The 72089-nt window shown below is 34.5% G+C and overlaps 3 protein-coding genes and 1 long non-coding RNA gene across 7 annotated transcripts; 2 read left to right on the forward strand and 2 right to left on the reverse strand.

Annotated features, from left to right (window-relative positions):
* Positions 1-5441: 5441 nt before the first annotated feature.
* LOC126815635 (transient receptor potential cation channel subfamily M member-like 2) lies at positions 5442-34256 on the reverse strand. Of its 2 annotated transcripts, XM_050541372.1 has the most exons (26): positions 34141-34256; positions 30792-31077; positions 29754-29857; positions 28293-28399; positions 27374-27531; positions 26631-26804; positions 26354-26548; positions 24944-25118; positions 23632-23800; positions 23161-23311; positions 22667-22733; positions 21864-21989; positions 21109-21239; positions 20276-20550; positions 19615-19758; positions 18002-18143; positions 17333-17410; positions 16640-16783; positions 16024-16152; positions 13191-13436; positions 12601-12775; positions 11846-12002; positions 11380-11558; positions 10750-10882; positions 10142-10364; positions 5442-7919 (listed from the first exon to the last, which is right to left on the reverse strand). In XM_050541372.1, exons 2-26 carry the CDS (start codon positions 31014-31016, stop codon positions 7371-7373), a joined length of 4356 nt encoding a protein of 1451 aa, XP_050397329.1. In that variant the 5' UTR covers positions 31017-31077; positions 34141-34256; the 3' UTR covers positions 5442-7370. The 2 variants fall into 2 exon arrangements, with proteins under 2 accessions (XP_050397329.1, XP_055955645.1); XM_056099670.1 differs by lacking the exons at positions 16024-16152; positions 16640-16783; positions 17333-17410; ... (14 more) ...; positions 30792-31077; positions 34141-34256 and having other exon boundaries at positions 13191-14060.
* A 263-nt stretch (positions 34257-34519) lies between these two features.
* Positions 34520-43017, forward strand: LOC126815648 (uncharacterized). 2 transcript variants are annotated; one of them, XR_007678010.1, is made up of 4 exons: positions 34520-34723; positions 36170-36232; positions 36929-37060; positions 40073-43017. It is a non-coding gene; the product is annotated as an uncharacterized LOC126815648 (long non-coding RNA). The 2 variants fall into 2 exon arrangements; XR_007678009.1 differs by having other exon boundaries at positions 34520-34711.
* Positions 43018-43395: 378 nt separating this feature from the next.
* Positions 43396-46762, reverse strand: LOC126815647 (peptidoglycan recognition protein 1). The gene is made up of 4 exons (XM_050541401.2): positions 46607-46762; positions 46093-46233; positions 44901-45077; positions 43396-43780 (listed from the first exon to the last, which is right to left on the reverse strand). Exons 1-4 carry the CDS (start codon positions 46689-46691, stop codon positions 43446-43448), a joined length of 738 nt encoding a protein of 245 aa, XP_050397358.1. The 5' UTR covers positions 46692-46762; the 3' UTR covers positions 43396-43445.
* Positions 46763-58162: 11400 nt separating this feature from the next.
* Positions 58163-63698, forward strand: LOC126815645 (lysozyme 3). Of its 2 annotated transcripts, XM_050541399.2 has the most exons (6): positions 58163-58225; positions 59851-59979; positions 61240-61377; positions 61942-62110; positions 62593-62701; positions 63410-63698. In XM_050541399.2, exons 1-6 carry the CDS (start codon positions 58168-58170, stop codon positions 63572-63574), a joined length of 768 nt encoding a protein of 255 aa, XP_050397356.1. In that variant the 5' UTR covers positions 58163-58167; the 3' UTR covers positions 63575-63698. The 2 variants fall into 2 exon arrangements, with proteins under 2 accessions (XP_050397356.1, XP_050397355.1); XM_050541398.2 differs by lacking the exon at positions 58163-58225 and having other exon boundaries at positions 59417-59979.
* Positions 63699-72089: the final 8391 nt, after the last annotated feature.

Here is a 72089-nt window from a genome sequence, read left to right on the forward strand (position 1 = left end):
AAGATACAGATAGAATCTTATTTTAACTGTTGTCAAAAATCAGCCAGAAGTGGAATTTTTGCGCTTCAAATGATCAACAAATCAAATTGAAACACTCTAAGCGTAAATTAATGTAAAGGCAGAAGTAGTTCCCGTCTTCATTAGCCCAGTTCAGGAGCAGAACAATAGGACGTTAAACCCCATTTTATTTCAAAGGCAGAGGTAATGTTTTACTTTTGAAAAAATCGACCAAAAAAGAAAGATTTCTAAGTATCCATTTAACCATGAGAACACGAGACGCGACAACGTCGATTGGTTCTAATGGATAATTCAAGTATGGTTAAATGGACAATAAACCCCCTCTAAATACGAAACAGGAACGTGTTTATCGATATTGTAGGTCAAATATTTAGGAATTGTCTTCAGAACTATTTAGGAAACATTTTTACACCCATTTTAAGAGGACCCCCCTCTAAACAGGAAACAGGAAACAGGAACGTGTTTATCAATATTGTAGGTCAAATATTTAGGAATTGTCTTCAGAACTATTTAGGAAACATTTTTACACCCATTTTAAGAGGGGTTGGATGGCTGAATGGTTAGCGTGTGGGCGTTGTATCATAAAGTCTGTCGTTGAGTCAACTGGCGTGGTTTCAAATCCCCGGTTGTACGTGTCAAGGTGTAGAGTCGCCTGTCCAACCTCGTGGGTTTTCTCCGGGTCCTCCGGTTTCCTCCCACTGCTAAAGGCCCCTACGCGCAAGCGAATTATTGAAATAAAATTAAACCATATGTTGGTCCCGAAATGACCTAGTTTGTGTCGAGTGGACGTTAAACCCCATTTCTCTCTCTCTCTTTCTCTCTCTCTCTCTACACCCATTTTAAAAAGTCGTTATTTGGTCACGTACTTGCGTAAAAAGTGGTAAAAGCAGCTAGCCTACCAAAAAAGAAAACAAAATTGTCTATACTATTACTGCCTAGTTACGAATATATTTGGATACCTAAAAATGGTTTCAATCATAGGCGTAGGAGCTCAAAGTAATTCAGGGGGGCATAAGAGAAAATTGCCCGAAATCAATACCGTTTTTTCGGGCATACCTATCATAAGAGAGCTTCGGGCATATTTTCGGGCATGCAGTGGACAAGAAGAAGACGAGAAAATACTTTTCGGGCAATGTGGATCTCATAGAAATAAGTTAGTTATATTTTTTTTCTAAACGTTAATAGAAAAAAAAGGTCGTCGAATTTTTCATTGCCCGGCTCCTACGCCTATGGTTTCAATTAATTTATGATTGATGTTCTACTGTTTCATGTATTTTAGAAATGTGTTTTCATAAAAGATGACGTTTGAAAGTGGTGTGATAGTCATGTGCGTGCAGAATTTCTTGAAGATATTTGTCACTAAAGATTTGAGTTGAAGAAGATAATTCAGCACAAAAATGGAAGAAAGTACACTGTAATATTTATACGCAGTAATTCGCCTTGATAATTTAGATGGAGTTTATTGTCCATTCGACCACACTTTTCGACCAATCAGAATCGAGGAAATTTCTAAAGTGTGCTACAATAGGCCAATTCAATAAGTAGGCCTACATTTCTCATAATGTCGGTATATTTCAAATTTCATCAAAATCTATTACACAGCTAAAAATTATTGCATTTAAAATGCATTCAACCAATCAGATTGCAGCCAATTGAATATGTGTCCATGGTGTTGATATTATAAAGTAACCGAGTGACTTTTGCAATGAACATATACGCGTTTTTGTTTTACGGTTCTTCAAATCGAAATTGGAGTAGGCCAGATAAAAACAATACCGATCTTCGAGGAACTGGGCTAATGAAGACGGGCATACGTCATACAGTGTGCTATGAGGGAAATTATGCCCGGGCAGCGGCACTACTCTTATATCGAATTCTATGACCGCGGCACTACGGCCTACTCTTATATCGAATTCCAACTGTCAAGGAATTGTCAAGGGATCTATTACGTGCCCTCCGTCCTGCATCACTGACGGGGGAACCACGCCGGAAAATCTGGATGAAGTTTCTCATCGAATGCAGGGATCGAACGTCCTACCTCTAGGCTGGCGAGCGAGCGTCGTACCCACTTAGCCACCGTGACCCCCTCAAAGTCAATGGAGGATCAGGCAATCTGGATATATCAGAGTTAGACAATATTGGTTGATTGATAAACATTCCTTGGTAATATATACCACAGATGTATTCTTACCTTTACCGTGTAAAGTATATTTACATATAAAAGAATACTTGTTATTACAATTTTCTTCACGCCAATAACCATCTTTTGATGAAATCATGATGTAACAACGACGGTTACCTTTGACAGCAATGGTATCTGATAAATCTGTTAAAATATTATATTAATCTGTTAAAACAAAACGACATGAGCAAAATCAGAGGATCTGGTCAGAAAGAAAAAAACTGGAAAGTTTATATTTTAAAAATCCAACCCAATATATCACATCACGTTGCCAGAAAAGGCAAATTATTGCCACCTTTTTACATATTGTTATATACAGAAACCGTACATCTCTTTTTCCCTCTATTGCCTGACTTATATAAATAGGTTTCGAAACAAATTCAACACAAGTTTCGGCGATTGTAATATTGATGCGGTGATGTGTCCACTCGCGTGGGGTGGGTTCACTGGCTTATATATTGTAGAATATGAACAGAATATGTTTATCTCCCATATTACTAATCATAAACCATCATAACTGACACCCATCACCAAAATGGTTAAGCTTTGAAAAGTAAAATTACCGTTAATCCTATAATCCACTTGAGGAGTATTTCCATTAGACCATACCAGTTTATGTTTCTACAATGATACATACATATTATTACATTAGAAAATGTAGACGGGACGCCTACTATAATGCAGCAAGGTCAAAAATTTAAAATTCAATAGGATTCTATATTTTACAAAAAAAAAAAAAAAAAAAAAAAATGCCAATGAGAATACAATTATGCATTTATGGTCACAAGTTTTTATGAATCTGAGTGCAAAGAGGCAATAATTTCATGATTTGTGATCTAAAGGGTTTTTTCTTAGGACCCAACAAGCAGTCTTGATTTGGAAAAAAAAACTTTATAAGAAACCGCTATTAAGTTACATATGAGTCAATTTTCCCCTTTCGGGTCGATGCTAAGATGCAAACATTTCTATTAATTGTGTTTCTAATCTAGAACATACTCTAAATCGCGTGTAGGACTACCCCGCCCCCATCTGGACAATGACTCCCCACTGGAAATTTAAACTAGAATAATCTTTCGAATGAAAATTGTTATCGATTAGCGCTTGCCCCATTTCTAATCGAAATAACGTTTCTTAGATCAACCCAAATCCAAAATTTAATTTTGACCTATTTAAATCACTTTCCCGTGAGAGTGTACATTATAGTCGACACTTCTGAGAATTTAAATATTAAACAATTTTAGTTTAACTCCGTACATGTGGCTTACCTTACGTGTTAGACCAATCCAGTAGGATGTCATATTAAAGATACGTCGGTTAATATATTTCTGCTCTTTATCACTGAGAATATCTACCAGAACTCCACCAATTACAGCATGGTAACAGTGACAAACAGCTTCCTCTTGTGATTTTGGATGTTGCAGTATTTTATAACATTTGTCATCATAGTGACCCCAACCAGCTTCACATTTTACACTCGAAACTTAAATTTATAATAATTGACGATGTATATAATCTTGATGATTTTCCGTAATACGGATTTTTATGTGTAGCTGGAAACAAGGTCTTACTTGGTATCCATTAGTTGACATTAAATATAGGTATCATGACAAAGGAAATATTACTCTGGTTGCAGGGCCGTATGTAGGATTTTAAAAGTGGGGGTACAGCAGAGTAGTGGGGCGCCATAGCCTCCACGTATGTGATATAAGAAAGTTTCGATCAGGGCAAACGAACCCATTGGCGTGTGGGCGCCCTTAAAACCGATCGACTGATCAGTGCCTTAAAAGCATCGCTGTGTGATCATAATCAAGTGTATTATTTTATAATTGAAAGATTTCAAATAATTTTTGTTTTTTTGGATGGGTTAGGGGGCGCAATTTCTCGGGTCGCCTTATTTTTCTGGGGGTGCAATGTACCCCCTGCACCCCCGCTAAATACGGCCCTGTCTGGTTGTCTCCGCCGATCGGGAGCTTGAACATTTACGACAAAATTTAATTTCTTAATGATGGAAGGCAATTATTTACTGATTTCACGCATGGGTCCACCCTCACTCCCCAATAAAAAAAACGAAACTGATATAGACAGACATACCTTCAGTGGTGACTGCACCTAACATCCCCAGAATCACCATTGCCATTAACCGTCGTTTCATTATCCACTTTAAATCTAATAAACACTTATAACTTTAAAGACTTTATAACCTGGGACTGCAACAATTTGCAATATTAAATCTGGGCACAGTCGAAATCTAACTACCTTCATAACCTAGTTATATAGTGAATGCAAGACGGGTAATCTTAATTTATCACCAAAAGAGACCTCATGTTTGGTATAAAATCAGGCTATCCAATAATAGATGGGAATGAAGTTGATGATTTAATTATATTGATAATGTAACATAGAAACGGTTAATGGAATGTTATCTGAGATATTTATCTAAGCAACATAACTAATAATTATCAGTTGTAATTAAATAGATACAAGATGTCCATTAATTATTCTATTTTTATAATATGAAAAGAGGCTCCAGTGCTAAAATTCGCATGCTATTACACGAACCTTTTTGCCTTTGGATTCGATTGTCCGTTAGGGATAAAAAAAAATACTGCATTTCTTTAATATCCCGGTGTCACGGATCGAATCAGCCATTCAACTTGTCTCAACTGTTTGCTGTCAGTAATCTTTGATTAGAATGTTGCTTTTCTTATGTCTTTTTTGTATATCTTTATTAGGACTTTCCTTGAAAAATAGTCGTAGCTATGGTCGTTTAAAAAATGGTTAGCAAATTAGCTCCCCGGTAAAATGCGGGATTTGAACTAGGTCTTGGAAAACTGTATCTTAGAATGGATCAGAAAATATGAAAATTGGTTTATGGACATTGAATATGGCTAGTGCCCATATAGTGGTTTGTTTTGGGGTTTGGGGTGGGGTCTCACCGATTACTCCATCTGAATATGATAAACCTTTTGAAATGCAGACTTGCCTCTATTTGGTAACATACCGTTTTAAGCCATTTCTATGTAAATTATGATGTGAGTATGCCCTGGCCGATGTAGCTAACTTACAAACTAACACAAGCTAACCAGAGTCTGGACAAATCTTTGGAGCAGAAGTCTATTGGCATACCTTTCAATACATTATGTCCTAATTTTAAATTTAATCAATACTAATTAACTGTTAATAGAATATCACTTGGCATATAACACAGAATCATAAAACAAAACAAAAACAGTGAAAATAATAATCTTTACTTGTTTTATTACTTCTGACATTTTAAAGTCTTATGTAATGTGTACCTGAATAAAGATAACCATAGCAGTTTTATAATAAATAGATAATACATACATACATATATATTCAGTTGTAAATATGTTACTATTAAATTTTCTATAACAACCTGTGTATATAATAAAAATATTTTGTAAATAAACATATTCAGTCTTTTAGAAATAAGACCATCCATCACAACCTCTTGATACTGGGACAATATTCAATGTGTTCATATTAAACTAAAGTGTTTGTTAGTGTTTCTGCTTCTTCAATCTACCGGTAATTACATAGAGACACTTGTTAACTTAAATAATGTTTGTGATCATCTCCAAAAATGATAAAAGACTACCACAGAAATTATTTATATAATTGTCATGTTGTTAGTTAACAAAAACATTTTTTCCACATATAATATATGTGACCAGCTTCGGATAAATGAGAAACATTTTGAGATACGGCACAAAACAAATATATTTCCCTAATTCTCAAAGTTGTAAACCTATCGGAACAGCACAAAACTTTGTTGTTTGTGATTGAAATATGGTCTTTAGTTGTTCCAGTAATTTTTAATTGCTTTTTTCTGGAAATAAATATTATGGTGTACATTAAACTTTAAAACAAATTATTCAGTCAATTTAAAGTTGAATTTGTACAAAGCTTTGTTTCGATTTTTTGCCAATTGCCTCACTTAGCAAGAGTCAAGTATATATGCATTACTTTGTACTGGTACTAGTAAGTTTTACTCTAAAAATTGTATTGGGTCTGAGGGGTTCTTCTCCCCATATTAAATAGTATGTATTTCTTAATAATTCGAATTAAAACTAGAAAAAAAATTCATTTCTATGTAGTCCGATGCAATTTAAGAATAAAAATGTAGGAACATAAAATAAACTGTTACAGAGATGTAAAGTTCATCATATATGTAACATATAAAAATGACTGAAAACTAAAATATCTCAGTTGAGCAAGTGATGACAAAATGAATATTTTAAAAAAGCTTTTTAAAAAAATATCTATGGACAGGAATGTGGACAACCATAAAACAAAAGTAAACAAACTTCAAACAATAAATGGATAGAACGCAACAATACAATTTATTCCTGAGGTGGGTATCATGAGTTCAAAAATCTATATAAATAAATAATATATATACTATAAATAACTGCATTTATAAAGGAAAAATATTTAGTTAAAAGCTAAAAACTATTTATTATAATGGTTGGAGATTATTCACAAACTTATATTATTCTTTTTAAAAAAAAACATAGAAAAATGTCTACAAAGAGGTATATGGACGGTTATCAGCATAAAGGAGAAAAACACAAAGTAAATAAAATAATAATGGCTGGCAAATAAGAATATCACAATTAAATAAATAACTATGATCTAAAGGTGTAAGTATATATACAACTTTAACTTATATGATTATCACAGATAAAATAGCATTAATTGATAAACAGAACCAAGTCTAGTAATAGAAAATGCAGTCATGTGATTCACGATATATCAACAGAAAATAACCCATAAAAGTCCTAGTATTTTACACATGTGATGATATCTACAGAAATAAAACAGTCATATAAATAAATTATATATAATACATAATAAAACATGTAGTATATATATAAACATATCACTGGTATATAAATATATGTTCAGCAGCAGATTGGTCAATATGGACAAATAGATATTAAAATATAATTCCATTTTTAACATGGAATGTTATCACATAATATTCTAGACCGTATACTATATCAACAGTTTGATCTGTCACAAAAATTGTGACCAATGTTATTTGTTCTTTTCCTGATTTAATAGTAATGGCTGTGGACGGACAAAAATAAATTCACTTTTAACTAATGTAAGTTTATATCACATACTCATCATAATAAACCATGGATTATTTTTGGTTAGTTTTCTGTAACATAAATTTCATGGCCTGGAATGTTTCTTGATTGGACCGAACCATTTGCTCCATTCGGTCTTCCACATCCATTAGCTTCTCTTCATATTCTCTGTCCCTGCGTTTCTGTTTGGCTAACTTGAGTCCCTTTTTCCGTCGACTACTAATATTGTCTTCATCTGAGGAATCACTCAAGAATTCTAAAAAGCTGGCTCGTGATTTGATATTTGGTGAAATTTTTCGACCCATTTTATCTCTAGGAATGTCATCTTCTGAATCAGTGTCATTGGATTTAGAAAACATACTATTATTACGGACAGGTGAAAACGAAATCTTCGGACTTAGAGAATTCATATTCCTAATTGGAGAATCTGGTGCCAAATTCATAGGCAGTACTTCTTTATCCATATTTTTGTTGGTTAACAACTTTCGGTCCATATCCTCATCGAAAATATTTTCCTGAATATCGTCCTCTTCTTTTTTCTTTTTATCTTTCTTCTTTTTCTTCTTTTTATGTTTTTTCTTCACCTCTTCCATAGCAACATCCTGGAAAACAAACACAGAAACTTTAATTCCTTTATTTTTCATTCTTCATATAAAATTCATGTACATGCTATATATATGAAACAATATGACATATAATCTTCTTTCCCTGGGTCACAGGCTCAAAAGGACTACACACAGACAGTAGAAGGTCAAATCCATTTAATTACATTCAGTTTTATTCAGTTATATTCCTACCGAACAAATGATCATCTGTGAAAACTTGGGCTGTTTATATTAATTAGTTGACGCAAATCCAAGCACGGAAATGAAATGGGGGTTTAACATCCTATTGTTCTGCTCCGAACTGGGCTAATGAAGATGGGCATACGCCATGCAGTGTGCTATGAGGGAAATTTTGCCCGAACACCAGCACTACGGCCTACTCTTATATCAAATTCCATCTTTTACGTGCACACCAATATGTACACGGGACCTCGGTTTTTCGACCCATCCGAATGACTAGACAGCTGTCCTTGTCAAGCCTTCCGTCCTGCATCACTGACAAGGGGGAACCACGCCAGCAAATCTGGATGAACATTCGCGGCCAATGCAGGGATCGAACACCCGTCCTCCAGGTTAGCGAGCCAGCGTCTTACCCACTTAGCCACCATGACCCACTCCAAGCACGGACCTACTTAAAGTAAGACATTATTTTGAATTGTTTCTTAAATTCATTGAAAACCACTAAAAAGTTTGTACAACTTAATTCATTCAAAACCAATAAAAAAAGTTTGTACAACTAACTAGTGTAAATTGAAAGTTAAAACATGTATCTTGGTGGTGGACTTTCAGATTTGTTTTAAAATTTAGATACAATCTAATTTGAACATGTCCAATGTAATTACATAATAAAATATAATTATAATTCTTCTTTTTGTACAAACTGGTGAAGACCTTCAAAACATTAATGCCATTTTGATAAATAAATACTTCCCTGGGCTACTCATATATTATACTAGAGACTACCGACTTAAACCCTTCAAGACCTCTATAAATTGATGTTTAATCTAGCCGATTGGTAAAAAAATGAATCAGCCACTATGGCATCATAAATCAATCTCCTTTCGGCTATTTACAACTGGTTAATTATTACTTGTTAATTATGAAGTCAATCAACTTGCTTGTCGGCTACATCAACAGTCATACCTTACTGAGAATTGGCCATGTGGTTCACAATTCGAATAATTAGCACATTTAACGGTAATTTTGATAATCTGGTGAAAGACAAAACAAGCTTGCTGATTATTCATAACAGGTTCAGTAAGCTGCCTTTGTAAAAATAAGCCACATGGTGAAAGAAGACAATCTCGGCATGGTTTGTAAATCATGTGTCTTCGACGCCCCATATGAATTCCAGATACCGGTAGATATTAAAATAATAACTGGATCATACATTGATGGTTTCACTGACCAGTTGATACATAAATTTAAATCATCATTGAATATAATCCCCTGATAGAACATTGAATACACTGAGAAACAGTCATTAATGATATATTTTCCCGACAGAATCTCCAATGCCGAATTCCAATGCCATGTGACATATCGGTTGGAATTAGATCAATAAACCAGTTTTAAATAGCGTTTTCGTGATGATTTTCTATTTTATATACATGCTGACAGGGGCTTAAGTTTTAAAATATTGTGGTCATTATTGAAGGCTATATGGCATAGTCGTACGGAACTTTATTTTAAAGCAATTTCATTTATGGTTGTCACGTGATCATTGTGCCGTTTGTCTATCATCGATCAATGAATAAAAACTTTTACAAGTTACGTGATAAGACAAAAAACTACAGATTGTGTTATGAAGAAATGCCATGGTGCCATATCAGATTATTTTAGCTATGGTATTTTCTGATACTGGCAATAGTTGAAAAATGCTACTATAATATTTTAGATCGACTGATGAAACACAAACGTTTCATCGAATAAACGAAGAATATTACTGACATGAACTCCAAGCCGGTACGTGAATTAAATATGGAACATTTTCAAAAGGATCTATTTGTCGTTATTTATGTGGTAATTACATACATTAGAATATGACAATTCCCATATTAAATTACCAAGAATTATTTTTGTTGAAGTCTGGTTATATTAAATCGAATGAAAGCTTATACCGGTAACTAACCCATTTCCTACCTGGACCTCATTTGACTCAATTCTGGTCAGTTCTTTTCAAAATGAATTAAGAACCCTGGTCCTAACCACGAACATACCTCAAATCTCTGTGATTTCAGTTCATCAGTTTTTGAATCCTCTGCTACTAGATCATCTATCATCTTGTCTCGTTTATCCATTTCTAAAACTTTCTCTACATCTGGCCATTTAACTTTATCATCCATGACAACAGCATCTTGTGTTTCTAACGCTGGAAAATCATCATCTGATTCATCATCTGCTACTATTTCATCTTCTATCAGTTTTGTCAGATCATCAACTCTGAAATTAGAACAATCCTGATAAGCAAACCTAGAAATTGGCTCAATTTGGTGGGGGGGGGGGGAGATTCCAATAATCTTTAGATTTTCTTTCAAATATGCTCATGACATTTTTGTGTTATTTTGCATATAAAAATGATAATAACACTTGTAATATTTTGTGCAATGTGACTGTCAGATTCTTACATTATTAAGCTTGATGTGATTCCGATTTGAAGATTTTAATTTATTTCTTAGCCTTGGTAAAAAAAGGAGCATACAATATTCTCATATTCCTTCTTATTAATTAAATATAATAAACTATTGTATTTGTTTACATAAATATGTCAATAGTTTTTATTTGCATGGTGAATACAGAAAGCATAAATCAAATTGATTAGGTTTACCTCTTTTGTAGTGTACTTAATTTAGTATCCATGCTATTCATTTCACCATCTTTTCTACGTCTCAAAAAGTTGGCCATCATTTCCTTTTCAAATAGTTGTAGATAAACATGATGATGAGCTTGATACTGTATTCCTTAATGTTAAAGGATAAAACTAAACTTTAACAACAACGAGAATATTTGAAACAAATGATATGTACCCTTTCATTCAAACCTTTTACCATTCTATCTTTTTAAAGGACTATATATATAATCAAGGTAACATTTAGTTGGGTTTTTTGGATATATTTATTTTTATGATTGTCATAATATCTAACTCAATATTATCCTCAATCTTCGACATTAAAAACACAAATTAGAATTTAATATTGGTCTAATTCAATCAATGTTGATTTCTTACCATTGTGAGCTACATTGTTCTGACTATGGTCTTGAGCGCCATTTATAATCAGGTGCCTTGATGAATGAGGCAAAACGTATTCTACAAGTCAGTGAGGAAGTGAAATGTCATAAAGTACTCCATACTCCCGACAGGACTAACTGATTTAGTTCCTTTAATTAAGCATTTTTGTTATACGACATGCTTGTTATTTTTTGACGAATTAAATTCTGAGGATTCATTTCTATTTACCTTCAAATTGTTTAACACAGCAAGTCTTTCTCAGTATCCACTTAACTAACAGTCCCATATGAACTATAATATTAAACGGTGGAAACAAACCAGTCTTTACATCATATTCTGATACCAAAAAATACATTTGGTATTTCCAAATTTCTAAAGATTTCTGTTCAACAGTATCAAAAACATGACTGAAATGAAAAAATATATATACAGAATATATATTTAAATTCATTATTTAGGTGCTTTATACATTTTCAAATATTAATTTTAAAATGTTTCTAAACAGATCCATTATTTTGAGAATAAGATAATTTTGGATCTCGGTTACAGAAAGCAAATTTCATATGGTATATTCTGGTCACGTTTTTATCTTCTGCTAAGTTTTGTTGAGAACTAAACAATTGGTCCAAGAAAAAAATAGGTAATTTAAATATTCATATTAGGAAAATAACATAGAAAACATAAACTGACTTGCCTGAATATAGCAATAAGGAGATTCAAAAGTAGAACATTTCCTACTAGTAAATAACCAGCTAGTAATATAGGTACTAGAGAATTATATGTTCGACATGTATTATTAGATGGTAATAGTGATGTAGCATTAGATAGAGCTGCTGTACATGCCTCATCAGCTGAAATTGGAATTGAGGATTAGTATTAATTTTCTACGATCTATCTTAAAAGAAATATGAGACATTTTTGTGAAACGCCAATCAATATGGGTTTACACAAGATGTCTACTGATGTATAAATGAAAAGTCGTATCAACAATATATGGTTGGATATTTTGGGACTAACATACATGTATGTTTATCTTTTAAACTATAGTCATATATTCAGTGATGGAAAAATCCACAACTCTTTTTTGAGTTCAAACTGTCATAAGTGCTCTGATGTGAGTGTACTGGTGAACCAGAATGACTAAATAAGACTTTTATGTCAACCTTGCTGGTACTACCTATTATAAGAGGAAACCAGACTTAAATTCTTGAGTTTTTAAGCTTTAATTCAAGGTCCCTGAAGATAAAATATATGAGAGTGAACATATTGTTGTATAGAAGTTTGATCAAATGTGGCCAATCACATTTGCTACGCATAAAATTCATTCTCATTTTGATTTCAATCCTAATCCTTTATTTAAGAATAGCAACTGAAATTGCATCTCTCCATATTTCAACCCTGTATATAAAGGTATTGCATTTTGTTTTAAACTGAAAATTTGAATCTTACTTTGTATTTCTTCCAGGAATAATTCTCCATACAACTGCCAGTAAGGGTAGTAGACAATATCAACAAGATTAAAATTACTAGAATGTCGTGCTTTAAATAGTAAACCCTGACTTGCCACACCATACGCTAACAGGAACACAAATAATACGAAACAAAACATCACTAACTCTTCAAACTGAAATATATAGAGAATTGTCGAATAAAGTGTCACATATACCTTTTGTTCAATAATATCAAAAATAGGTTAGGATAGGCGCTGTTGACAAACTCAAGGGATCATGAACAAGACATGTATGCATACTGGCTACAAGTTCTGGAACAGCTGATACCAGTTGTTCACAGCACATCTGTGAGAGGGGATATCCTCTAGCACATTCATACAACTGACCATTTTGTTTTCAGTCTATTTGGTTTAATATTTGCATATATCTTTTTTTGTCATTGAAAAGGCCTTTGACACTTTCAATTGTATGTGTTATTCTGTTAGGTAAGCCATCTTGTCAAAAAATAAATACTAGAAAGGTCTGTAACCTAGTTATAGTGCAGAAAAGAGCTTCAAAGAGGAAGAAACCTGTAGAATGAATACTTACCATTTTTAAGATCATGAAGAGTTTGGGGCCTAAAGATCTGTTAGCTATATACACTCTTAATATACGAATATAGAAGACCACTACATTAATACAGTAGATTGTTTTAGCAGCTGTATAATAAGCTGGATCCCAATGTAAAATAAAAGCTATTATAGATAATATAAGATTGACTAAATCCATCCGATTTAAAAATCCATACCAATCTCGGACTTTACCATAAATAGTTGGTGATGGATAAGCCAAAAACTGAAAAAAAATGTACCGGGTATTAAAAAACATGAATTTATTCTAGGCCTATCTTCTTTAAAGCAGCTGGTCATTTGAGGGATTTTGAACCCCTTTCAAACCTCAATATTAGAGAGGTTTCGCAACTTTACATTTACAATTACTTTTACAATCAGACAGTAAAACATGATCAGTTTTTGTGATGTATGACGTGAAGTACACATCAAAAAAAGTGTGGCAAATGGATAGCAGCACCTATAACTGTAAGTTCACAACACTTCTTGTTTAATTTCTATAATCCAGTCCATAATTTTTCCCTGAATTGTGGTTTTTTCTGAGCTAAATCCATAGCAAAGACGTCCTACATGTAGATACAATAAGAAGAGGCCGAGACAAAACATGTGCCTGCTTTGGTAATCTCATCTTCAAGGATCTATCCGCGATATAGGCCTAACGAGATAGTGAATCTGGTTTCTGTTGCCACCTACTAAGTGTAACCGTAAGTGTGAATTTATCGAAACGTCATAATGTACAGTTACACTCTCACACTTATCTCAATGTAATCTAGGTGTAACTGTTAAGCTGCAAAACCTTTCTATTGAGACAGTTGAACCTTGCAAAGGATCATCAGTCTAATTAATGGTTAAATTACATTCAATATTTACAAAGATTTACAACTCAAGCCAGCACCACCTACAAGTATAGAGCAAAATACAGTGCTACATATAAACGATCTAATCTAAGTAAGGATGAAATTATATCCAATCACAAATCTGTACTCACTTCATTTGGTACTCCGTGTGGAGATACCTATACAGATTTGCCCTTGTTATATTGGATACCTAAACTACATAAAAATCCCTACAAGCAACGTTTTATAGCAGGTTCATCCCGTTGTTCCACAAAACCACTTTTGACATCTATACTAACGGCTGTTAAAGAGGGTATTCAAAAATACTGTGACAAAATATACTCTCATAGTGGTATAAATCAAATGTGGATATTGAAAAATTCCAAAGAATTACTTGATGGTTTGCAATCTAGATCCCTTACTTCAGTCTCATCTATTCAAACGTTTGACTTTTCTACTTTGTACACTAAAATTCCCCATAGTAAATTAAAAGCCCGGTTGAAAGACATTATTCACAGTGTCTTTTCGTCTAAATCAGGTACTGCTAGATATCAATATTTAGTTGTAAATTACAATTCCACATATTTCGTTAAGAATCACAGTGATTCCAAAAACAAATTCACGGCCATCAAGATAATTCAGATGTTGGATTTTTTAATTGATAACATCTTTGTTGAATTTGGAGGGGAAATATATCAGCAAGTGGTTGGCATCCCCATGGGCACCAACTGTGCACCTTTGCTTGCTGATCTGTTTCTCTATTCGTACGAAGCCGATTACATAATATACAGACGCTCGTAAAAACTAATAAACGATCAGTCAGACTTTTTAATTTCACTTATCGATATATCGATGACGTTTTATCACTTAATAATCCTAAATTTAGTGATTATGTAGAATTCATATATCCTGATGAGCTCGAAATTAAAAACACCACTGAAAGTGACAATTACACTTCCTACTTGGATCTGCGTCTCGATTTTGACAATTGCCATAAACTGAGAGTTAAATTGTACGATAAACGTGATGACATCGACTTTCCGATTGTTAACTTTCCATTTATTAGTAGTAACATTCCAATATCACCAGATTATGGAGTGCTTGTGTCTCAGCTAATTCGTTACGCGAGAGCTTGTTCCTTTTATTCTGATTTTTTAAGTAGATCGAGGCATTTGTCATCTAAGCTTCAACTACAAGGATACTTGCGCACTAAACTTATTAAAACCTTTAAAAAGTTTTATGGCCGTCATATTGATTTGATTGGTAAATATAACGTGTCTCTCTCGGCTATTATTCTAGATATATTTAATTGACACGTATACTATTACTATCTCCCTGATAATGTCTACTACATCGTTAACACAGTTCATCGCATGCATTTTGCATACCGATAGTTCATTGGCCAATCACGCTATTTTACCGACATTTCGCCTAATAGTTTGGATGCAGCTATGGCGGGTGTGGCGCCAGGCAGGGTAAGCTTACTCTTCCAGACACCTGTTACCACTGTTTGTCGTGTATTTTTTACACGAGGAGCAGTCCATTTGCTGATTACACTATTTTGCTTGAATACACTATTTTGCCTATAACGTTTTTTAGGACTTCGAATTCTGTCTTATGGTTTGGATTGTTCGTACTTGGTTTTATCTTATTTAATCCAATATCCAAGCCAGGAGATTATGTATCTTTAATATTATGTTTTTGTTTACTTAATTTTAAATAATCAGTTTAAGTACATTTTTTAAAAGGAATTAAACTGTGAAAAATTAGACATTGTCTGAAAAATGCATACATGAATGAAAATATATTTGTATATTCTCAATTAAAATGAATTCTGTAAATAAATTTTAAGAAACTTGCAACTCTGATATTTAACAACTGCAATAATTTATCCTGTTTCAGAATAATTTTATCATAAATCAATGAAAGCTAAAGTAATGTACAAATGAAATCATACAACTTTTAGTTAATACTTACAGAATGAATTTCACCAACTAAAAATGATATAATCCAACAGAAACAAATATATTCTGCCACAGAGGGAGTTACTTTGTAATCTACTAGAACCATGTATGAAAACAGCGACAAAAATATCAGATATGACACCTGAAAATAAAACCAAAATCTTTTCCTCTAGAACATTCAAATAACACATCAATAGGCACTGAGTGCATTGTTATTTTTACATGTCATTGCTAGGGTGCCGGCCACGCAGCCAGAAATTGTATTAAATACAAGTTGAACTTACTTCGGCCCATGCTGAGATCAGAACCAAGGCAATTCTAGTTCAGTATTCTGTCCACTCAACTATAGAGAGCCTAACTTCTACTGAACTGTTCCCAGTTTAACATCCATTTGACACAAACTAGGTCATTTTGTTTTCAATTTTATTTCAATAATTACCCCTCGTGTAGGGGTCTTTAGCTGTGGGAGGAAACCGGAGTACCCAGAGAAAACCCAGGGACTCGGGCAGGCAACCCTACTCCTTGTCACGTATAAGTGGGGAATCGAAACCATGTGCCACTTGACTCAATGACCGATCTTATGATCTAACCATTTGACCACCCAAATCTCTACAATATAAACAACTTACCGTATAATGTGTAAACTTTGTGATAGGAGCTGTATAAAATATCTGTAGCTTTTCATACCATTTCACTTTTCTCTTCTCACCCATATCAGAAAGTTCCATAAAACGTGTCAATATCAGGAATGGTAGCAGAACTGCAGTTCCAACCTGAAAATAAAAATCTTTTTAATCAATAAGGGAACAACTTATATGGACTTGATATATTTTCAAAATTTAATATTACACAAGTTTGTTCATCTTTATTTACAAAATTAGAATTTGATTGCCCTTTAGGTTATGTAGTACTGTTATACAACAATAGGACGTGAGGTCCAGTGATGACCTGGAATATAAATCTACACTAAAAACACTATTGGGGTCTCCTGGAGAGAAGTTAAAAAAAATTAGAAAACTACTGATAAGCCCTTTTGTTCTAATGGAAAAAAAGGACTAACGAAGAAGAAATGAAATGAAATGGGGTTTAATATCCTATTGTAAGGAAGATAAAAAAAGAATGGCAAATGTGCCACAAATTTAAGAAATTATATAATATGGGTCGTGATTCTGTTTGTCATTGAATGTTTTAAGTATCTAGTAAGACACATAGTTTTATTTCCAATCAGTGGTAATATATTCAGGATCTCGACTGTTAAGGAAATATATCTTTAAATAAAGAAAATATTAAAACTGTGCATAGTGAAATCATGTAATACTAACCCGTCTCCATGACGACAGAATACCATGTTTCCAAGTATGATTAATAGCATATTGACAACCAACAGATGACAGAAAAAGCTAAAATAAAGAATTTCAACAGTACAAAATATTTCAAGAAATGCACAGAATAAATTCAGAAATGCACAGAATAAATTCAGAAATGCACAGAATAAATTCAGAAATGAACTCCTATCATTAAATGGTGGTCCAATCCCTTTAGATATATTTTTAATTATAGTAGGTCACATTAATTAAAATGTAATTTAAGGTAGCATAGTGTTGATAGTTTAAAGATGCAGAGTAATCCAATAATTTACTTAGGCTTCTATATTTATGATAAATGGACACCAAGTAACAACAAATACAAGCTGTAAAAGGATTCTCCTTAGGTCAATTCATGTCACAAACAAGGATGTCCAAAATAGATTTAGATGACTTGGGCTAATTCCTTGTGATTAAAATGTTTTGACAGATTTGAAGCCAACTTCTGATAGATAAATTAGTTTGAATATGCTTTTATAATTAAGTCACACGGTTTGTATGTGGGAAGGCATCTTTAAAGCTGGCATCAAAAGTTCAGAAAATACCCTGACATTAACCATTACTAATTTACAATAATTTTTTTCTTTGTTCTGTATTTTTAGATTTGAAAGTGTCTGTCAGTGTTACCTGATCTTTACCAGAGGCAGCCATTTGTAAACAAGTCACATCACTCCACATTGGTGATTTTCTCTCAACTAACATCATTGCTTTATCTGGATCAACTGATTGACATTCATCTAATACTTTTGTGGCTAATTCTTCAAATGTACTACAAACAAAACATGCAAAGACAAATGTACAGAACACTGCAAACAGGTGTTGCAAGGCAACAAAACATACGCCAACAGCAGCTAAGTCACCTAAATAAGTGCTTCTAAGATTTCGTAACAAAGGAAAATAACTCTGGAAGATATTGATAGCGCAGCCTAAAAAGTTCTAAAACGATTTTGTAACAACGTGGCATAACTCTATAGATTTAATTATTGAAAAATGTTAGAAATCAATAGGATTCTTCATTTCAATAAGGTAAAAATACCATATTTATTTTAAAAGGATAGCCTTTGTCTTTACAAGAAAATCAAAAGGATTCTTCCAATTTTAGACACATCATATCATAATTCAAGCCTATAAGGTGCTAACAAAAGGCGATAACTCTTTAGGTTAGTGTGAAAAGAGTTGAAAAACAAAAGGCTTCTTCTTTTCAGTAAGGCAGGGAAAGTGATCTGGACAGTTTATTCATTATTATTATTGCAATAAATATTTTCAGAATTTCTAGATACAAAACAAGAGCATTGGTACGACTGCAATATACGTCCACATTCCTGGAGGTCGGGCATGCACCAAAATATATAATGGCTGTCTTTACGGTATAAGGAGTGAATATGCAAATTTCCAAGATGATCTATTCAGAATTGCAGCCTGTAGATGATAAACACAAAAAATGAGCAGGACTCAGCCCCTGGGAGTTGGATATGGAACAACATAAATTGTTGAATTATGATGGGATCATACCGAATTGGATCCAAATCTGTTAATAATTGCAATCTGTAGATTATTTACATAAAAAATATTCACAAAATGTTGGTGCGGCACTGCCGAAGCGGGCGGATCATGCATCAAAATCATTAGTTGTCGTCTTTAGGGTATAAGGAATAAGTATACCAGTTGTAAGATAATCCATTCAGAATTATGACCTTCAGACGCTAAACACAAAAATAGGCGTGGCTATGCCCCTGGGTTCAAGACACACGCCAAAATCGATAATTGCATCCTTAGGCTATAATGAATACATATTCCAAGTTCCAAGATGATCCATTAAGAATTGTGATCTGTAGGCAACACACAGACACACTAAGAAAAAATGTGTGTGGCTCTGCCACTGGGGGTCGGGCATTCACCAAAACAAATAGGGATCATCCTTAGAGTATGCAAAGTTTCAAAAGGATCTGTCAAGAATTCTGTCCTGTAGGCGACACACAGACACAAAATTTGGGCATGGCTCTTTCTCACAGGATCGAGCATGCACCAAAAAATAATAGAGGTCATCCTTAGGATATAAGGAATAAGTATGAAAAGTTTTCAAGACAATCCATTAACAATTGGGACCTGTAGGCAACACAGACACACAAATAAAAAAAAATGGGCATGGCTCTGCCCCTGGGGGTCGGGCACACACAGACAGGGGCGACCTCCATACACGTCCACACTATGAATGTGGACACATAAAAGTATTAACTTACTCTTTAGCAGCTGCAAAATCTTCTCGTAAATCATTTTGATATTTAGGTAGTTTTACAATCATTCCATCACAAAGTCTGGTAGCAGCTATAGCACTTGTTATAGGTTCTTGTCCCATTTCCCAGAAAAATATTGACATCTGAGATCTAAATACACATTATACAAAATATTTTTATTAGGTCCACACTCCACATATATATATTTTCCCTTTAACTGTCTGTACAAAATGTTTAAATCATAACAAAATGTCCAATTTAGCAACAAACAGCTTATAAGATAGATATCTTTATTGCATTCAAACATCAACGAACCAAATGGAGTTAACATTCTAATTTTCTGCTCCAGAGTCCTACTGGACTAATGAAGACCGTGGATCAAGTACAATCTATATGTAAACTAAAGTCTATATGCTTCATGCTCTGTGCATCATCGGTTGATCCTCTGTGGATTATCAAGCCAACATTGCTAGATGACTGAATTATACCCAGGAAAATCTGACTTATTTCAAAAAGGAAACATAACTCCAAATAGAGCAAACTTAAATATACGTAGAAAGTTTCTTTTGGATTATAGCAATAACCGTCAAGAATCAATCGAGTGTTAGCAGATGAATGGCAGATCATGGGCAATCTGTAATGTAGAATACAGTTAACTGTAACTAACCTGTTCATAAGAACTGACCATATTAGGAGTTGTTTATATGGACATTTGAAGCCATTTTCAGTAAAATCATCATCTGAACCTGAACTGCGACTGCTGTGCGGAATTACAGATTTATTATATTGATTAGATTTTTTGGATGGCTTTGCTGAAAATTTATCATCCTCGAACCTATCCAGGAATGATTTAAGAAAGCTTCCAATGTCTTGTAAATCAAATTCATTTTTATTTCGGGTGGTTCGTTTCAGTAAAATATATAAATGGCTATGTTTTGGTATCTGGAAACAAAAAATATAAAACTATAAGTCTTCTGGATAATAGATTTGTTTTCCTTAAAGAAAAGTTGTCTTTTGATCAGTCAGTTGTACATAGTATAGATTTGAATTAGATCTTAAAATGTACAGTTTATGTACAGTTTCAATTTGTTTATTTAGATGTTGAATAATTTCGGTCTTCATTATTAGGATATCAGGCCATACTGCCCACACCGAACTCAATGGAAAGGAGTTTAACACACTACTTTGTAACCCACAAAAATTTAAGCTCTATCTATGTTTAAATTGCAGTGTCCAGTCAGTAGTGTTTCGTGTGTTTCTTCAAGGGTTCTTTCCCATCCATGCCAATATGCTTCATAAATTTTCAATGATTAAACTTTTGTCAGCTCTGCAGGAGAACCATGCTTGTAGAAACCTGACAAATTTTCAGCCCTCGGCATGATTTGAAAAAAAAAAAAAGTCTGTCGATATCAATGATATATTTTGATTATAAAAAACTTATGGCATTTTTTTGTTACACACCAACAATGCCTGTCATGGTAATAAGATATATCTATCTACCTTATTATAGAAATCTTTTAATCTTTCAACAGTAAGATATTCTTTCATACAAACACCTTGATCTAATAATAGTTTAATAAAGTCTACTTTATCTTCCAATATTGCTGTTGTCATTGTATCATCTAAAGCTCCTGTAAATATAATTTACAAAATAGTACTACATTATGCATTAAATTAAATGTTGTTCACTTACTACTGCTTAAAGTGAAATCAGAGGTAGTTATCTCTCTTTGTGGTCAAACAGAAACACCTTAAATTCTTGTTATGATCAAATTTTGGGGCAGTTTGGTTTTATCATATAGCAAATAGACTGAATTGTGAATTATATATAGAGAGAGAGAGAGAAATGGGGTTTAACGTCCACTCGACACAAACTAGGTCATTTTGGGACTAACATATGGTTTAATTTTATTTACATAATTTGCTTGCGCGTAGGGGTCTTTAGCAGTGGGAGGAAACCGGAGGACCCGGAGAAAACCCACGAGGTTGGACAGGCGACCCTACTCCTTGCCACGTACAACCAGGCATTCGAAACCACGCCAGTCGACTCAATGACAGACTTTATGATACAGCACGCGCACGCTAACCATTCAGCCATACAACCCCCCTGTGAATTATATACATTCAGACAAGTGGTTATTTGATCATGAATATTAGTGGTCCTTTTTCTCACAAACAAACTATGAAAAGTCAATCAATATTTTCTTTAACATACAGTATTAAAGCTCTGCTACTATTTAATAAAGATAACCAACCTTGGTGCCAATTAACATCTTCTCCAAATATTTCTCTTTGAGCAATGTCAGCTCTATTCCACGTCATGGCCAACTTTAAATTTTCTAAACGTTTCCTATTATTTGAGTTGTGTCCATCTTTTTTAGCTGAAACAGTTAATGGAGCTTGATATCGTTATGTGACAAGCTAGACGAGTAACTAAAAGTCATAATGGCCTGTCATTTGTGAATGGAATAAGGTCATGTGTGATCAATAACAGGGCAAATTAGAAGCCTGAAAAATTATGTATAGAACAACTTATATTTACTTCATATCCACGTTTCATTAAAAAAAGCTAGTAAACTTCTAATATATCATATTGAATAATTGTCAGACTAAACCTTTAGTTGGAACAATAACTAAGGGTTTAAAACAGGCTAAGTCCAACATGGCAGTTGCTGTAGAGCACTTTGCAATTACACAGGTATTAAGAGCTTTTTATTATTGACAAAAATAAACATATCCATAACAATTTAACAATTTAGAAGAGATTAATAACAAACAGAATGCAAAATCTATAGAATATTTTGATTTTTCTACCACATTCTGAACTCAAAGATAATTCGGATTGGTTCGTTGATAAAGTTTTCAATGGTGCCTTTGGAAAAAGCAGAAACTTGATGGCCATTTCCTTGCATTGCCAGAAGCAAAATTGACAAAGAACAATGTAACAAACCATCGTAACATTATTATAATAAACCATCATGTTGTTGAGCATCGTAACAATATTATAATAAATCATTGTGTTACTTATCATCGTACATTATGATACAACGGTACTAACCTTTTAATAGAACTGATAAAATAGCTAGATCTAAATCTTCATGCTTATTCATATGGAATATAATCATCTAGGAAAAAAAAGGAATTCACCAAGATTTATAAACAAATAGAATTCCGGCTTAAATCGATAAAATAATTTACAGTATCAATGGCTGTTTTATATAAAACATTTCTATATTTTATTGTACAATGAACGGAATGGACTATCATCTCATAAACACAATACTTTGGCCACTTCGAGACTAACATATGGTGATTTTTATTTTTACAGTTGCAATGCAATAGAGGAAAATTTTTCCAGAACAACTGAATTTTTGACAACTCTCCTTTGAATACCACCAAGTAGCATCAATAGTACCACACATGACAAGTGAGAACTGGGTTTGAGAAATCTCTAAGTGCCTAACTACCACAGCCCTCTATTTCACAATTAATTCTGTATACTTTAATTATTGTTAAAATTTTGCAGGCATATTATATCATCACATTTCCTACCAAGTCTTCTCTTAAACAACATTCTTCTACTAGCTCCAGATATTTTCTGACTTCTTCATCTTTTTTGTCGTCCTTCCAAGATTTTCCGTAAGAGTCCAATATATAATTACACAATTTCTTTTTATATTTCTTTTTTAAATGTCTTTTCTCTCTAAGAAATACAAACATAAATTTATAACATAGACCTGGGCTTTCTTAATACATTTCTGTTTGATCTTGATAATTGTACAAAATATGATAGTCAGGTTCAAAACAGCTCTGCTAACAGGATGCAAGATCACAGATCTAGGGTCAATTCTTAATTTGCGATTAATTGTTAGGGATTTTATTTATCATTTAATACTTTATCATGTGATTTACTTGTAAACATGTTACTACTTTAAAGAAATTCTTCATATTTTTCAGAGAAATTTCAGCATATTGTACTCGATTAGAATTTTGTATGGATCTACAAATATTTTACTAACATACCCCTTTCTCTTTGTATGTTTATAAGCATAAGCAAGAATATCTGCTGCTCTTCCTGTACCAGCACAAATAACAACAGGTGTTCCTTCATCTAAAGATCGTTTAGCATCAGTAATGGCATCTGTACCACCTTCTACTACCACTAATACAACAGGTATACCTAAACCTCCATCTGTAATACATTACATTAGAATAGGTGTATAGGAAACAAAATGCATTACTAGGGCAGTCCATGTGGGCTTGTCTGTTCATTCAGTATATGCTCAGATTTACATTATGAGATGCATGCGAGTTACGGTCTAGTTTAAAACCCTATAAATAACGCGTCACATGAATTTACATGACAAGTAAGAAATGATCAAAGACTTCCTTGTAAAATATGAGTTATCCTTCCCAACTGTAGCAGTAATAAGCTGTAAAAAAACAAGTCCCGTACATTGGGGGAGGAGTTGTAGGCGGCAAGTACTGAGTTATAAACTGAACAGTCAATCTATATTTCAAGTCAATCTATATTTCAAGTCCATCTCACTTCCGTTATCTATGACAAACAATCTGATTAAAATACAGATCTATATTTCATTTCGTTTTGCCTACACTACATGAAGATCTGAAAAATTGTACTGGAAGGTCATGTCAGGGGTCATATTAGCGGCTTTTGACCCTGTGATTAATCAATCAGTGTTGATGTTTCTAGTGGTTTACCCACAGTTCCGTGCATGGCATGCCAAGAAGTCAACATAACAGACCGTTTCATTGGCTAATCCCTCACTTCAACCAAAACGCCGGTAATATAACAACTCTTCCAGATCGTAGTGTAGTAAAGACAAGTAAAAGTATAAAAAACGAAACGAAATAGGATCTGTGTTTTAATCAGATTGCTATGGCAAATCAGGTAATTAGAAAAAAGTCGGACAAGATAGAGTTTTTCTCGCATTTTCTGGCATATATATTTTTCCAGTTTAGCATCACAGCAAACCACCACCGACTGTGTTTTCATTTTCATTTTATAGCCAGAAATTGCTCAGAACACTTCTCCAACGATCAAGATCCCCAGGAGCTTCCAGGGCCTAGGCAGCCCCTGAACCATCGCCTAAATTCCTAGGATGGTAGCCGCCGCTCCACCCCCCCCCCCCCCACCAAATCAAGAATTACTTCAGCCGGCCCTGAAAGATATCAGTTTTTAATTGCCTGGTTACAGTAATACAAAAGTACAAACTCAAACTATGTAATGAACATTAACCAATAACAATAAAATGTTGAAAAAAACAAATATAAATGGATATAATGTAATACACATCCTTATTTCGATACGTACCAGTTGCAGGACGAGAAACAATTTTCTCAAATTTAGCTCGGAAGTCAGCCACACCACCATATCTGTTTCTCATACCATCATCAACAAAAATAAAATGGGTGTGGTCTGGATTTAAAGGCACTGGTTTACCATGAAGAATAACATTAGACGGTTTATAGGAGGCTCTAAAATTACCCTGCATGATAGAATGTCAAAGATAATTTATCATTAAACGTTGGATATGGTAAGTAAACTGTCGCTGCCAAATGTCAAAGAATTATTTGTCACGAATAATCATTTTTCTGCTGTCAATTATACAGCACAGCAGATTATCACAAAGTGTTGTCTGCTATATAATATGTGAGCTACTGACGGATAATCTATTGCCAACAAACCAAATTCATGGATTCATATTATCAAAGATCGTTTGTTTAAGCCTTTGATGGATGCCACTATTTAAACATACATTATGCAAGATCTAAATCTTCCTATTGCAAGTCTTTATTTAGGCTTCAGATGTTATACAAATTATTAATTAGACTTTTATTTACATGACATGCTCAAAATCAACGCTGTAGACCCTCTCATGGCTTGGATACAGGTTGGATTTAAACAGTTGTCCATTTAAAATTAAATCAAGAAATGGCCGCCCAAGCTAACGTTTACCATTAGTCACTGACATCACTACTGGAAACTGGTGATGAAATGCCTGCCAAGTAAGGGTACCATAGCCATTAAAAAATGTGACTTGATAATCGAGAATATGTGGGTGGAGTTATCGTCTGTCAATCAAACGATCGTCAATTCTCGTAGACGGTGCGGACACAGTTGATGCCCATTTCTAGTCAAAACTTCCAACAGTGACAACTCCGTTCAGAATAAAGTAATTTGACTGAAATTTTCAATATTTTCTTTTTTTATCATCTATTTTGAATTATTATAGCAAGAATGGCCAACTCTTTATTAAACTCTTAACTTATGTATCTTTAACTTTGTAAAAACTAAATTTTCTGTTAAATGTTTAAATAAAAATCCCATAACCATGACAGCAATAGGGAATACTCATGTAAGACATACAGTCAGCAACGAAATGTATGTGCCAGATAATTTGTGTGGTGTACATTGCATATGTTCAGGCTGACAGATTATAATTGATGAGAAATCGGGGTGTCGTCGACAAATAGGTTTGCAGTGACCAGGCCTTTACTTGTGATATTTTGCTACTTGTACCACAGCTATATATTTAATCTTAAAGACAAACATATACATGTTCATATTATTTTATCTACATCACGAAATTTCCAAATTTCATTCATATAACAATAATTATCATGTCTATCCTCAAATTTGAATCATTTCAGATTATTCATTCATTGAATCCAGACAGAAGTATTTGCATTAGAAAATTAAATAGTCTTAATCAATTCTTACCACACCATCCCCGACTAGAGCATCCCGACCTCTGATGTACCCCCATGGTGCTATACCAATACATCTTATAAGATGAGTCATTCTGTCATCGTCCCAAAGAAATGTCTGACCCTCATTAACAGCTTGACCAACAGATTTCATCACACCCATGTTAAAACCAGATGTAATTAACCAGGCAGAAGTAGTCTTTGCAGCCTAAAAGAAAGTTTGAATATTTCAGTAAAACATTAACATTACAGAAAATGACATAAGAGAAATTTTCAGAAAACCTAATTACCTTTATCAAGCCAGTTGAAAATGTTTCTCTCATTCTTCCATCAAGTCGAAAGTTTTTAGCTCCACCAATAACAGAAATAACCAAATTTGGAGGTTGGGGGTCCATTATTCTCCAGTGGTCTTCCATTAACTTCAAGACATTCCTGACATTATCATCTTCAGTAACCCGAACATACTACAATAATAAATGAATGAGAATTATGTACCGTCAATATCTGACTGGACATGTCAAAATTATGCTGCAACCAATTCTATTAAAGATACATTATGGGAGATTCGGTAACGAGTTGGCAATTCTCACTATAATAGTTAAAAACTAGATAATGTAAAGGCAATTTGGTAAAAATTTCATTCAAATTGATCCACTATGAACCGAGAACTAAGCGACTAAAATTCCCATAAGCCTCGGTCATCATTACTAAAGTCAGTACGATAAACAGCATAGTCTCGATTATCCATTTAATTGTTTAATAGAGAAGGAAAGTTATGAAGTAAATCGGCTTACAATCCACTAAAGATCGCAGGTTAGCGCTGCCATCTAGAGTTGATTATGGCCTGGATAGGTTAATTAATGTCTAATTAATACTTTAGATAACATTTCAGGCCTAAAGAAAGACCTGAAATAGGCAGATTTAGCTCTTGCATAATGTATGTTTAATGAATAGAGTGGTTAGACACAACAATAAAACGAATATCATAGGCTGCCATCCGCTTGTACCTTTTTAATGACTCATTATTATCTACCTTGGAAGGTTTTCTTCCTCCAATCTGTTCAACTTTGAAATGTATTTTACCAAAGCTTGTTGTAATGGTTTTGGTCAACGATTCTTTAGCATTCCATTTAATATCTGGCAATTCTTTTGTTAGTGTAGAATTTCCTTCTTGGAGCAGCTTTCCTATTGCTAAAAAATTTCCCAATAAAAAAATAATTCATTATCCAGCCTATAAAATAGATCTGCTTAAGAGGCATCAATGAAATGAAATAGAATGGGAGAGAGAGAGAGAGAGAGAGAGAGAGAGAGAAAAATGGGGTTTAACATCCACACGACACAAACTCGGTCATTTCGGGACTAACATATGGTTCAATTTTATTTCAATAATCCGATTGCGCATTGGAGTCTTTAGCAGTGGGAGGAAACTAGAGGACCTGGAGAAAACCCACAAGGTTGGACAGGTGACCCTACTCCTTGTCATGTACAACCAGGGAATTGAAACCATGACAGTTGACTCAATGACAGACGTTATGATACAGTGTGCACACGATAACCATTCGCCCATTCCCCCCCCCCCTCGAAATAAAATGGGGTTTAACGTCCTACCTTTCTGCATTGACTGGGTTAATGAAAACTGGCATATGAAATACAGTGTGTTATGAGGGAGTTTTTGCCCCGACAGTGGTGCTACGACCTACTCTTATATCGAATTCGAACTATGAAGGGTTCTTTTACATGTATGCTCATGTGTATACGGGACCTTGGTTTTTCATCCCATCTAAATGACTAGACACTGTCCTTGTCAGGCCCTTCTTCCTACACGATTGACAAGGAACTATTTTAGCCAATAACTGGAGAGAACTCAAAACCTCATGGAGCCAGACCATGGAGCCACTGTGGCACCTTTTAGGAGGCATAAACTTACCCTTTGTGTTAAACTGCCTACTTACCAGGATCTTGTATTAAATGAGATTGAGAAAAATCTTGATCAGGGTTAAAGTGCGGCGCTGTCTCATGGAAACCAGCATGATTACTTAATATTTCACCACAGTGACATCTGCAAAATAAAGTAAAGTGAAAAAGTCAACACACCCATGATTATCTGTCAGCATTAAGCCATTTTCTGATTTTGGGTATGCAGCAACTGTAAACCCAGACATATCTTTAGTGACGAAACATATTTGAAGTCTCTGAAAAGGTCATTATCAAGTCTCTGAAAGGTCATTACCAAGTCTCCAAAAGGTCATTATCAAGTCTAGGAAAGGTCATTATCAATTTAAAATCCATTTATACTTGGATATGTCAATTTCTCTATTACACATTTAAAATCTCATTATACCGGTACTTCATAAATTTTCAAATATAGGTTGCCAGGCAACGAAACATACGCCCACAGCAGCTAAGTCATCCAGGCAGTCAACAAAGGTTGTCGTATCTTTTTTCTTTTGTCAGTAATGAAAACATTTAAAACACATGAAAATGTATTAACGCGTAATAACCCATTAAGTAATTATCAAAAATCATTAGAATTTGTTTTGATTGTTTGTCTCATGACCATAAGCAATTTATATAAAGATTTTTCAAAGTGATCAAGGGCCATAACTCTGGCAGTAATTATCGAAATTCGTTGAAAAGAAATAGGATTCCTCGCCTCATGACCTTAAACACTGTGTATATAAAGTTAATCAGATTAACTTTCGCCTCTAGAGCTTCAACAAATTATCGGAAAAACTTTAAAATTCAATAGGCTTCCTTGTCTCATGACTTTAAACAGTGCGTATAAATTTAAAGTCAATCGGATATTAACTTTAGCCTCTAGAGCGTCAACAAGATTTTTCAAAGTGATCAAGGGCCATAACTCTGATAGTAATTATCGGAAATCGTTAAAAAAAAAAAATAGGATCCTTTGTCCCATGGCCTTAAACACTGTGTATAAATTTAAAGTTAATCGGATACTAACTTTAGCTCTTGTAGTAATTATCAGAAATTGTTAAAAATGACTAAGGTCCATCGTCTCACAACCTTTAACACTGGGTATATTACTATAAATTGGATATTAACTTTACCAGAGCTCCTACAAGATTTTTCAAAGAGGTCGATTGCAAAAACTCTGGCAGTAATTATTGGAAATCACTGAAAATCAATAGGATTCTTCGTCTCATAACATTAAACACTGTGTATAAATTTAAAATCAATCGGATATTAGCTTTAGCCTCTAGAGCGTCCACAAGCATTTGTTGACACCAGACAGACGGAGGGGGCAACGACAATATACGACCACATTTCAATGTGGGCGTATAAAAACTAGAGTCAAAAATGTAAGTTTTATATGGGTACAGATAATGGGTTTATCAAATCTAGACCTCTGTCAAACTTAAATTATCAAATATAAAAAGTGTTACAAATCTTACTTTAAATCTCGAACTTTGGTTTCTTTTGGTTGTTGTTTAGGAACAAACCTTGTACACTCCTTCTGATGAAAATTTTCTCGGATATAGCGTGTCTGTGCTTCAATCTGTAATAAATACTCATGTAACACAAGGCAACATAACTAAATAAAAATTTAGATCAATAAATGGCAATTAAGAAAGCAACAAATCTATGGCCACAAGCGGCATTTCGAAGGGTTACATGTATTTTTGGGTCTGGGATAGTACTAGGGTAATGTAAGGTCCACGATGAAAGTGATTAATTCTTTAATTATTGTGTCGTCCGCTACACCCACAATTTAATCAAAATATATAGTTTCCTTTGTTCTTTCTATGTCAGTTTGCAATGCTTATGTTGAGCGCATATATTTTCACTGATGAAAAATTATTGGAGAGATGACAGAAACCAGGCAACAGTAAAACTTATTAAGATATGTGAAATTCAAATTAAATTAAACTTTAAATATCCATGTCAGGAGTTTCACAAGTATATATTAAGAAATTGCAGATTATTAGAAGCCGTGAAGTCGAACAAAAAGTACCCTCATAAACTCATTAAACTATCTTGAGTTGTTACGCAATCAGAGAAAATCACAAGTTTCAGTAACATATTTCTTGTCTCAGATTGCTGAGAATGGCGTTTCCGGGCTTCTAGTTTTCAAAACTTTTCGAAGGAGGGAATTTACAGACTATTTCCATTTTTTACGTGACATTCAATTACTTTTTTGAATTGTCAGATAAGACACTTCATCCCTGCGTTCCAGTCTACCAAACTGTAATTGGGTAATGGTAGGATGTGGATGCAATTACACAAAGACTGTCGGGCTCTTTAAGCAGCACAGGTTGGGGCTCTATTTAAAATTGTGAAAGGAGGCTTTACATGTATCTGTATTGCAGTGTTTGTGATAGTAATTATATCACACTTTGAGCACAACCTCTGTGGATATAGCGCAATAATAAATATACACATTATTAAGAGTAGTATTATTACTTTTTTAGTTTGATTATTAAGTAAAGTACCTTATTATCAATCGGTGCCTCCAATACCTCTTTTGTGAAACGGGGAAGTCCAGTTTTCTTGCGCATGTCTGACCATTTGGCATCTTCAAGAGTTGAAGATCTATATCGATATGGATCTTGTGATTCTGAATAGGACATCTTTGACATGCTTGGTCCTCCATAATTTATTGCTGATATATTCATTTCATCAGCTGGGTGTACTCGCCACCCTCCACTTGACGCCATTCTGACTTCTGGACGGAACAACACAGTGACAAATAAAATTACAAACTACATTTTCATGTACCTGAAAAACAGATATATAAATCTAAACAATACTCTGTTCCGTTTACAAGCAGGAATAAATCCTTTTTTTTTTCATTTTGTTCATTTCCAGGATCCATAATGGTCTGAATACCTATCTGTCATAGCCATAGCCATACAAAAACATGCATTATATGAATTATAAATATCTATTTTTTTTTTAGGTGTTCAAAATCATGTTGTGATCCAACTGAATTATTTGAATATACAGTTGCCTACCAGTACTCAAAAATCCCATTCTTAACTAAAAATAGTAGATTATTTATCTTTAATTAGTGGCATTTAAATAGTAATTGAACAATGCCACGCTAAAAACTATAAACATGTAAGGAACAACAATTACTGGTTTATAAAATTATACACATGCAATTAACATTATCAAATATTAAAGACGGCAGTACAATTGAAAAACCTGCAAAAAGTTTCACTAAGAACTGTCCATTTCACGCTTCAAAACCTTTGTGTACCAAATGACAAATAGGATCATTTACAAAATGCTTATATTTTCAACTGGAAAATAAATTAATTGTAGGCCTAGATCTATATAAATATGTAATAAAAATACTGACAAAATATATAGCCTACACATGTGCATGTAATCTGACAGCTCGTTCTTCCCTCAATATGACATTCTGTTTGATACAGTCTAATATGAATCTGTGAGGCTGTTATTCTGATCATCACTTTGGTAGATCTACCACCAAAGGAAGAGCTAGGTGTACGAAAATGTGCATCAGCACCAATTAATTATATGCTTAACAATACTCCACTCATGTTTTAATTTACTGTCTGAAATGTTTTAAATTTTAAACAGATTTCTTTGATTGTGAACAAACTACTGAATAATTGTTATTAAAAACTTGCCTGTGTTCGAAATCGCCTCCGGTTGAATAAAATCCATTACACAATTAAATATCCCAACGAAAAAAAAGGTCTCTCTTGAAAAGTCAATGTTTTTGCTTGTATTGTCAACTGTGTCCATCACAACATTGTACATATCACATGATGAGCTAAACCATCGTAATATGCCGAAGGGGGTAAAGGATGACAAATTATGACAATCATGTGTGTTGTAATCAAAACAGCGCACGACCTTTTCGATCGTTTGAGTTTGGGCAACAAAAAAAGCAGCTAAAGACAATAACATTAATTTGATTGTCAGTCTACTAAATTTTATTCACAATGTCAATGAATATACCACCGATTATACGAATACTCGTAAATATAATATTGCTTTTCACATCATCATCACCCCATAATTATAAATACCCTGTATACTATACATGTATATATTTTTATAAATTATATTAGGCCCTACATCCCTGTCAATTACAGGCAACTTTGTGGCTAACATTTATAAATAAACACACTTTATTTCATAATTTTAACTGATCATATTCCATAATGGAGTCCAATTCCAATGCTCTGTGATTATTAGTCCATTTTCAAAGTTTTATGATTACCACAAAAAATATGAAAAAAGGCCACAGCTTCTCAATAATTTCCATATTTAATTCATGTTCCGACTGTTCATGTCAATAATATTATTTTTTTTTTTTTTTTTTATTCGACAGATACTGAAATCGCAACATTCTTGATAAGAACAGTTTGGGATGTCTAAACATCATTTATTGTCTTTATAAAAATATATTTAAAACAAAAAATAATTCCCCAAAAGAGGCATCGCAGATTGTGTTTATTAATTATTGGGTCTTGTGTGTCAATTATGCAGACCGTGAGAAAAACTTGTGCAAGTTTTGCGCTAAATTTAACAATTTACACTGCATCTGTGTAGCATACAATAACTCATATGGCATGATATCTTTTATGGTAATAGAATTCAAAGCATTGATTTGCTGAGGTATAGGTATATAAATTATAACTTAATTTATATACCTAAATGATTCAATGGCCTTGGCTATTAATTTTGCCGAGGCAAATGTAAAATACATCGGCATTTACGGATTTAACTCGGCTACAACAGATTGCCGAGGTTGATTGACAGAACTGCTTAAGTTCGTCAGGAAATATTAAAGAAATTCAAGGGTGAGATTCAAGGCCCAAAAAATGAATGTTGTTCTTTTTGTTCTGCACCTGTGTTCAAAAGAAATAATCCCACCCAACTCTCTAACCAAATAATTAATACAATTACAAAATACAAGACGGAAACAAAATAACGGACGACAGGCATATTTATGTTTGTAAACGCCCAAACTCATTACTGGGTCCAAGAGCAATGCCGGTAGCTTATTCACACACATAATTTGAACTGAAGTAAAAAAGCCAAACACCGTTACGATAGACAAGCTTTGCTGCGATGCACATACATGAACTGATCTATCCCGATAAGTGACATAGTTAGCTTCCATTTTTGTATTTCTCGATGTCCAAGTTTGTGATGAGTTCAATTTTACAAGAGATAACTTTTTTATTCGCTGGAATAGTTGTACAATGGATTTTAATTAACCGGAGGAAATGTCAAACACACAGGTAAGTTTATAATATAATAACCTAGGTTAAGTAGTTTGTTCATAATCGAAGAAATCCGTTTAAAATAGACGACAGTTCAGACAGTAGGCCGATGTTCTTAAAGCTAAGAACAACTATGAGCAGGCTTACCAGCAATATGCAACTATTAATCATGCAATTGCCACCATGACATGTCTTTAGCACATTGATTAGCATTAAATTAATTAGCAATATTATTTGGAACTAGATCAGCAAATTATCGACAGCAATTAAAATTAAGGCTTTGGCCTAATGCTCAAATAGTTTTAACAACTTGCAAGTGTTGAAGATTTCTGACAGTACTACCAATAACACTATTAAAAGAACCACATTAGCATTACATACGGTAATTATAATGTTTAATGTAATTTTTAGTCTGTGAGACAATGAATATGATGCTATAAATAATCGAACTGCCGTGACAGGTCGGTGGGCATACATGTACGTCCGTAAATGCATGTACGTTCGTTTCACAAAACTGAATATCGTTTTCCTTTAAACTTCAAAAAATAGAAATAGCTGGGTTGAAATAGCTTACTCGTGTATCCCATTTTTAAACAGGTGCCGCCATTATCCCTTTACTTGCTGACACACTTATTCCCAAGAAGAGATTTATTATTTACGCAACCATGGCAAGAATCAGGTTTGTTTACATCGTTAACCAACAGGCATCTAAAATATCAACTACACAAGTGCGTCTAATACCTTTCTAAAAGGTCATTGTCGTCTAATTATTTTATCACAGATGGCAAAACCAGCAGATACTTATTCACTGGAATATGATAAAATTTTAAAATGTTAAATAAAAAGTATATTTCTAAACAATTCAAAATGTTTCACTTCCATTGTCCCCTTACGAATCAGTGTGTAAATCATTTTCGACTGGTAAATTTCGCTACTTCCGTTTCCGTCTACAATTTCAAAATGGTGTAAACAAAATTTAAATAAGTTATTGAAGATGTTTTTTTCTAAATTACTTCAAATAGCAAATATATATTTATAAAGAAAACGGGAATTTAAAAGAAAAAATAACAGGCTTTAAAATGCTAGGCAGAAAAAGAAAATGTTCCACCCATTTTGTAGATGAGGAAAGTTATAATTCTCTCAAAGTTAGTGGACAGGTGGTTTAAATTTAAAATCAGTCTTAAAATGCTAGACCTGATATTGATATTGCCAGTGTTACTGTCAGCATCATACATTTACCCCAAAACTAGTACCGATATAGCTACTATTGGTTTTACCAATATCAGATGTTGACAATGAAACAAATACTGAAATAGGCTAGCCTATATTGGATAGCCTACAACAATTGCTGGCGCCCCAATAGTCTAGTAGTGACTCCTTAAAAAATATTAGCCTACACATTAAAATGCCTTGAATGTCATGGTAATTGATGTAGATGTGTATATGTTACAGGCAAGGTGTACAATGCCTTTGTAACCCTAACCCCCACCCCAACCCTAACCCTAACCCGGCAATGTACACATTGACTGGTATATTTCAGGCATTGTAGACATTGACTGATTGTAGACATTGACCCATTGACTGTCACATATACATCTTTGTTAATCGGAAAACACGTACTATTTCATTTCAAGAATCAAAGACGAACACAATGTTTTTTTTAAGTAATATTTGGGTCACGCTTCCTGCAGAGTTAAAATACACACCATGCCCATGACCATGGTCTTCTCTAATGGTGTGAGTGCACTTTGATTCAAGATGTCTGAATACCCATATGGTGCCACTTAGTGGCCAAGTCTGGCGGGGGTCCATAGATTTACCCAAAACAACCTACTTGTATTTTGAATAAAACAACACATTTTTATTGGTTTGTCTTTTTTTTATATGCATATAGATGATTAATATTCCCAAAACTTCTTTTTATTTTAAGCAAGAAAGAAATCTCTTATTGCCATATACTCATATAGTGGATTCATTTATTTCCATTTTCTTTTCAGAACTAAAATTTAGGGAATATTAATCACCTAGATATACAGAAAGGAAATATCATAAAAAGCTAGTGTTTAACAGTTTATTTAATGATGTAAATACAGCTCAACACTCACTCAGTGAAGTCTGTATTACTACAGGCCCGGGACTGTATAGCGGAGTGGATGCTTACGGCTAGCCCCCGGATCCATTCAAACATTTTAATATATACATGTACGTTTGTTTGTGATTTTTGCGTATTATGTCTTGCCTGTAGATTTGTTTTGTGTAAATTATATGTGGTGCAGTCCCCATGCACTTACATGTACTATTAAGTATTTCAGAAACATATAGTTCGTTTCAATCCGAGCTACTGAAGCAAAGAAATTGCAAATTGATATCCCAAGGCGACTGTATGCACTCGTAACATACATGTATGCATGGAAAGATCGTATAGAGATAACTTTCCATGTAGTTGGCAATAAGTCCCCACCTTCCTTGCAATCCACAAGTGCTTACAATTACATTTAACCATGTCTAACCTATCTTGCTGAAGTTATTAGTGTTATTTGGTTGTTGGTATTACTCATACAGATAAAATTATTTAACTGAGTATACCAGTATTTCTTTTACAGAAAAGGGTATGCATCACAGCTCTAAGTAAAGAAGAAGTCTCCATTAATAATAACCATGTTCAGGTTGTAGCATTAATTTCTATCATCAAAGAAGCATAATGATTTTGAATTCATTATTTATTTCTCTAACTCTAACATTATTCTCACTTTTAATAAATTTTAAGATTCAAGAGGAAAATTCATTTTTACATGCTTATGCTACACTATTTGAAAGCATAAAATTTGCATTATCATGACATACCACTCTACTTAGAGTTGGGCATAGTTTCTCTTAACGTTACTAGATCATCACATAAATGTAGTTTTAAAAAGTGTGAAACTTTTTATGGTTTCATACATGTAGTTCCATTCATTTGTTGTTAATTCATCAATTGATATTTATTTTGTGAGACACATGAAGACTATTTTTCATGATCATTACATCTTTTGGGGCTATGAAGTGGTACATGTGTCTATAAAGAGTAAAAAATCTGTAATAATTGGTTTTCTTTAATTGTTCAGTACCGCTAGCAACTCTACCATTTGATTTCAATGGAAAATTTCATACACAGTCCCTGCTTGTGACATAGTATGACTTTGTTCAAATTGAGCTCTGGCTTGTACGTGTAGCTGTAAAGTAGTGACATGACGCTGCTATGCTTGCCAATCGATGTAGCCAATTTTACTTGAAAATCAAACCACAAATTGTTATTTTAAGCCTAATTAGAAGCCTATGTTGTCAAATAAATATATCATTAATTAAAATATTATATTTTACAGCCTATGGTGATATCAGTGCCTGAAAATACTGTCTCAACATTCTCATTTCAACACACACATAATGGTGATCCTGTGTTACCCCTTCCATCAACAAACATTACATCTTGTCTACAATGTCAAGCTGGACAATCAGTAAGTAAATAATATTTTGTTTTTGTTCAACACTTTAATATGCGGCCCCAATCTTTGTTAGCCTGCTCCACTGATGACATCAGTATTACATTGCCAAAGAGCCCAGTTCAATTTTTGTCCTAGTAGTCCCAAGAAAAATTTGTGTAGCATTTCATTGGTATCATATTATACCTCTCACTCAATGTCATATCCTGACTAAAGGCCAGTGTACAACAAGTTACAACAACAGATGTACTTCTTGTTGGCAATATCCTGATGATCTGGATGTTTCTTTAAATTCACACATGAAGGGGGGGGGGGGTGGATGGCCAAATGTTTAGCACGTGCCCGCTGTATCATAAGGCCTGTCATTGAGTCAACTGGCGTGGTTTCGAATCCCCGGTTGTATGTGACAAGGAGTAGGGTCGCCTGTCCAACCTCGTGGGTTTTCTCCAGGTCCTCCGGTTTCCTCCCACTGCTAAAGACCTCTACGCGCAAGTGAATTATTGAAATAAAATTGAACCATGTGCGACGTGTTAGTTCCAAAATGACCTAGTTTGTGACAAGTGGATGTTAAACCCATTTCTCTCTGTCTGTCTATTTTAGGCTACACAAAATAAATGTCTTGTTTCTCGGGCAACTGACAGCTGAAACTGTAGGGGGGGAGGGCGGTTTATTTTTTTTTTATCTCATTTCTGGCTAGAGGATGGTGCAAAATAAAATTTGCCTATTGTTGAAAATTGTTGGGGCGGGAGGGCGGCCTTGTATTTTTTTTTTTTTTTTTAATAAGAAAGTCATTACTTGTCTACGGTTTTGCTTTCAGTTATATATTATACATACTTAGAACATAAACCCAAAAATCAAGTCTACTCAAACACTGAACACTGACTGAAAGGAAAATAATTTTCCATATTTAATTCACGTAATGTAGCTTACTAATGGTAATAGTGACAACCATAATTGAAATTGGTTTAAAATAAAATTCCGTACGACTATTAATAGCCGTCCATAATAACGACAATATTTTAAAGAGTAAGCCTCTGTCAGCATGTGTATCATCATCATCACGGTAAACGACACTTCGATCTAAATCTAGTATCGCTGGTTTATAATGATTGACCTAATTCCAACCAATGTCACGTGTCATCGGGATATGACTGTTTCTCAGGTTATTCGGTGTGTTTCTCAGGATATTCGGTGTTCTATCTGGGGTTTATATCGAATGACTATTTAAATTTAACTAACAACTCGTCAGTAAAACCATCAAATGTGTAATCCAATTATTATTTTCCGGATTATCAAAACTACCGTTAAATGTGCTAATGACCCAGATTCTGACTAAGGTATGGTGACTATCATCGTATCGTATTCGTAGCCACAAGTTATAATAATTAACCTGTTCTACGATTCATTGTTTTATAAGTAGGATTTTTTTAAACATGGACCGACTGAAGCCGGCAATAATGAGCCGATTAAGATTGAATGATTGAAATACATTGCATTGTTGTCAATGACTTTAGGTGTTGAACACGATTCAAATTCTAGTTCACAAGGGGAGGTAATTAAAATCACGTGATACAAAAATGGAGGTTCTTTCGATATCAATAAAAAAAGACCCGTAAATGAGCGTTTACATCTGAATCAGTTTAATACATTTGAATGGATATTCACGTATGGGGCATGTAGATACATGCGGCATATTTTTTTTATAACTTGCTTATCGATGTTCGGGCGGGCGTTACATATTTTTTTTTTTTCATCAAGACTAATAAATAGGCCGCACGCGCAACCAATTTTGCGTGCGGGCGGTGCCCGAGAAACAACTTATTTTATTTGTGTTGCCTTAAGTTCACACATATACAAAACTTAGCTTTATTGACTCCTGTGAACAGTTTTTGTAAAGACAATGTGAATCCTGATGAATTGATGATCTATGATCTCTCAGCCCATTTATATCAAATGCCTGTGGCTTATATATAATTGATAATGCATCGCTGACAATCAGTTGTGCCATTATGTTTGAATGTAGTCTGTGATTATCATTGTTGGCAGTAGTACCTGAGGCAAATGCCAGAATATGTACCCTGTTGATGCTAAAAGAGTTCTATCCTTATTTACAAGCCTTCATAAAAACATACATACACGTTTGTTCATCCTCGGTATCCCCAGTGGTTTCATTCCGTTCTACTCCACTAACCCCTGGGTTAATCTGTGGGGAAGACACGTTTTCAAGTTATCCGCTCTTGATGATTCTGCTATTTTTATCGACCAATCCCATAAATCGTTAATTGCAAAGGAAGTTGGCAAAGGGAAGTAACTCTCATCGGACAAGGTTAGGAGTTAGCCTAAATGAGAGAAGTCCAAATTATTCTAAATGCGTATTTATTTACAACAAATTATGTAATAATATATGAATGAAGACTGGATGATAATATATATATATATATGTAGGTTCAAGAGTTTTATTGAGAATAGTCTGTTCGTTCCCCGAGTGTTACGTCCATGTGATATCGTAGACAAGTTATTGTTACAGCAAGTTCACACCAATCTGATTAACATCTACTACGTTACCTGGTGCTTTAACGCAGATATAGATGTTATACATATTTGAAATCAGCGAAACATACTACAGATTTTGATAATACAATTAAATATAAATGAATTAGAAATATATACTTTAATTACATAAATCATTACCTAAATGGACATGAATATAGTTATCTATCCTTATAAAAAGGAAGGCGAAATGACTGGTTTGTAAACTGTTTTTTTGATTGGTTCGTAGACTGTAGCTACAATCAAGGTCAGGGCAGATAATCTGAAATCGTGGAAACCTTATAGATTAACGCAAGGTATAGTGGAGTAAAACGGAATGAGAACACTGGGGATACTAAGGAGGAGGATGTTTGTTATAATTCTGTGAAGATGAAGTACATAGGATGTGGGGTGACATGTATTATAAACCTTATTCCACATACTGGTACTGCATTCTATGTTTATTAATACGTGCTGTAATGATGTTTTGTTTTTCAGGGTCATATAAATCATATTCTACACTCATAAAGACTACCATAAATATATAATACCATTGTAGTATAGAAAAGGGCCATGACAGAAGTAAAATCTATATATAAAAAAGATGGTTTGATTTACCCCTGAACATTTAAATCAGAAGTCACAAAATCATGACATGATGTTATAAAGCAACAAAGGATATAATTTATGTAATCATGCAGTGAAAACTATCTTATATTAGTGGTGTAAGTTTTAAGTCTTTCTTACATAGTGTAGTATTCATTTATGTTATTACACTGATGTTTTTATAATAAAGGCAGCCTAGTCGGGTAGCTGAGATTTCTTTAGAACAATCCAAGATATTAAGATATTCAAGCCAAATGCCAAGATGTAAAGAAGTAGTCCAAGTAACATATTGATCTTGTTGGTGAACATTTACCCATTACTAAGTGGAATATTTTACTTTGATAGTAATATTTTGTCTGTTAACTTATTGTGTGAATCTGATAAACACCACTATCAGATATTATCTAAACACAAATGTAGAATGGGGTGGGAAAACTCATTGACATCGCACATGTAAACTGATCATTTGTATTTGAAAAACTAAAATCTGGTAAAATCACAAATGAAAACTGACCATTTGTTTTTGAAAAACTGAAAAGAATTTGTGGTAGAATTAATGGGCAACACAAAAGTTGTCTGTAGATTTGACAGTTGGAATATAAAAAGCTTTAAGTGGTTGAAAACAAAGATTTAAACAAGAACAAATCTAAGCAATTAATGGACCAAAACAAAGATTCATGGTCATAATATATAGGTGAAGAAGCCCAGAGTTATTCAGTTCTTTCACTTAAGTATTTAATAATATTTAACTTAATTTTGTTTCAAAATTATCATTACTGCATATTGATAGGAAACATTACTTGGATGTGTACTGTAAATGAAGCAAAAGTCTCCTAGAAATCACAGCCACCCCTATATTATTATTTGTCATATTGACATTGTGTAATTTTTTTTTATATAGTGTGTATATATATACATCTACATTTAATTAGTATCATACAACTACAAGTGTAGGTTACATTGTAAATATCATTGTAGTTTGTATACTTTTACCTACATTGTAATGTGGTCATACATTAGTACAGGTTTGTCTAGTTAACACCATCCTCGATATCCCTATTGGTCTCATTCTATTCTACTACACTAACCCCTGGGTTAATCTAGGGGCGGGGTGGAGGACACGTTTTCAAGTTATCCGTCATTGATAATTGTGCTATTTTTATCGACCAATCCCATAAATCGTCAATTGCAAAGGAAGTTGACAAAGGGAAGTAACTCTCGGGATAAGGTTAGGAGTTAGCCAGAAGGTAGCCTAAATGAGAGAAGTCCAGATTATTCTAAATGCGTATTTATTTACAACAAATTATGTAATATTATATGAATGAAGACCGGATGATTACATATATGTAGGTTCAAGAGTTTTATTGAGAATAGTTCTTTCATTCCCGGATTGTTACGTCCACGTGATATCGTAGACGTGTTTTTGTTACGGCAAGTTCACACCAATCTGATTAAAATCTACTACTACTACCTGGTGCTTTAACGTCTACTTCCACAGAAGTGATATCGCAGACATAGATGTTATACATAATTGAAATCCGCGAAACATACTACAGATTTTGATAATACAATTAAATATAAATGAATTAGAAATATATACATTATTTACATAAATCATTCACTAAATGGACATGAATATGGTTCTCTACCCTTATAAAAAACGAACGCGAAACGACTGGTTTGTAAACTGTTTTTTGATTGGTTCGTAGACTTTGGCAGATAATCTGAAATCGTGGAAACCTTATAGATTAACTCAGGGTATAGTGGAGCAGAACGGAATGAAACCACTGGGGATACCGAGGATGGTTAACACCAGCAACTGCAATTATGGGCTATAACTTCCTAATGCAAAACCATGTTAAACCCACGGCCACAATATTCTGAAATTTGAATGAGATTTATCAGTTGTTTGCTGAGTTCTTGCAATTGACTGAGTCTATGCGATTTTAATGAAACATGTTAAATTGGCAACATGTCGATTTGATATATTTCCACGAGATCTCCATTTACTATGAATGTGAACATGACTTGTCAAGTATTCACATAGTTATTGCCCTTATGATAGATCATGTTATTACATTCATTCTACAAATATATCCAAGCAGTTGTTTTTACTGTGAAAAGCCAACATCCCATTTCCGAAAATTAAAAGTTTTTGATCATATTGATCTTTATTTTTATTTTATTTTTTTCGAGAAAATTGTTGGCAACATTATAGCTAATTCGGGATCTCTTTTTTGTTAAGTTTTTTTTTTAAAACTGGTTATTATTTTTTGTTGAATTAATTTTGCATTTAGATATTTATCTATTTTGACTACGTTATTACAGTTACAGTGTCATATTCTCTATTTCCATACGTATATATAGAGATATGATTATTTTGGAAAGACACGGCCTCTGTGATTTGATTGAAAAAATGAAAGTGTGGTTTGACTGAATTTGAAGGTTTTGGTCAACCACCTTTTCGCCCTAATCAGAGAGGCCTTGTTCTGTTAAATTATATTTTATAGATCTGTCCATATTGTGATTATTTATTAGTCCTGTTGGGGCAGAAAAGAAGATTGATGAACCTCATTTCATTCATTCAATTTTGATTTTCACTGAACTACTACATGTACAAAATATGAGGGCCACTTACATGTTCAATTTGAATTTCTATCCTATTATTATATAATGAAAAAGAAATAACTATCAATAGTGTTTAAAAGGAATGGTATGTTGTTAATTCCGGCAAATATAACCTTTTAGCTCGTGGACAGTAGTTGCTTTCTATCTGTACATTTTTTAGATTATCTGTGTAATCATTCAATTGTGATAAAGATTCCATTTAAAATATCTGAATGTCTAATATTATTTATTTAATTTTGTGACACATCCCAGATAAAAACGAAAGACAATTTAAGTTGATAAATAGCCTCCAGACATTGATTCGTTCAGAATAAAAAGGGGCTTATCAAAAGATTTCAGCAAAGATTATTGTTGGCGCTGGCTTGTTTTGGCCATGTCCCTTCCGTGGAGATTCCCAAATGTTGACAAATTTTCAGTTCATCATATCTTTGTAAGTACTGACCAGAATTGAACCAATTTTGGACTGATATTCCTTTCAGAGATTTAACATCTACTATATTGTAGCTTGATAGGGATTAACATCCATCAAAAAACGCGAACAGGCTGTATTAAAATACATGTATATATAAGTGAACAAACTAGAAGAATCTTTTGTCAGTAATGTGGTTTTATTGAACAAATAATAATATCAATACAATTATGTTGAACTTGTATAACGAGGCCATGTTTTTATAACATTATACAGAGCTTGGCCAGGACATGCGGTATTGGCTCCCTGGGCATCTCTATGTCCACTTAATGAATAAGAAGAGGATATTTTGTTATTACTAACACCATAGGCAATAAGATCCTGGGCTGCTGTTAAAGCTGCTCCATTGGGTTGGCGGTTAGAAAAGTTACCAAGGAAAGCAATAGCAATAGATCTAGTATTGTACCCTCGAGTATGAGCTCCTTGTTTATTCCACCCGCGGCCTTCATAGACACGCCCATCTTCTCCCACCAGAAAACTGTAACCAATATCAGAATATTTTCCTGAAATTATATGATTAACAAAATATATAATGAATTATTCAAATGGACCTGCATAACACATTAGCTGATACATGTACATGTGTTAAACTTGCAGTTTTTGTAACATACGACACTTGTTACACAGCCACATTTAATGTGGACATTTATTATCATTACACCTTTCCACCGGAGATAGACTATTTTAATGAACTTTTAATGTGGCTTTTAATCCGTAATATCTCGACTAATGCATGTGTTAAAATATGTCAAAAATATCAAGAGAAAGCAATTTTGTATCTGATGAAACTTGGGTTCTGGCCTTATATAAACAGAGTCTCGAATTGGATCTCAACTGGGTTGAGGTCGAATTCCAACGACATATTTGTCAATTGATCCACATGAGTCTGACCTTCTATCCGTATATATATATGCATACACCATGTCCAACCAGACAATATACAATAAAAAAAATTATATATTGTCTGGTTGGACATGGTGTATGCATATATATACGGATAGAAGGTCAGACTCCTGTGATTGATCAAATAATGGGCGTGCCAAATATGTTTTGTGACTTATGTAGTTTTCATCCGATGAAGCTTTTTGTGTGACCATATTATATCCACCGGGTCTCGACTGTGTTCGATTTGAATGAGATCGGTAAATTATTCGCCGAGTACTATTAATGTATAAAGCAATGAGTTTCAAGGTGGGAATCTGCATGAACATTCCCACAACCCCGGAAAATTTACAAGAACAGAGTCTTATTATTTTGACCTATTACCCTGCAAGGCATAGAGCAGGGAATATAGTGTCCATCTACATCAGTGCTTCTCAACCGGGGTCCATGTGCACCCCCAGGGGTGAATTCGATCGCTTAGTAATTTAATGTGTAAATCCATGGCATCTGTTCATTAAACATGTGTTTGAAACGATACCTAATTAGCATGTTTCAGCTTTTAGTAATTTGATGTTTTATAGTGGCAGGGGTGAATAGTGGAGAAAATATTTCTCCAGTGGGGAATTGTATCATAAAGGTTGAGAAGCACTGATCTACATATTTTTGTCCACATTGGTTTTAGTGAGTGTATAGAAATATCCTTGTTTATTACGATATATATTATAACTATACAATACTTACTTGTATTTATATGATAATTTTGAGTATTTCTAACAACTCGACTACAGGAAGACTGAGAAGTACAGGAACTACCAACTGTATGATGTATAAATACTCGACTTACAGGTAATCTGATATTACTTAGACGTGTTGATCTAGCTCCCCAACTTGCTCGAGATACAATCGTTGGGTTATTTCCTAATAAAATACAAAGTTAGACATTATAATGATGACTACATAAACTATGCTATTGAGCAATAGCAAAGCACGACTTGAAACCAGTAACTTCAGCGTTTTGAGTTTATACTTGGGAATCATAATGGTAAAAGAAGCTATTCCTTGGCACCTAGCACACATGAATTGCAATGCATATTATAATGTAATATGAATTTATGTAAACTGATTTACATACAATCGTTTTTGTTTTTACTGTAATTTCTAAGCAGTTATATTAGACGAAATATGCAAGAGTCCTAATTGAGTAGAAGTCTTTGGCGTCTGGTTATTCCTGTCTACACCGGTAGTGTTCTCCTGTGGGATATGCTTAGCCTCGTTCATTTAGTCAGTTCATTACAAATGGCGCACAAAAGCATTCTGGCACGCGATTCGTGTGCCAATTTTAAATTTTCATTTGTCTTAAATATTGGATTTCAGAAGTCCATCTTTTCACAGTAAGATAACAACATAAATGTTGATTTAAATTGAGCAACAAGTCGTGTTTGCAATGTCGAAGACCGTAGATGATATTGAGTTAGTTAGAGATTTGCCTCCTTTAACCATGAACGACTTCCTATTAAGACTCAACAATCCTTGGAAGATAAGGCCCACTTTTGGGCAAATTAAGCAGTAATTGTATTCCATAGAGTTGTGACCTGTGCATTTACAGTTCAGTTACTAAATGTCATTGAAACAATATAAAAATTAAAACAGTACATGTAGTTGAAAAGGTCTCTCGCAGAGTGTTTCATGAGGGCAATTTAAAAAAAAATGTGCACCAACATAAGTCAATAATCGGCTGTTATAAAACCGGGTTTCCATATGAAAACTGGAAACCAAATAGAAAATTGTTACAGATTGTAGAAATTTCCCCAAAATCCGGGCTATCACATATTCATCAGAGGGATTTAACGGTTTGGAATTCTCCGTCATCCTAATAATTCACGGGAAGAAAATGATCTCAAGTGTTGTTAGAATGCCTATAATATATATTTACCACTAGAAGTAACCGTCACCAAACAACATTGTCTGTTATAAGCACCTCCACATAAATTTCTTCTATAATTTCCTCTGGAACATGACTCTGATGTTAGTTGACATTTACCACCCAGTGATGTACATCTAGAATCACCTGCACCTAAAATATATGTTTAAAATGCAATATCGAATTTTCTTTACCTATATAAAGAAATTATACACTCTGCATTGAGTACGATGTGATATTTAAGTACCCAGTTACTCAGTAATACCTATAGTGTTTAGATTCATGCTGATTAAATAATATACAATGCATTCCCATTTAAGAAATCCATGTAGTATAATTTGTCTAAATTCTGCCTTTTCGCTAGTTGACTGGTGTACTTGATTGTCTATTGCGTATTGATTTTAGTTTTATATTTTAAAGAAACCGTAACAGAATCTCGACACTAATTTTAAATAGATAATCTAAATAGCAACGCTCGTGTAAGCGATTTTTTTTTTGGTGTTTTATTCAATAAATTAAAACATACCGGTTATTGTTTGAAACTGTAGAACACATATAGTAAGAAAAAGCAACACCATATTACAAGTAAACATTTTTAACGTAAAGTCCATAATTCCTGGTGGTGGTTCTAAACGTCTCTTACCAATAGCGGTCTATTTTATATTTACTACAGTCTACAGATCCTGGTTTTGTTTAGCCAATCAGAATAAAATCTGTATCTCAATTAGTAGGGTTTGTTCAGGATGTTTGTTTAATTAAAGTCTTACTTACATAACTAAATGCGAAGATACTTAACTAAATATACGTCACAGGATAGTCGCATTTTATGACATAGCCAAATTCAATACATATTTTCATGTCTCGTTTGATTTACTATTTTATCCTAACGAAAACACCATCAGTCTCCTCAAATGCCAAATCAAATCATTTATGAATAGATTAATTCAAGCACAAAAAGACAGCAGAACAGAACTCCCGAAAGACCAAAATTATTAACAAACACATTGAGACATAATTATTTGAAATCATTCGTGATAAGGTCATTGAAATTATACAAAGAAACCCCTACCACCGAAGAAATTGGTCACGCCGTAGAGTTCTTGTACATCCTACTGAAAAATACGGTGGTACTAATATCTCAGATTAACTCAAGTTATTAAGGGCATCTCTACCCAATCGCCATAATATAAGATCCAATCTCACGAAACATGGCTCAATCAATTTAGCCTCCACTATTGACATTGTTAAATGTATCATTAAAGACTTAAAAGATCAGTTCTTTGGAATAACCTTCCAGTTTATACAAAAACAGTCCTTCCTTAGATTTATTCAAAAAAAATATCCCTTTGTATCTGTGTATGCAATTCCCGATCTATATATCATATAAGAGCCGCACTATGTCTTCGGGTGTTATGGAAAACCGATGCACCTTGTACAAGTTGACGTGCATAAAAGAACCCTTGACAGTTGAAATTCAATCAAGATTAGACAGAAATGTCTCTGTCCGGGAAAATTTCCGGTACTGCATATTGATAGGAAACATTACTTGGATATGTACTGTAAATGAAGCAAAAGTCTCCTAGAAATCACAGCCACCCAGTATTATTATTTGTCATATTGACATTGTGTAATTTATTTTATATAATGTGTATAATATACATCTACATTTCATTAGTATTATACAACTACAACTGTAGGTTACATTGTATCATTGTAGTTTGTATCCTTTTACCTACATTGCAATGTGGTCATATACTATTACAGGTTTGTCTTGTTAACACTAGTAACTTCCTAAGTGCAAAACCATGCTAAACACCCGTGACCACAATATTCTGAAAATTGAATGAGGTTTATCAGTTGTTTGCTGAGTTCTTGCAGTTGACCGAGTCCATGTGATTTTAATGAAACATGTTAATTTGGCAACAAATCGATTTGATATATTTCCACGAGATCTCCATTTACTATGAATGTGATCATGACTTGTCAAATATTCTCATAGTTATTGCCCTTGACTTTGAGTAAATGAATTAGGAAAGCTCATGCTACTACATTCATTCTACAAATATATCCAAGCAGTTGTTTTTACGGTGAAAAGCTAACATCCCATTTCCGAAAATTATAAGTTGTTGATCATATTGATCTTTATTTTTATTTATTTTTTGGGACAAAAATGTTGGCAACATTATAGCCAATTTCCCTCGTGCACACTGCATGACGCATTCCCGGTTGGTGTAGAAAAGCAGGAGCTAAACCCCACTTCTTTTCATTTTGAAAATGGTCCGTATTTGTTCACGGTCTTTGATTATACTGCTCCTTAAACATGTATCTTTCTTTATGCCTGAAATGTTATCTAAATTATTAATTAGTATTAGACATAATTAACTTATCCAGTCCATAATCAACTCGTGGTGCCATCTTTAGCCTGCGATCAATACATTTTGTGATGGATAATTTAACGTAAAAATAGATAATTTAGACTTTGTTAATTATAGAACCAGCGTTACTGTCAGCTCTTTATCTAAATTTACCTAATGCCCTTTTAATCGGCTAACTCCCTATTTCATACTGGGTAACATTTGAGAATGTTAAAATTATTTTAACTTTGGTGTAACATTCAGTGTAAATGAATTTTGGTCCCAACCTATTGGAACAATATCTAGACATTTTGTGTTATTTTTATGTTTAAAAGTGAATTCTGTTTCATAAATCATGTACTATAAGTTGTGTATGGAGAAGATTAATATATGCATAGTATGTTATCCAATTCTTTTTTTATTTATAAAACATTATATAAAATAAAGTACGTCCAGAAAAAAAATTAAAGGACCTAAGTCCGTAACTCAAAATCCTCCAAAATCTTCGACATCGAAAACACGAATTATTGGTCAATTTAAATCAACATTGATGATGTAAACCGGGAAAAGATGAGCTTCTGATATCCGATATTTAAGATAAAATAATTTTTTTAACATTGGTACACGACTCGTGTACCATAATGCGCTTCAGCCCCAGTTGTATTGAGAGACTCGAGGGACGAGGCTAGACACATTGCACCAAATCAAATGGAGTTATGTAGACTAGAATAACTAGACGCTAGAAATTTGCACTCGATTGAGATTGCTGACTTATTTCGCCGAACATAACTGATTTGAAATTGGAGTAAAAACGGAAACCATTAAATGTAAATCAGTTTATATACATTCATATTACAGTATTATATGCGTTGCGACCCACTTTTGTGAATTTCTAGGTCCCAAATGTTAGCGATTTAGCTCCTTTAATTGCCGCATACAACAGACTTAATTGATCAACAAGCATTTGAATATTGTTAAAGTTGGCGTGCACTTATCGTTGTTCAGACATATCAGTTTGATCCGATATAATAATATACTAAACAGCAAATGAAACGTCAGTACGATTTCAAAATCAAAGAGGCACTTTAATCAAATCATTCTAGAAAACGACTTACTAAATGGATCAAAGCAATTTTTTGTCATCAGTATGTTGCCACATCAGTGATTAATTCATCACAATTCCAAGACATTACGAGAAGGTACACAGTCTATACATCAGTATCTGGTGTGTCCACCGCGAGTGTCAATAACAGCAGCGCAGCGTCTTTACATGGAGTGGAATAGACAATTGATGAACTACACTCTCAGAAAAGCCTGGCGCAATCCATTGGCTGTGTTTGGTCTCGTTACGACGTTATTAAGTCTCCTCTGAATTTCATCCCAATTTCATTAGACCAGTGCATACTGTTGACACCGTTCTGCTGTAGAATGCCCCGGGTAACTCTGGCGGTGTGAGCACGGGCGTTGTCATGCTGGAAAACGTTGTTTCGATGACGTGCGAAATGTGGTATGACGTGGAGTCTGAAAGCTTGATCGATGTAGCGCTCTGCTGTGATGCCGCCTCCTCTCCCTGGACCAAGATTTTGGAACACCACAGGACCCACTCTCTGGTTCAGGCAGATTCCACCCCAAACCATTATGCTTGGACCCCCCACCCCATATGAGTCTCGTTCCATGACACATTGGTATGATTGGTTCGACGCCATATTCTGGTCCTGCCATCTGCAGTTGATACGCAATACTGACTCTCATCTGTGAACAGAACAGTTCTCCATTGCCTGTGTCGCGAGTTCTGGCGTTGTTGGGCAAACTGTAGTCGTTCACGTCGATGGCGAGGGGTGAGGATCGGTCCACGGTAAGGTCTACAGCAATGGATGTTCTCTCTGGTGAGACGTCGGCGCACTGTATCGGTACTGATGGGTCTTCCGTGTGTTCCCATTGTCTGACGAGCTGTCTCAGATGCCTGTGTGAAGGGATTCTGCACGCGCTGTACCACAACATGGCGATCTTGTCGCCTTGTGGTAACCCTGGGTCTACCAGTTCGGGGGCGATCATCGGTGGTGTTGATGGCCCGAAAGCGTTGCTGAAGCCTGTAGATGGTCCGAAAATTGACCTAGAATTGATTGGCAACGTCTGTCGAGTCTTCCAAGCGCCTGGTTCCTCTGAGCTGTCGTGAGTCGAGGCATGCTGCTGACGTTGTAATCATGGAGAACACATTACCATCTCAGAAGTCAGGTTGCGTTTTTGAGAACATTTCCTGGGTTCAATTCTGTGTTTGGGAAGGAGCCTTTATTGCTCAGGTAAAGTTGGAGATGTGGTCACAAATATACAGTAAAAACATTTGTTAATTTTTATGCAATGCGTCTATTTAGGGTAACATACCAAACTGACGTTTCATTTGCTGCTTAGTATAGTATTAGTATTAATTAAGAACCACGTACCCATGTGGCCGTTAGGCATTACAAAGTTCAGGGATGTTAGACATTTTCTATTTATTTTCCTAGAAGATTCATAGTTTATCATCTTGTACAATGTGACATCTGACACCTGCTATATTTCTTTGTTGATGTACAGTCCACAAAAATTTATAAAAACATTTTTCCCCTAACACATTAATACTTAATACTTTACCCATACAATTACACAATAATAGGATACCCTGATATACTTGTTGGTTTGATACAGCATTGTCGATTGTTAGAACCTGAACACAGGTATCTGCGGAAGTTTCCACCTGAACATGCAATATATGTATATTGACATCTTCCTCGACTTGATGTACACTTAGAATCACCTGCACCTAGTGACGAAAATGACATTTTTTCTGTATATGATACATGATTCAATCAACTGAAGTATTACACCGTCTATAAACAGCCACCAGTGTCCTGACGGACAAGACCAGAATAAGCCACCTTTTCACTGTTCATGCATGGGTCCCAGTGACATTTTCAGCCAGGGGCCCCCATGCAAGCTTCATCCTGTACTGGCCCTTATGAATATCGAAAGCCATTGACCTAAACAATTACAATATGTCGACCCTGGTACACTAAGCAGAACTTGTATTAAAAGAACTGGATGGAAAATAGCATGGCATTACACCAGCAAGTATTTTTAAATAGGTAATAAAATGTAAATTTGACTGGTATTTTATGAATTTAGAACGGACATGCTTTTTTCCGTTTTAGTATCATGTGCCTAAAAATGCTTTATTTTCACACATTTTATGTTAGTAGTGTACTTCTTAATTATAAATTAAAGTTAGAATTTGATATTAATTTCATGCAAATCATAAAAGTCCCCCATTGTCAAATTTTAACATCAATACAGGAAGTCTGTATAGATGAAACTTCTGCTCATCTTTATTCAGTTATTGGTACGGTTTAAAATCTTTCTCATAAGAAACAATTTTTAAAATTTGGGATTTTTACTGGAATATGCGAATTAGATAATAGCCAATTGTACGTTAAATTAACTTTCTAATAGACAATATAACCGAACTACCTTTTGAAGATAGATATTATATTTTTGGGGTGCTTGAAGTAAATGTCATACAGAGATCCAAAATAAGAATCAATTTTAAAAACAGCAAACATCAAACAGTATAATTACCTGCTACTGCGGGAATATTTACTGCGAGAAGATATAAATATAAAACAGTTAAACTAATTAAGACCAAACTCCTCATTTTTCTCAATCAAATACTGCTCGTTGTTTGGGTAGTTGGCGCAAACTGAATAAATATGAATATTTTGCTTTTTATGCCCCACTATCATTGATTATTGAGGTTGTGTAAATAACATAAACATCTTCCTAGTTGCTATGTACATAAATATAGTATAACTAGTTTCGTGATTTCGTTAACCCTTTCATACATAACAGTAATGAATATAGACCAAGGGATAGAAAATAGAAACAGTCATTTTCTACAAAGATTCCTCCTTCCTATAATTTTCCTATAATATTAGACATACCTGAATAGTGAATAGAGATTTGTCACGAAGGAATTTACAGCGATGCGTTGTGTAAAAGAGCTAAATCTGCCTATTGCAAGTCTTTGTCTGGCTTCAAATATTATATAAATTATTATCTAGACATTCATTTACATGCCAAGCCAATCACCTACTCTCGAAACATCCGGATGGCTGCGATATTAATTGGATTAGAACACATGCTCCATTTAATCGTTCAACTCTAACATGGGAAATTGAGACTACTATATCATTGTCAAAACATTTATAACTTCGTTTCGAATAAAGTCATTTAAATGAAATTTTCAATATATTCAATTTTTAATATCTATGTTTAAACTATTATATCGAGAACGGCAATCTCTTTATCTAAATCTTACATACTGCATCATTAATTATTTGATTAGATCTTTTTTGTGATCAAAACTTTTGATGGGGTGGTGGTGGGGTGCGGATGAAGTAATACAGTTGTATCGATCACTTTTTGCACACTTTTAGATGAGACATGTTCGGATACCATACATAAAGATCAACATCATATGAAGTATTTAAAATAATTTTGATACGTGCAACATGTTCCGTCATTTTTTAAAAAATATCTCCAGAATTCAACACTTCGTCGTTAAATGTGTGCCTGTCCAACCTCATGGGTTGTCTTCGGGTCCTCCGGTTTCCTCCCACTGCTAAAGACCCTTATTGAAAAAAATAATATTGAACCATGTGTTAGTCCAGAAATGACCTAGTTTGTGTCGAGTGGACGGCAAATCCCATCCTCTCTATTTCTCTCTCTCTTTCTCCCCCTCTCCCCCCTCTCTCTCTCTCTCTCTCTCTCCATCGCATCTTTGCCATCTTGAATTTTGTAATGACTCTTGCTTCAATTTGTCGGAGGATCACGATGGCTAATTGGGTAAGACGCTGGCTCGCTAGCCTGGAGGTCGGGTGTTCGATCCCTGCATTGGCCGAGAAAGTTCATCCAGATTTTCCGGCGTGGTGATGACTGACAAGGACAGCTGTCTAGTCGTTCGGATGGCACGAAAACCCGAGGTCCCGTATACACATTGACGTGCACGTTAAAAATCCCTTGACAGTTGGAATTCGGTGTAAGAGTAGGCCGTAGTGCCGCTGTCCGGGCAAAATTTTCCCTCATAGCACACTGTATGACGTATGCCCGTCTTCATTAGCCCAGTTCGGAGCAGAACAGTAGGACGTTAAACCCCATTTCATTTCATTTCATTTCAGTTTGGCTTAAATGTACCCGTATTTATTGTGAGTTGTACAAGATTCGAAAAAAGCCAAGTCGATCTTATCTGATGTGGTAAACGGCTGTATACATACATACGCAGTTGCGGTTACTGAATACAACCTTCCTATTCTGAAAGGCCACCATTTTGTATTTCAGTCCTAGTGCACTAGGAATTTGTGAATCAAAATAATTAGCAATGGCATTGTACTCTTATATGTACGTACAAAATACCGCTATAATTAGTGCAGTCAATCTGATTAAAACAGAGATCCTATTTCGTTTCGTTTTTTATAGTTCAAAATTTCGTTTACTTGTCTTTACTACACTAGGGTCTCGAAGAGTTGTTATATTACTGGCGTTCTAGTTGAAGTGAGGGATTAGACATTGAAACGATCTGTAACGGCGCGTTCTTGGCGTTTGATACACGGAACTGTGGGTAAACCACTAGAAACGTTAATCAAATGTCTGACGTCATAGGTCAAAAGCCGCTCCTACGACCCCTGACATGACCTTCCAGTACAACCGATCAGATCTTCATGTAGTGTAGGCAATCGAAAGTAAAAAAAAATACGAAACGAAATATAGATCTGTATTTTAATCAGATTGTAGTGCAGTGTACCCTGAATTGGGCATGGTATGCTTACTCTTTTTACAACACCTATCAGTTATCTTCGGTTGAATACGTGAACAGTCCGAATTGAACGGCGGTCGTTTGGGTTTGTTTAATCATGAGCTAATGACAAATTTGCAGTTGAAGTACATACGAGTAAACATTAATTGGTCAGATCGCTCACTGCTTTAGCATATAGCCACAGCAGCGCTTTAAAGTACCCCTCTTGTGGCCAAAAATTAGGTTATAAGTTACATAGCGGAAAATTTTTTCTGGGTGGAAACCTTTACTCCGCGGTGAAATCGTGTGACTTACCACCGCGGAGAAAAGGTTTATATCGCGCAGAAAACTTTATACCGCAAAGAAAAGGGTTACACCGTGGTCCGCATAGAAAAGGTTTAGACCTCGGTCCGCATAGAAAAGGTTTACACCGCGGTCCGCATAGAAAAGGTTTACATCGAGGAGAATGGGTTTACACCGCGGAGAAAAGGTTTATACCGCGAAGAAAACTTTATACCGCGGAGAAAAGGTTTACACCGCTGAGAAAGGTTTTCCATGTTTTGTTTTTTTAATTTATCACAGTTTTTACTGCTATTTCTCATATGAGTAGATTTGACCGACAACCAGGAAGATGTATCTTACGATATTGTGCGACTTAATTCCATTGGCAGCTTCAAAGTTGTTCACATTACAAATTCTGAAGGGGTTCAAGTGGTTTTGCGCATTAATTTCACTTCATTCACTGTTAGTCATCTCATAATATTTGTACTACGTGACTTGTAATAATTTATAATACTAGTTAATTTTGGTTGACGTCAAACCGCGCCATTCTTCAAAAGATGCTGACAATCCACGCATTATTCACCTGACTGAAGGAATATTATTACAACCAAGAACAAAATTGATATTGTGTGTGTGTGGTGAGGGGGTGTGTGCGTGTGTGTGTGGGGGGGGGGGGGGAGGGTAGATAACTCCAGAAAAAGAAAACAAAAATGAAGATATTATGGATAATCAATTCCTATATATGCCTATCTCTCCCATATTTTTAAAAGTGGGTCTTTAAACATACATTATGCAAGCGCTAAATCTGCCTATTGCAGGTCTTTCTTTAGGTCTGAAATGTTATCTAAATTATTAATTAGACATTAATTAACTTATCCAGACCATAATGAACTCTCGGTGGCATCGCTAGCCTACGTTATTTACTGGATTTGAATACGATCTGCTGCTCAACGCTCATTGATGATTAAATCAAAAAATGGATAACCTGACTATGTTTATTTATCGTACCGACTTTAGTGGTGATGATCGAGGCTAGGTCTAAAATTCAATCGTTAAATTCTCGGTTCAGAGTGGATCAATTTGAGTGAAATTTTCAACAAATTCCCTTTACATTATTTAGTTTTTTAACTATTATAGTGAGAACTGCTAGCTCTTTATTTAATCTCACATAATCTCTAAATTCTCGGTTCAGAGTGGATCATTTTGACTGAAATTTTCAGCAAATTCGCTTTCACTATTATAGTGAGAACTGCTAGCTCTTTATCTAATCTTCCACAATGTATCTTTAAGTTTATGTTTGTATTCATTCCCTCGTGTGATGTTTCTCGTCGTTATTTTCGGGGGATAACTTCGTTCAAACTTTCGCGGCATTTGCGAAACCAAACTGCAAATATGGTTTTGCGCTCGGTTCTCATTGATTTTAAGTTCTCAGTCTAAGAGCTCATCGCGAATGCTGTAGACAATGTAATATCAGCTTGTTCTAGTTGGTAGCGCCCATTGAATTTAAGCAACTCGGTCTGAGAGCTCATCGCGAATTCTGTTGACAATGTAATATCAGCTTGTTCTGGTTTGTAGGCTACAGATGCTGTGGATCGGCGTATACTAAGGAGATTTCCATTCTGAACATATGAGACACGCTACCCGCTACCTACGGAGAAAAACAGCTAGAGGTATATTTAGTTTTCGGGCGATAGATATACGTATGGGGGATTTCTAGCAACTTTATGATTTTCCACATGCTTTTCTATCAGCGATAATTGAATTATTAGCTTTTGAATAAAATGTCAACATCAACATCAGACATCAACCTGGTTTTATGGTGCCAAAGTAGTCGACCCTGAAATTTATCCCTATTCCCCAGGTGCTATAAATTCAAATTTGTTTTTATGTGGTTGTCTGCAAACAGATTAACAATGGATTTCTTTCGCAAAATCTTAAAGAGGCGTTAAACCCCATTTAACTCTGCGTATTGGGATTTTAACTAACTACTTCGTTCTGCGAATATATTACACCTCAAATTTGGTACAATCCGCGCTCATGGATATTCTTGTATTTTATCTACTTAGTCTATCTATTTAATAATAATTGAACATCAACGTTAAAGCTTAGGCCGATAACTGTTTGCTCAACGAAATAAAAGTCAAAACTAAATTGTTCTAGATGTTTCTATTCCATGTCACATAAACATTATGAAAACATTTAGTTTTATAAAAAGATAAAGTATTTTAAATAAAACAAAACCACATGACAAATAAATAATCTGCGTCAGAATGGACATAAAATGAGTCTCCATTTAAAGGGTTACATTGATGCAATATATGGATACAATTAAAATGAAATAATGAAATACATATTGCATTTAAATGAAGTAATGAAATACATACTAAATGAAGTAATGAAATACATATTAAATAAAGTAATGAAATGCATATTAAATGAAGTAATTAAATACATATTAAATGAAGTAATGAAATACATACTAATTAATGAAGTAATGAAATACATATTAAATGAAGTAATGAAATACATATTAAATGAAGTAATTAAATACTAATTAATGAAGTAATGAAATACATACTAATTAATGAAGTAATGAAATACATATTAAATGAAGTAATGAAACACAATCATATTAAATGAAGTAATGAAATACATATTAATTGATGTAAATAGTGTAGCTTATCCAACGTCTACAATGGAGATTTGGAGATTTTAAAAAACGAAAGCTACGGTATACAACGCGTATAGTTTTAAAACTGCACCAATTTTTAACAGTTTATTGACCAAACACTTTCTGTGCATGTTTTCCACGAATTATACTCGTTTTCTTTATATAATTCAAGAATTATTTTAGTTTTTCAAAATAATGATGTAGTATGTGGTAGTGTGGTAGCATTTGATAGTATTTGATAATATTTAAATAGTATTTCATAGTATTGGATAGTGTTGCAGGGACGGATCCAGGAACTCTTGCAGGAGGGGGTTTGCCAGGTTCCTGTTAAGTAAATTTGACAGTTGACAATGCATGATGCCATCATCGTCTCCCATTTACGTAGGCATACATACACACTGAGCTTTCTAAAGAGAGAAATCCAACACCCCGTTTGACGTCAATTTTTATTACGAACTAATAGGATCACATTTTGATTCAATTTCATTGATGCAAAGCATTAATTGTGAGATCACATGTCTATATCATTATCTAACGCTTTGAATGCCCATCCCATCCCACCATCTGATGATAAAGGATGAAACACACGACCGTAACACTTTTCTCATAAAAGTGTTGTCTTAACCCCCTCCTCGATCCGCCTTTGCGTTAGGTAAATCGTTTTACCCGTCTAGATGAGTCCAAGTAACAGGAAGTATGTAAAGCAAATATAACATGATAGATTGAATGAGAAAAATACAAGAGAATCCCGGTGACCTTCTTCTGAATGGAGGCAGAAAAGTAAATATAGAATGATAAATTGAATGACAAAAAAACAGTCGTTGACCTTTTTCTAAAAGGATGTAAAAAAAGTAAATATTAAATGATGTATTAATTGAGGAAACAGGTCGGAACACCATCGGTTATAAAATGTTCTGTTTTTCTGACAATAATCAGTTGCTTGTAAGATGGTCATAATGAAGGTTTTCGTACTCGTAATGTTAGCATGCACTGTAGGTGTACAGGTTACTCTAGGTAAGTCAAATTAAATGATAAACGGGTTTTAGTCCAGTGACACTTAAAAGTTCTTGTTGTTGTGACCGACTAGAAATCTATGGCTAGGTATCGGGTTCAAAATGCGATTCTATGGCGGGGTATCGGGTTCAAAATGCGATCTAGTGTAGAAAGTACAAAATCGAAAGTCAAAAGTAGAAAATCAGAAGTAAAGGGTATTTTAATGGTGGAAATATCATCAAGCTTTTTAACTTTAAACCGTCAGGATTCTACTTTCATGGACAGGATTTCTACTGTCTCCTTTCCGCTTTTGACTTCAGGCTTTTTTGCTTTCTACTGTTTACTTTTGACTTTCGGCTTTCCACTTTCAAGATGTTATTATACTCACAAGTTTCTAACGCAGATTTTCTCCAATACTATGGTGGCTGATAGTGGCCATGCGTTAGAAAATCTGAAGTAGAAAATCTGAAGTAGCAAGTCCAAAGTCAAAAGTTAAGAGTAGAAAGTAAAAAAACAGAAAATCAAAAATTGATAGTAGAAAGTAAAAATTCTGTCCATGAAAGTAGAATTAAAAACTGAAAATCTTAAGTACATAAAGCTAAAGGTTTTGATAAGAATTTTCATGTCTACTTCAGATCTTCTATTTTTTACTATTGACGTTCTGCTTTTTACTCTAGATTGCATTTTTAACCCAGTACCCCGCCATAGAAATCCGGTTGTGGACGACAAGTGACTGTTGCATGCCATGGTGTGCGCAGGCCTTTAGTTTCCCGAATTCGATGTAAAAACTTGGCCAGGCCAGTAGCCAGGTTGATGACTGTGTGGGGGAGGGCAGTGAGCGTTTTAGGAGGTATGCCCCCCCCCTTTCGCGGGGAGGGGGGGGGACAATTTTGGGCAGGTTCTGTAATCAAAATAGTTACTGACATAAAAAAAAAAATTCCAAACAAACTGAATCGTACTGCACATAGCTAAATATATAAAACATCAATTTCCAATCCAATGAAATAATGGCGAAACCGTACTGCATAATTATGTGATTTGATAAAATTCAACGGTTACGCCATATTTCAATCCTTTGTTTACGTAGGACATCGCACGTGATCAGCCGTCACCTTTATGCTGTTTTTGCCATTATCATTATGCTAATCACATGAGTTTATGGAAAACACCTGGGTAATGTCATGACGTCCTGTACATCATTAGAAACATAGCGTCGAAAATGTAGAACGCATTACCGCCAAGCAAAACGTTTTGGTAACTATTTTATTAATCCACTTTTTACTATTTGTGATTGAATGACTTTCAATTCAAACTGTGGTGCTGTGTGTTGAGAATTGTGCGTTTAGAGCTACTGTTACCTGCGCAAAGCCTCTAAGACTCTATCAGTTGCAGCGCCGTAAAAGACAAGACATCGCTACAATATTGCAGCTGACAAGTTCCCAGTCGATTCCGCTTTATATCTGCACAAACCGATGGTTAAAAAACAGAGACGACTATAAACCTTCAGTTCAGAGGATTTGAGAACGTCATAAATCTTACCTTAACATCATCAAAATCTCTGAGTCGCTATTTTATGAAGACCCTCGTCAACTCCAAACATCTAATTTTATCAAAAAGAAGAAGAAAATGTTTCGTGTATATTTCAGGAGCAGGCGATTCTAAATGTATTTCACGTGGTGGAAGATGTCAAATGACATCGTCACGTTGTTCTGGTGGAAGTTATTCTAGATATCTATGTGCTGGTGTCACAAGTCGACAATGTTGTATAAAAACCGGTAAGTAACCATTGTTCTTATTTCCTTCGCGATTGAGGTGACTGCAATAGTAGCTTTTGTTTTCGAATTTCAACTGCTCTTGTGACGTCTCTTATCTCTTATCACCCTCCACGCCCCCATCTCAACACTGCCTTGTGTTTTCAAAATTTCAAATTCCAGAACTCTTGTGCAAGATACGTTCTTGAACAAACCACGCTTCTTTTGCATTTACATTATGCACACCTATAGAAACTCCAATACTGGCCATTTTAGTTTTCTTTATTTACGTTTCAAACAAAGAAAAGTATTTGATTTGCATATATACCAAATAATTTATTAATGGTGATTCGTTGATTCAGAATCTCTAATAGGAATATCGGCCCAAATATGGTTCATTTCTATTCAGTATTTACAAAAATATGTTAAATTGAAATTTCACCAATCCATGCTTCTGGCTATGTAATAAGCCCGCCGCCTTTTTGTTGTGGGCGAACAGAATTGATAGGCATATTGTAAATCCGATTGAATCCAAGCCGGAAGTTTATCTAGCGTTGGTTTCCTCCCACTGCTAAAGCTCCTTCCACAAGCGAATTATTGAAATAAAATTGAACCATGTGTTAGTCCCGAAATGACCTAGTTTGTGTCGAGTGAACGTTTAACCCACCTCTCTCTCTCTCTCTCTCTCTCTCTCTCTCTCTTATCTAGCGTTGGTATTTTGATTTTGTTTTCTAAGTTAAGTGTTAAATAACCAATCTGAGTACATATTAGAGAAAAATGCAAAAGACGCATGGTTACTTTAATCTCCAAAATAATTTAATGGATGTCAACTAAAGTATCCATGTGTCTTTCTTAGGTCGGTGGTCACTCGGACCCATGGGCATCGAAATTAAACCTGTACTAAACTCCACAATATTTGTTTTCATAAATAGTTGATTATAATTCAGCACACACATAATGCAGTGAAACGTTTGAATAAAAAATGTCTTGAGATTGGGTTTTGTGTGATGATTCTAGATACGTATAAAATTTAGCACCTTGGCTATTTCCATTCTCCCGCTTAAACTGAACAAAGGATTCCAAACCAGTTCGGAAGATATCTTGTAGTGATTAGTCGTATGTGTTCAAATGAAGTTTCATTCATTCACATAAACTGCTTGATGGATTTCAACCTTTTTCGCAAATACGCTGCTAGAATACTGCTCATTCATAATTGTTTTAAAACCTAACTTGTTTAGAAAATGTTTGATGTATATGACGTTTGAGGTCGTGATTATATTTCAGGAGGCGATTCTAAATGTCAGTCAAGGGGTGGAAGATGTCAAATGACATCGTCAAGTTGTTCTGGTGGAAGTTATTCTAGATATCTATGTGCTGGTGTCTCAAGTCGACAATGTTGTATAAAATCTGGTAGTACTGGAGGTAAAAATTCTTATAATTTCCTTCAAACCTGTGATGATTGTAACGCTTGATTTAGTTGTTGTTTACAAATGTCAACCACCTTTGCCTTTACAATATTTGTGCTATGTCTATGTCTTTTAATGGGTACTTCCGTCAAACAAAGAGAAAATGACTGCTAAAATAATGTTTGATGCGACATGTATATTTGTTTGGTGTTTAGGGTCATTTATAACGTATCATTAGAAACAGTTTACAGTCGATATTTTATGTGGTTTCTTATCACCAGAAGCAGTTTCAGGGATGTAGAAATGATATGAAATGTGATTTAACGTCCCACTTTCCTGCATTAACCGGGCTATAGTATGGGGGCTGATTGTGGCGTTGTGGTCTACTCTTATTTCGAATTCCAATTGTCAAGGTTGTTTTTACGTGCACGCCAACGAATACAGGGCCTACAACAGGATCGAACTCCGGTCCTCCTGGTTAGTTAACCAGTGGTAGATCAAAAATGTTACGGTGGGTGTCCAATGTTGTGAAAATCAACAGAAAAAAATTCACCTTTGTTTTTTTCTTATTCTGCATCAGGAAGTTGTAGCAGTTCAACAGCTAAACAGAAAGCTTGCAGTATATTACGTCATCATCGCGCGGGAAGAATTACCTTAGCTAATCGCCACCCATCCGGAAAAACAGATCAAGCTTATCCACTGAAGAACATACAGGACGCATGTAATGGACGTAGGGTATCCCGTTCAAGGTAGGTACATTACGTGTCTTTGCTTCGGACTTTCAGATTCGGGCCCACCTTCCATGTACGCGTTTCCGCTCGCGAAAAAGTCGGTATAGTACAATGTAATGAAACCGTTTCCATGTAAGCGTTTTGCGCGCGAAAAAAAAAGAGTTGCTCGATGAGCTACTTTTTTTCGTTGGTGTTTTTTCTCTCGTGAAGTGTGCGCATGCGGATCTGGCGTACAAACACGGGTTCTCTTCCACTAAGTCAATTAACTGCTATTGTTTCTGCAAATTCAGCTTGCAAATGGTGGGTTTTTTGGACATGTTTTTATTATAAAAAGGTGGCGACTGAACGTTAACAATGTCGGGCTCCATGCTGTAAAGAGAAATCCTCACTTATGACGTCATTGACATGGGATTCCCCAATTTTTCTGTACACGCGTAGATGAAACGTGTTGTCGACATGATTTGGCAATATATATGTATATCTCAAATGTATTATTTCAGATATACATGTAGAGAGTGTTGGAGTCCCGGCGCACCTGGCGGCACTGTATGCTTAAGTGAAAAATTACTTACATACCTGGATTCCCTGGCGAGTCTTGGAAATATTTATGTAAGTATAAACAAAAACCAACAAAGTGTAATTTTATACACCTATTTGTCCATATTCCATGTAGGAATATAGCTAAAGTCGTAATATTTCAGTTGCGTTTCCTTTCGTTTTATTTTGATATTGTACAAATTTTGCACCGGACATATTTTCTTCGTGGTCGATGTTCAGTATATATGGTATATAGAGATGGATCTTGTGGGAAATTTTAGAAACCAAGCATACACGCGTGGTTCTGTAGGACTAGAGCATATTGAATATTGGCTGATACAAATTCATCTTGTTAGATCACGATGTATTGTAAAAATCAGAAAAAATAACGAAATGAAAGTTCATCTAATTTTAATTAGATTGTATTAACCAGTTAATTAAATGTAGAATTTGTTGTGATGCTTCTCAACAATATAGTCTCGGACATTACGCAGTTCAAAGGGTTTTACCCATTAAGCACGGCAGTTTGTTTCCAATTAAATTTAGGACTCGACGTGCAAACTTCCAGCATAATTATCAAATAATCAACGTCAGGAACTTTTCTTACCCCCTAAACCATATCAAATTAAGTTTTCTCCAGGGGAATCGTTTATTCCACCGATTTCCTTCTTTTAAAACTGATATCGGAAAAGATAGGTTAATGTCCATCACTCGTTTTATTTAGTGCGTGTAGCATACCAATGATCTGAATCTAGTTTTTAATCACATAATTATTTGTAGGTAACATCCATAGCTGGAGCTTGCCATAGTTGTAATTCAAGACATTATAGAGGCTTGGCTGTAGATCTTAGAAGACAGGGGCGATTTTCAGAATATATCCGTAAATGCGGAGCAATGGGTGGTCGTGGTATTGATGAAAGAAGCCATATCCATTGTCAGTTTTAGCGGTTTTGTTTGGTTTAATAAATAAAGTGGCATTTGACGAAATTATTAAGATATAAATTTATCTCATATCACTTTCAAAATTATTATAAGTTCATTTCTGTTATTAAGATGTGTAATTCCCAATGTCGATGTAATTAAATTCGCTGGGTTGTCTCAATTTTAAAATTTCCTCTGCAAATGGAAATTAAATAAAATATACCGAAATAAAATATAAAACTGTTGCATTTGTTGCTGTTCATTAAATACAATTGGTTAGTTTATCCACCATTTAAGTTTCCAGGACAATACTTAAAACAAGCTAGTCTCAAAATTTATATGTAGCTGATTGAGTTTGCTGTCGCTGGCTTTAATTAAAGGACCCGATCAACTTTAGAATACCGTTCAATGGTAGTTCGGGGAGAATTACTTCACCTGGTGCCACGAATGTAGTGCTTCTGTTTCTGGCAATTCTCACTTTCTCCCTTTTGCATGGCAATTTTTTTTGACTTTTTGATATAGAACGAAAGAAGAATGCTCGAATATCCATTTTCTGCCAGATTTGGCGAAGATGAAGTAATTAAACATGTTTTAGCGTGGTCGCCTACTAAACTGACGTCACTGCCTATTCCTTTGACCAAACCTAGCAAAACATCGAAATGGTCCCCCGATCCCTTTTAATATCTTTATCAGATAATCATGATATGTTGGTTAAAAAGAATGTTATAGGCCAAGAAATGTCATGGATTTACCATTGAAGTCAATGGGGGGAGAATTACTGGTCTGAAACCCTCCAGGGCCTGAGTACATATAAAGTTAAGCCCCTTTACAAGCTGGTACTACCTCATAATAATATCTTCATTCGCATTTAATTGTACACTTTCCTGGGGATAAAAATAACAAAAATTTCATAATATTTACAATGCTTAATTAGTTATCTACAGTTAAATCCATACACCATTCTTATGAAATACATGAATAATGAATGATTTCGCCAATATTACGGGATTTCATGGTGGCTAACTGGGTAAGACGCTGGCTCGCTAGCCTGGAGGTCGGGTGTTCGATCCCTGCAATGGCTGAGAAAGTTCATCCAGATTTTCCGGCGGGGGTCCCCCTTGTCAGTGAAGCAGGACAAAGGGATGAGACGAAAAACCGAGGTCCAGTCTACACTTTACCGTGCACATAAAAGATCCCTTGACAGATGGAATTCGATATAAGAGTAGGCCGTAGTGCCGCTGTCCGGGCCAAAATTTCCCTCATAACACACTGTATGGCGTATGCCCTTCTTCGTTATTCCAGTTCGTAACAGAACAGTCGGACGTTAAACCCCATTTCATTTTATTTCATTTCCAATATTACAGTCTTGTTTTGAGTCGCTAAATGACACCAAGTCTCTTATTCTATAATGCCCTTAAACTATTACGTTATGTTATATTTATTAATCATGTTTAATATATCATTTACATTCATGTCGTTAATATTATATTTAAAGAGATAAATGGGGTTGAAATGAACGTCCACTCGACACAAACTAGGACATTTCGGAACTACCACAATTATGGTTCAATTTTATTTCACTAATTCGCTTGTGTAATAATTTCGATGGTGAGATTTGTGATACATGTATGAATACTTATATAATCCTATAGATATATGGTCGTTGTAAAGGTTTCAAGGGATCTGTTACCTAATACCGAGCAAAAAATCTTAAGAAAGGGAGGAATGTAAGACTTTTGTTGAATATTTGCCTTTAAATTAATAATAGAATTATAATAATATTATATCTTTAACTAATTATTGGGTTCACATACATGTATTGTAGAGAAATCATATCTCACCAACTCAAATGAAGGGGTAAGTGGTTGACATATAAAGAGATTAATAAAACCAAAACATAGCTGGTTCTGTTGAAAACAAAATATCACCAGATCACTTGTGATAGGAAATTACTATTGCATCATTTGACTTAGTAACCAATCAGTATAATTATTTAAGTCATATTTAACCAATTAGATAATTAAAAGCCGAAAACCAAGGGTAGAAAACCATCAGAGCTCTGGTCGAAAGGTAGACAGTCGCTAAATTCTTAGAAAAAACACATGCATTGAGAGAGACATATCGCTGAGGTTCAAGAGACACCATCTAGGTTGAGTAGACTCCATTGATTCGTAGAAGAGAATGTGTTTCAGTCAGTAAACTCAATCTGCGAATTAGGGGTGGTGAGAAAGATGTTAAATTTAAGTATTGTAATGTAACCTATGTATCTGGGCTTGATATAAATGTAGAAACGAACTGTAGCATTGTTGTACCTGGTAGACAAACGCATTAACTACTGAGATAAAAATATATACACAACATGAGTCCTAGCCATAAGAATAGAATTACAAATATAGCCAGAGACAATAACAGACGACCACAAGTCTATTAAAGTGGAAAGTATTTATGTGTCTGGACTTTCCACATCCAACCAGAGACGCACAGCACTGCATATACTACACTTGCGCGTAGGGGTTTATAGTGGTGGGAGGAAACCGGAGGACCTGGAGAAAACCCACGAAGACAGGCGACCCAACTGCTTGTCACGTACAAGCGGGAAAATCACAACCACGCCACGTGACTCAATGACAAAAATTATGATACAACGCGCACGCGTTAATTATTCCGCCACCCAACTCCCACTAAACATAGACAGATTTCTATGCCATTTGAACATCCAACAGGTTTATTTAACATGATACACAATGCAATGTGCTATAAGGGAAATTTTGCCCGGACAACAGCTTTCCCCTACTCTCCATCGAATTCCAACAGTCAAGGGTTCTTTTACGTGCAGGCAAACGTGTACATGGGACCTCGGTTTTTCGTCACCATCCGAACGACTAGGCGCTTATCCTTCCTGCACCACTACCAAAGGGAAAACTCCGATGAAAAATCCTGAGCACCATTTGAAATGGACAAAGAAAAACATAATCTACAAAACAATGTGGAAGTAATTCAAAATGGCCGATTTAAAAACGACAAAATAATAAAAAAAAAACCCGTAGGCAGGCACAAAAAACTGCCGTTCATGTATTTCACCGAATATGATTGATCAGAAATTAAAAGATAATTTTAAAAAATTGAATGTAAATCACTTTATATAAACTCTAATTAAACTCATTTTCGTCTTATTTAAAGTTCCAAAGAATAGAGTCATAGGCCCTTTATCGTTTTTATTATTTTAAATTACATGTATATGGGTAGCAATATAATTTATTCATTGCTTAGCTCCGCTAAAGGCCTCAATGCGACCCTGGCAATAACTATATGCAACTCCTCAGGACAGATGCATAATTTATGAAAATCAAAAACAATCCACGGTTTCGTCTATTTCTTGGTACTTTAATCTTTAGATCGGATTCAGTTACGCCCGCTTCCTGCATAACCTGATAAGAGTGAAAGTTTGTCCAAATGGTCATTCGAGATTGCAAGAAAGCGATACACGTCTTATTTAAATCTTCGTTTTTACCTCAAATTTCTATCGACTGGTCGTTGGTTGGTAACGCTGAAGATAAAATGTGGAATTCAAAATAATATCATTATTTTTACGTCAATCCATTCAAAAAAATGAATTCATACTATTTTATATTAAGAATACAACAAGTTACAAAATTAAATAATTCTTGAGTAAAAAACTGTTTTCTTGACCTGCGCCCCAGGTCGTAAACACGTAAAAAAGTCTTAGGCAACTGGAATCCAATTAATGTGTTAATTTGAAAATAATCTGGACTGTTCTTATTGAACAATGCAAAAAATATAGTACAATTTAGAACAACTGAACACAATTACAGAATTGTAATCTTTTGTATTGTTTTGATCATAATGATGCAGTTCAGCATAACCGGGGTTGCAGTGAACTTTGTTCAACCTTATTCTTCCAAAAATATTGAACACCAGTGAAATGGAATGGGGTTTAACCTATAGTTAATATGGACACCGTGCGTGGTAATTGTTTTTTATGGGTCCTTATACGATCGCTTTTACTGCACAACGGGTTAAAAATTTCAAAATTGATCAATATTTTCAAATGATGACGATGACCAATTTAATAATATGATTTGCCGATGTGTAGAATTAAAACGAAATGCTCCCAAAATTTATAAACATTTCTACGACATCTATATTACACTAGCTGTGGTTCTATTGCAGCCCTTGTCCCCGTGTTGCGAGCGTCCCACCACGCCTCTGTTACTTCGAATTCCATCTGTCCAAGAATATCCACATGCATTCTAAACATTTACATAATAAAAGGTCGACCCAACCGAACCCAAACAAACCATTCGTCACAGTTTAATGGAGTTGTTTTCTTATGATACAAAAGTTAGGTGCACAAGATCCAATTATTTTCATAACATTCTCCTGGTGTACTCACGCTTTGAAGACCAAAGATACAATAATTGGAAAGGGTGCCAAAATCCATTAAATCACCGGATAAACATTTGTAAATTCCTGATGATATGCTAACATTTCCATGGTTTACTGGAAATTGTTCTTGGGGTTAGAATAGATGATGGTTTTTTCTCATTATTACTATACATATTTTTTTCACACGGTAAATCATTAATCCATTGTTTAGTTTTTAATGAGGAAGGCAACATATGTTCATCCAATATTTTCAATGAACTAGACGATAAGCAATTTTCATTCAACCGGTTTGGTTCATAAGTTCCACTGGCAGTATCCCAATAACGAGCAACACGCAGCATGGCTTTGTTTGTTTCTGGTTCCTGAGGGGTACGATGGGAGGGTCCAGGAGGTGGTACGTTATGTTTTGGCGATTTTACAGTTAATTGAAAAGCGGCGATCTTTGTAGTTTTCGTTGATTGCTTTTGTTGGAGCGTCTGCAAAAGATGTCTTCTTGCCAGCTGTACTTTGCCAGATTCGGATTTATTTACTTCCAACGTCATGTTATTATCGTGCGATCATATGGCCATAACTATGACTTCATGAACTTGGTTGAGTGTATCTTCTGTGGTCTGTAATTCAAAGGTAATATAGTTATACAATTCAGGTGAACGTAAACACGAGGCGGCGAGGCCCCGACAATAAATTAGCAGCTTACATCAAATTGATTATAGTGCCAGTAATGTTGAATTGGTAAATGTCCCTAGATGTGCACATGCCAACACCAAAAGATGTCTTTTTAAGAGTGTTGTTTAGGATTGGAACTCGGGCTTTGATATAACCAGACAAAGATTATGATCGTGGTTGACGATGATATAGGCCGAATCGATAAGATTGTTACTGTGATATTTTGAAGTATTGTTTCTACACGTCTTTACTTACTAGACAAAATAAACCATACATTTTGATTTATAGCTAATCATATTTGAGTTGATCTGAAATGTGGCTTAATTGGTATGAATTTAATATTTTTGTTAATACTCTTATCTATAAAAGGAAATAAATACCATTTTACTCATCCTCTCAGTAACTGCCTTGATACCAATGCTGTCGATGGTTACCTATGCATACTAGTAGATAAATATGCCAGGGCAATTTTTATCTTGGGAACTTCTCTAATTTTCAAGTATAATTTAGATTACATGTACCAATCGCGTATTTAGGGTTGAGGCCATTGGACCAAAAATTGTTTATTTTCTTTACAAATACTGACAATTTGTAAACATGACTGGTTCAGTCGATCAAGTTGATATATATTCAAAATCTCAAATTGTTATTAACGGGCGTATGGAAAATTAAAATAAACCAATTTGAGCCTACGACAACATTTAATGTATATACAGTGCTTTAAATTTATTATAGTAATTTCTAATCATTTATGTTCGGGGGAATACATGAACAGTTCAAATTGAACGAAAGTGGTTTGCACCTGTTTAGTCCACTCTATACGTGTTTTATAGGTGGCGCTAGAAACCATTATTTCCATAGAGTATACGGCATCGTGTACCGATTTTAAAGTATTCACTGTGTCTTAAATATTGGATATAGAATACTATAAAGTGCTCATTGTGTCTTAAATATTGGATATAGGATCCTATATATTCAGGGAAGGATAACTACATCAATATTGATTGAAATGGACTAATATTGAATTGAATTTGTGGTTTTAATTTCGAATATTATGAATGATATTGAGTCAGAGGTTTAGCTTCTTTAAAGTCACAACATTGTTTATTGCAATATGTGTACAGTTTGCCATCAAATACAAAAACATGGTGTACAAAACAATTTGATTTTCAATTTCATTTACAAAGTAATAAAACAATTATATTTACTATACCTTTTTTGATTGAGTTAAACGGTGATTTATCAGGAACTGCGGTTTCTTACCAGCATTACACTGAAAAGTTACAAGTATGTCCCCTGCATTTATAACGCATGCTGATTTTGACTGGAGTGAATTTCAAAGAAAGTAATAAGAGAGTGTATATCTCTTTCACAAACTGGCTTTCATTGTAATATTATTGTCGCATTGTTAATACTATAGAGAGAAAAAAAAGGTAAAGAGTACAATATATTGTCCATAGATAATGATATTCGAGATATAATCCTTGTTCGACATAATATCTTTGTGACAGTGAAAAGCCTCTAGAGATAATTTATAGGCTCTTGTGTTGTTGCGTATAGCTACACATGTACACATATAGGCCAATACTAAAGGCAATAATAAATCATATAAAATAGAAGTATTTATCTATTCAGTATGTTCAAATAATATCAAAAAGAAAAAAAATCAATCAAGTCTTTTAATCGATAATTTCTGTACAATGTTATTATACCAGTTTTAATTATGCGATATTAATGAATAATTTTCTTTCAAATGTCTACAGAAATTGCATAGCTAGTGGAGGCGCCATTTTCCCCCTTAAAATAGAGGAGTTATTTTTGAGATACTTGAAAGAAATAGTATTAATTATTGAATACAAAAATATTTAACTTAAAGGATCTAAATCGCTATTCTTTGGCATATAGAAATGGACACAAACGGATCGCAACGCATATAAAAATTAATCTGAATGTTTATAAACTGATTTACATTCAATCGTTTCTGTTTTAGTGTTCGTTCGTTCGTTTCTAGAGTTTTACGTCCACTTCCACCTAAGGTGATATCGTAGACAAACTGTTTTAGTGTAATTTCTAATCAGTTATGTACGGCGAGATACGCGAAGAGTGCACATTGAATGGCATTCTTTGGCGTCTGGTCATTCCAGTCGACTCCGATAGTCTTCCCTTGTGGGATATGTTTAGCCTCGTTCATCCAGTCACTTCATTACATATGGCACTCGAAAGCGTTTTGTTACGCGATTCGTGTGCCAATTTTAAAATTTTCATTGTGTCTTAAATATTGGATATCAGAAGCCCATCTGTTCACGGTACGACAACAACATCAATGTTGATTAAACTGACCAATAAGTCGTGTTCGCAATGTCGAAGACTGTGAATGATACTGAATTAAAACTTGGCTACTTCAAAGGGCGTGTGACTCTATTTTTTGGTACCTTGAAATAGACAAAAATAGTTCTAAAAGCATATTAATGTATGAATGTAAGTACAGTGATTTATATTCAATTTTTGAAAAACAATATTGTAATTTCTAATCAGTTATGTTCGGTAAAAAAACGTGAACAGTTCAAATTGAACGACAGTCGTTTACGCCTGCTTATTGCATTCTATACGTTTTTTAAAATTATTATTTTGTCGTTTGTGAATCAAACTTTACTAATTACTTCCACATTGTGTTGTAGGATATGTTTTTATTTGTTCATTACAAAATGGCACCGGAAACCATAGGGTACACGACTCGTATACTGATTATAAAATGTTCATTGTGTCTTAAATATTGGATATTAGGGTTCTATAGTTTCACGCCAAGATAACAACATCAATATTGCTTGAAATTGATCAATATTGAATTCTAATTCGTGTTTTTAGTTTCGAATATTATGAAAAAAAATATTGAGATAGAGGCATAACTCCTTTAAGATGTGTAGCGATGAATATCTAAAACCCTTCCGAAATTTGTTCTCTTGTATTCCTCTTTTCTTCTCATATACACTATGGGAGATTAGGTAAAGAGCTGGCAATTCTCACTATAACCCGGAGAAAGGAGTACCCTCTGCCAAATTATTGGGGGTGGGTTAAGCCCCGCCCCCCCCCCCCCCCGCCACTCCGCTAGTCGGTTGAAGATTTGAGATTTCTTTTTGGAGCATAAACTTCAAGGAGCACAGACAAATTATGAGGGAAAGGTGTTATTCTAGCACGTATAAGGAAGAAGGTGTATTTTGAACACTAAAGAAAATAGGTATACAATATAGAATATACAATATGGGAGTAATATGAGATGGGCGTTTGGTTGAAGTTATTAACCTAACTGCAGAATTTAATCTTTTTTTTTTTCAGTTGATAAATTAATACGTTTAGAACACCAGAGAGCAAAGGATTGAAATTAACTATTCTAGACTAGACATACAAATTGATTAAAGTTTTTGTTGCGTTTGTGATATATTTTCTAATCTGATTAATTTTCCTTACA

Source organism: Patella vulgata, chromosome 3, assembly GCF_932274485.2.
Source record: "Patella vulgata chromosome 3, xgPatVulg1.2, whole genome shotgun sequence".
Taxonomy (NCBI): Eukaryota; Metazoa; Mollusca; class Gastropoda; family Patellidae; genus Patella; species Patella vulgata.

Bases quoted from the DNA above. Each gene is read 5' to 3' on its own strand.
- LOC126815635 (XM_050541372.1), bottom strand. From the start codon at position 31,016: ATGGCGTCAAGTGGAGGGTGGCGAGTACACCCAGCTGATGAAATGAAT. The intron at 23,312-23,631 runs GTATGTTAGTAA...TGTATTTCTTAG, and splicing joins AAACATACAAAGAGAAAGGG to AGAGAAAAGACATTTAAAAA. The intron at 20,551-21,108 runs GTAGATAGATAT...TTTTGTTTCCAG, and splicing joins TAAAAGATTTCTATAATAAG to ATACCAAAACATAGCCATTT.
- LOC126815647 (XM_050541401.2), bottom strand. From the start codon at position 46,691: ATGGACTTTACGTTAAAAATGTTTACTTGTAATATGGTGTTGCTTTTT. The intron at 46,234-46,606 runs GTATGTTTTAAT...CATATATTTTAG, and splicing joins ACAGTTTCAAACAATAACCG to GTGCAGGTGATTCTAGATGT. The intron at 43,781-44,900 runs GTAAGTATTGTA...ATATAATTTCAG, and splicing joins AAATTATCATATAAATACAA to GAAAATATTCTGATATTGGT.
- LOC126815645 (XM_050541398.2), top strand. From the start codon at position 59,778: ATGAAGACCCTCGTCAACTCCAAACATCTAATTTTATCAAAAAGAAGA. The intron at 61,378-61,941 runs GTAAAAATTCTT...ATTCTGCATCAG, and splicing joins AAAATCTGGTAGTACTGGAG to GAAGTTGTAGCAGTTCAACA. The intron at 62,702-63,409 runs GTAAGTATAAAC...AATTATTTGTAG, and splicing joins CGAGTCTTGGAAATATTTAT to GTAACATCCATAGCTGGAGC.